This window comes from Dromaius novaehollandiae, chromosome 5 (genome assembly GCF_036370855.1).
Source record: "Dromaius novaehollandiae isolate bDroNov1 chromosome 5, bDroNov1.hap1, whole genome shotgun sequence".
NCBI classification, from domain to species: domain Eukaryota; kingdom Metazoa; phylum Chordata; class Aves; order Casuariiformes; family Dromaiidae; genus Dromaius; species Dromaius novaehollandiae.
The window spans coordinates 28,874,311-28,946,399 of record NC_088102.1 but is presented as its reverse complement, the minus strand read 5'-3'; positions in this window follow the sequence as shown (position 1 = coordinate 28,946,399).

The following is a 72,089-nucleotide window of genomic DNA, read 5'->3' as shown; positions in this document are numbered from 1 at the left end:
GATGGAGAGAACTAGAGACCATGAGCACGATCCCGAAATCTGTTGCCTAGAGCATTCACAAAGGTGGGGAAATTTGGGGACCGTTATTTAACAGCTCCAACTGCCAGTGAGAGGTGTCCCTCCCAAGAAAAGTAAAAACTCCCCAAACACCCAAATAGTGAAATAGTGCTCCTGAGAAAAGTGGATTTGACCTTGTTTCTTCTCCCACCTAGGGGAAACTAAACCTAGGGGAAATGCTACAATCACTAGAGTATGGTACTAAAAACAGGTCAATACATGCCTTTGTCTTTGCTAATGGCTAACACTCTGTGTCATGTAAAATCAATCCTCTAGATATGTATTTTGCATGCCCTGAGCACAGCTATTATTTCAGGCTTCTCAAGAGATACAGATGGGATGTGCCTGTTTTGTGCATCTGAACAAGGAGGTATGAGATGGGTGTTCTGCTGCTGAACATTTGTGAACATGTATTGTACAAAACAGAAAGGTTAAGTAGTTGGGCTTTTAAAAGACCTATGGCCTATCAGACTAAGTTGTGGCTTTGAAGATCTTCACGTGGGTGGTATTTGGACTCTTCTGAAGATATGCCCTATAGATACCCCAATAATGACATTTAGGGTTACCCTTGAAGTCATTCTCAAGTTGTTTGAGCCACATGATCCAGTATTTCCTGTTTGCATTATATTTCTATAGACTGCTTGCTGTAAACCAAAGCTGTTTGCACTGTACTGCTATTTCATGAGCATAGAAGTAAGATATGCCCCCAAGTTTCATTGAGGAACACTTCTATGAATCATTTGGCAGACTTGACTCTTCTTCTAGGTTAGTCTCCATTTGTAAATAGTAAAGAAAAGAATGAAATACAGAAGGGTCAGAAATAAAGAATGGCAGATTGTGCGATTCCTGGTGAGAGTATACAACTATTTCCCCACTGGAATTTCTGAGCCAGTGAAAAAAGAGAAGGACAATGAGTAATGAGAGAGCTAGCTTCACACCCTGAAGCTTGGCAGAGCTTCCAGTGCTGAAGTGTATGGCTGGGGATCATGTTTAGGAACTCACAAATCCTAAAGATCTGTGGGTCTGGAACTGAAGGTGACTGTAAAATTGACACCTAGCTATCAGTGTAAGCATGACTCATCCAAAGCTACAATGGGAAGCCTGTGCCAGAGCTAAAATCAGATGTTAGGATTTTCTAATTTCCTACATCTGTAGCTCAGATCACTATACTCTACCTCTCCAAAAAGCTGTACCAACACATAAAATTTCAGTGTTGCATTCCGTGCTTAAGGAAAAGCAAATAACAATGAAAAATGAGGAATAATAACTGACGTGCAAACTGTTAAGAGCCATTTATATACATACTATTAGCAAAGGATTACATGCACCGATGAATCAGCAATTTTAATCAGATGAAAATACTTTTGAGTACAGTTCCAGTGTGATGAATATGCTAGAGTTGTAGATCACCAGGAAGAAGATTAATATTTTCTGTATAATTATACACATTTCTTCTCAATTCCTTTTTTGAAGACAGACAGCAAATAGAATTTAAAGCAACAGTCACTCCATGAATTCACTTCACATAACCACAGAGAAAACGTTCAACACAGCATGCAACTGCCTGCCCCATCTGCCAAGTTCCAACATCTCCTTATAAGACATCTACTTAATTTCCTGTCTACTCCCTTCTTGCTCCTTGAGCCTGGTCCCATTGCCCCACCCAGGATTCTCCTTCCACCCTCTTTCAGGCATGGAGAGGCTACTGGCCTGTGGTAGAGCATACAGAAGTGCACTGCCAGATAGTTATCCCACCTGGCAGTGGTCTCACAGGCTGTTCCTAGGAGAGGTCTCACAGCATCTGTACGGTGGGTGACCCTTGACAATGGAGGTTTCCATGGGTCTATTTGTAGTGAGGCCTGCACTGAAAGAATATGTTTCATTTATGGCCTTTCTGAGAGTATGTCTGTGTTCAGAATCTTTGATGCCTTCCTCTTTCTTCAGTGGGTGACAAAGTCTGCCTTTCTGAGGGTGTTGCTGTACATAGCCACAGACTGTCTGTCTTTAGCCTTGCTTGAGGCACCTCTCATCATCTTATCTGGTTTACCTGTACCCTAGCTTGCCCAAGCAGGCAGTGATCTCTGCATAGATGTAGCTATTTCCAAACACATGGTCTCTTCCATGCAATTTCCATATGGAAAGAAGCATATGAGCTTCCTACTGGAATGAGGAGTTGCATTGTCCTTGGTTCACCCTTTCAACACTATAAAGAGGAAACATTTGTGCTGCACTGTTTTGCACAGTGAAACAGATCTGAGGCAGAGTGTGAAATACAGGTTGGTCCAAGCTCATGGTTTTGTAGGACAGGATGATCTTGGGCTTCTCTAGATCATCCAGATACCCATGGTGCCCTGCAGGCATGCTAACAGCTGAGGTTCCCCACTTGCTATCAGTTGACAGGCTCAAAGTGCACCCTGAGCTAGCCGCTCAGCAGTGTAGATAGTGAGCGAAAACAGTCCCAAGGATACCCCCTGGGATGCTGAAGCAAGATAACATAGATGTAATCGTTTGTGCTTCTGTGGTCAATGGTCATTAATTTGCATTCATTGACTATTTGATACTGTCAAAGGTCTACAACATAGCAATCTCAATAATGTAAGAACAGCAGCCAGTCCTATTTCAAAGAACTAATTGGATGACTCATCCTAAACATCAATTAGCACAATCAGGTCCTTAGTGATGATTTTTGAAGCATTATTGTTAATTTCCTTGCTGGATTTTTTTATAGCTGTCATCTGTTGCTACCAGACAGTGTTAATGTGATACACTGTGTGCTCTCTTTGTAGGAGCAAAATGAGAAAAACATTTCCATACTGCACACTGATAGCAACTAATTACCTGTGCTAGGGAGAACTACATTCTGTGTTGAAGAAGTATTTAAATACGTAAAGTGGCACCAAAGCATGTTAGGTAAAATTGAAATAAACTCTACTATTTCTAATAGTGAGTTCTGTTGGAGCTGATACGTGGTCACCAGACCTGTGTCTAAACTGTAGTTGTTTGCCATAGTACATCCTCTTTGCTCTGCAGTCATCCAGATCAGGGACTTTTTCAGAGCACAGCTCAACTGTCCCTGACCAATAGAGTTATGGTGGCAATGGAGTGCACACACCAGTTCCCAGGAGTTTAGGAGCACTCTTTCCCTGCTGTTTGCCCATGAATACAAATAGGCTAGATTTATGCTACACACTCTAGTGAGGGATCAAGGTAGCTCAGCCACAAGGAGTTCCTACCTCTGGCAGTATTTATGGAAGAGTAAACTGGTCCAAACCAACAACTGTGCTGGAATGGTTAGGCTGGTTCTGTTTAACTTGTTTAGGGTGAGCTTGGGTATCTCAGCCCTGCACTCTAGCCCAGATATGCAAACAGCAGTCTCTACGCAAGGAAGGCTCACTTAAGCACTAGTTGAAAACACCTTAGACACCACAGAAATGACGCAGAACTTCTACAGAAGCCACCCTGAGATAACCTGAGCTGCAGTTCTTGCTAGCTCCCTTTGAGAGGACAGCAGGACCGTTACCTGCACAGCAGCAGCCCTCCACAGAGGGGCTCAGCCATCTCTTTTGTGGCCAGCTCACCAGGTACATACAACCTGGAATCCAGGTCATGACCTGTGGCAGAATGCAGTACTGTGTACAGCTATTCAAATGTAGCCAAGGCCACCAGTGCCTAGAACTGGCAGCATATGAATGCTCAAGTGTAGTCAACATAAAACAAATTGATAGTTTCCTTTTACTTTCTGCTGGTCATGGTCTACTTCACAGAAAACACATCTGCATGTGGCACTCTTGGTAGCACTTCCAGCAGTGAGACAAAGAACAGAGTAAGTCTGGAGAATAAGCCGCCCAGTGTCCTATAATAAATCTGTGGCTCAGAAAGCCTCTGCACAGCCTCTGTCCCTAGGTATCTATAGTTTGGACAAATAAAGGAGTTGGTATCTTTGTATATTACCATCAACTTCATGATCATAGTTAATATAAATGCTTTAGGGTTATTGGTTTTTTTACTCTCTACCTCTCTACATTTCTCTCTGCAGAATGGAGCAAAGACTGCCAGGCCTGCATTGTACTCCTAGGCCTATAAAAACGTCTATGAAGAGAATGGAAAACACTGGGATTAATTATCTGAGAAAATTAATAAGAGAGGACAGATTAGAATACATAAGATAGTGACTGGCAGAGAAGACTGAGGCGGAACTCTTGTTCTATGGCTATGTTTAAACTGCAAGATCTGTGGGTACTTCCCCATATGCTGATCCAGGTGTGGGATGTAAGTAGGAGTGTAACTCTTGGGCAGCAAGTGTATAAAGATGGACCATCTTTGTCCACTCTGCTATCTGTTGGTTTCCATGGAAAATAAAGATTAATGTGTGGAGTCACAGTGGTGGTGGCACACTCTTGTCAGGTTCCCGCTGTGGACCTTGAGGAGCAGGATTGTGATTCTTTTAATTTGCTTTTTTATATATATACATACACAGGTAGTGAGAACATGCCAGTATCTGCCTATCTACTCACATTTTCTCTCTTCTCCCAGATTTTGCCTTATCAACAAGTGTGATGGCAATAAATAACTTTAAGACTGTGGTCATCTGTTTCTCACCATCAGCTGGTGAGGGCAGAAGAGGCCACAGCTACTACATCATATAATGTTTATCTGAGCATATGTGGTGTTTTTTCTAGCATTTCTACATCGTGCCCCATCTTAAACAAGAGGAATGGAAAGTCGCTCCAGGCAGACTAACTGATAGGTGAAAACACCTTTTTAGAATATGAGAGGTGTGCATGTCAGCTTGCTCACACATAAAAGGGGGATATTCAACCTTGGTCTCCCACATAGCCCCATGAGCACTCTCAAGGCTAGACAGCTTGGTGTAAGAAACAGCAGCTAAGTCCTTAATTCAGTGTAAGCGTTTTGAGATGAGGCAGTTTTCTTCTGATCTGACAGATGAGAAGTAGATACCTAAGCACTGAAGAACAGTGCCATTTCCTACTGGCTAGTTTGAGCATCACTCTCATCATCTGTTATGAAACCCATTTTGAAATGAGTTTAGCCCAGAAGGTGCTTAAAAGTTTGGCACTGCAATAATTACATCTCTCTATGGTTTCAGCTTCTAAGCCAAAATCCTCCTTTTTGACTGCCTAAATATGCTTAGTGCCTCTAAAAATCAGGTCACGTACTCACTTCTTATATATGAATATGGCATCTGCAGCCTTTACCAACAACAAGTTTCTATTTTCTTCCATCTCATTGATAAAGATATTGAATAGCACTGAGCTAAGAATAGATCTTTGTGGAACCCCGTTATATAATGATGCCCTCTGTGCAATTACTTTTTAGCTGTATCAGCCATTTCAAGACAGTTAAAATATGCTACACAGATTTTATGTTGTGTCAGTTTTTAACCAGAAGGTCAAAGTAGAAGGTGAAATATCATAGACCAGTTATAGCATGCAACTTCTTTTAGTAACAAAACCTTTTCATTTCATCAAAAGATGTAATCGGATTTATCTAATTTTCCATGAAACTGCATTCATTGGAATGGCTTGTCTTACTATCTTTAAACTTCTTACTGATTAGGTCTCATTCTATTCTTTACATTGCTTTGCCTGTAATGAATATAAGGCTACTCAGTTTTTAGTTACTTTGGTAATATTGGTTAGGCATTTAAAACACTGCCAGTGTATGAGGTGTTTTCTAGGCCACTGAAACTTTGACAGCATTACAATATTTTAAGAGGTTGTTGTATGAGTAGTAGAATAAAATAAACCGTATTTCCTTTGGATTCGTATCTTCTTCCCCCACTCACTGCTGTAATCCCAGCTCCCTCCATGTCTTCTACATCTTTCCCAACACAGTTCTGCCATGTTCCCCCGCAATGTCTCTAGCTGCCCTCTATCACACTGCCTACCTCCCCACACCACTGCTATGCACTCCTTCCAGTGTCTCTGATGTTGTCCTTGTGTCCAGTTCCCTTCAATCTTCTCTATGTTCAGTACAACAAAACCTTCCGCATTCTCCATGTTCTCTACCTCTGTATTTTGTCCTACCAGCTCAGAAGAAACAGCACATCTGGCACAGATATGCTGATTAGCTGGCTAGTACATGTGTGATTACTGACTAGCTGGCTGCTGCTAACTGTGGTGAGCAATGAATTCTCCTCTCTCCTCTACCCAGCCCATATTTTGTTTTCCATTAATTGTGTAATAAACTACTTATCTTTGCCACTTCTACCCTTCTGCTAAATGTGGCTGCAAGTAACCCAAAAGATCAAAAGCTTTTTCTGGGGGGGGGGGAATGGGGGAGGGAGAAAAAGGGGTAGGGAAGGCAAGGAAAAGAACTAGTGGCCAGCTGAGTGCAGTCACATAAGCCTCATTATTTATTAAGCCACACATAAAAATCAACCTCAGAATGCTTCTTTGGCCACTTGTTTTAAAACTTGGGGTGCATATTATGCCATCGTGCAGATCTGAAAATGATTCAACTTCAGTATCTACTGTTAATGTTCTCCAACACTGAGAAAATAGGAAGCACTTTGTTATCACTGAGGTGTGAATATACCACCCAGTTTCTTTCCGGTAGCGAAGGAGAAGATCTTACATTGTGCTTTGTCATGAACTAACAATATCTTATTACAATAATAGGTCTAGTATAAACTTCTAATACAAAAGAGGAAACTGCATCATATATACTTCATAACACAACACTCAAATTAAGAGGGTCAGTAAGAGTCCAGAGGCTTTTGCTAGAGACCTGCAAAAAAGCACGAGCTCTAACTCATACCGCCTAAGAATGCTCTTGTTAACGTGACTCATGTGAAACCCCTTCACTTTGCCAGTACTGTGCCCTGCACTGGCCCAGACTAGGAAAGTGCACTTCACTTAATATACATATAAAAATACTAAACAACATAAATTCTTCAGCAAGAGCTTGAAACAGTATCTGTGCTACAATCACATATCACATTAACATTTGATGTTATTACTGCTTCGCAGGTGCAACAATCCTTGGTCCTTGCCCCTGTGGGAGAGCAGTGGTTGACTTCTATTTCTTTTTTAACTGTTTACATTTTTACTTCAATCATAGTTTGTCTTATCTCTCCCTCTGCAGGAGGGCAATCATCAGTGAGATTTGCCGCGAATACATTGTGGCTGATGTATCTAATGGAACCTGCACTTATAGCCAGACCTGTCAATAACCCTAGCACCATTACAGTAGATAGCTTTTCACAAGATTGGCTTCTTCTTGCAAAGATTATTCAGTACCATATGCGCAACAACAGCAGCCATTATTGCCCTTTATTTCCCACCTCTCCTTTCCTTAGACTAGCACATCTCTTTATTATTATTTGACAGCAATGAAGAATAGCCCAATCTTTGCCATCATTTGGTAACAACAATTCTTAGCACTTTTCATGTTCAAAGGGCTTTACAGTCATTATCTAATTAATCTTCACAACAGCTCTATGAGGCTGGTAAGAAAGGTTTAGCCTCATTTTATGGATGGGGAAACTGAAGCTGTGAGTTGAGCCGCTTGATTTTCAAAGGTGTTGTGCATTCTTGGCTCCCATTGAAGCTAAAGAGCACAGAGGGAACAACATCTCTGAAAATGCAGGAGCTTGTCCAAGCTCTCAGAGGAGGTTACTCTGAGAATGTGATGGGCATTCCTTGGTCCCAGAGCCATGCCCAGGCCACCTGACCAGTCCTCCCTCACATCTAGGTTGTCAGTGGCGAGGTGGCCATTACACTTCATATATTCCTAGCTAGCGTTTCATTTAGAGTTTCAATGTCACAGAGGAATATTTCATAAACTCTGCACTGGAAGTTTCACCCCACAGGGATTTTATTAGATTCCTCCCCACTCTAGAAAGATGCCTTTAACCTGTTGAAAGATGTCACTGTGCATTGCAAGCAGCAGGTTTAACATACATTGATTCACTTGCAGTTTTATGGACACATTTTTACGGAAATTGCACTTATTTTGAAATACTCCCTAAGCACTAAGGACCATAGACAGAATGCATTCACTAATGCTTCCCTAATTCATGGAAGTGGCTGTTTTACCAGTCACTATCTGATCCTTAATCAGTGGAGTTGTACAGCATGTAGATATTCAGTAAAAGTGCTTAATAAAAATCATTTAATTCTAAATTACAAGAGTGCACTTAACCCTAAAGATATTAAAACTGATTGTTTGATGTACTGCATTGAGTGGTAGAAATTTAAAAATAAAAGCTTCCTTTACTTGCATCAAAGAGAATAAATCTTGTATCCTTCATATCCTAGTGTCATGATGTTACACTGTGATAAACTAATCCATTTTGCAGTTCTAAGCTGTAAATACAAAGTACTTCAATCTGATTGGTGACAATAGGAGGAACTGAGTTTCGAAAGCCAGCGTTATGGCTGGCTTTCCTATTAAATGGTTCTTGAAGGCCATCTGCCTCTGTCGGTGTACTTGCTGCTGTGGCTTTATCAGTCCACTCTGTAGTTTGGCTAGTGGTGTAATGTAAGCTGTATCGTAGTGTTGCAGTGGTTGCTATACATTCTCGGTATTAAATTATAGAAAATCTGTGTCTCTCCTCTGTAAAACATATCATAAAACATTTGTATTTATCTCTATATGCATGGATCAATCCCCCCATCCCCAAACAGACAGACAGGTGCACACGCGCGCGCGCGCACACACACACACACACACATCCAAATTCAGGTGATCACCTTCTATTCACCCCACTTCCAACAATAAGTATTCAGAAAATGTACCAGCAAAGTGCAGGCTTTGGGCAGATGGAGAGGTTTATATTTATTTTCATGATATGAAAAGTAATAAATAAGCATATTTGGGCCCTATTTCGACCTGTTTTTAATGAAAATGGTTTTGCAGTTTGATTTTTGTCAAAATGTAACCTTTTTGGAAAACATCAATAGCAATGATTCTTTTGAAGAAATCAAAACCTTAACATTTTTGCTTAGGCAGTTAGAAACAGAATGATTTATTTTTATTCAAATTCAACAAATGTCAGGATTTTATTGTCAAAAAAGAGAAAGGAAAAAGGAAAGGTGATGGGTGTGTCTGGATTTTGATAAAATGCCAAAAATTTATGAACATGCATTTATTTTTAAAGCAACAAATATCTTTTAATTCTTGGGACTTTTTCCATGGGAACAAAAATCAGCTTCCTTCCATACCTACTGTGTAAATAATCATTATAGACCTATTTTGAAATCTCCTTTCACCAGCTTCTTGCTAATTGCCCATTTTTCTGGACAAGATGCGGGACTTGCCTCAGAATATGTGTTTGGCTGCAGGATTGATTTGGGAGTCAGAATCTATCACAATTCAGTATTTCTCACAGTGATGATATTGTTTGAATCTACCTTCCTTCATTTTCCAGCTTTATATCCAGATGTTTCCCACATGCCCTGTACTTAAATATGCATTTTTTGATCACTTTAATGGGACATTCATGGACTGTGGAGTGTTTTATTTTCCTAATTTGGAGGCTGTGTGAAAGTGCAGGTTTTATTTTCTCTTAAGTCCTCCAGAATTGTGATATGTAAACTATCAGTTCAATGTGCTGAGAGTTGCTTGTAATAAAAGAGGCTTGATTCCATCTTATGATGTTAAAATCCTCCTGAAATTATAAAACAATTTGTCTAAAAATTTTGTGGGTTCTACTGGTTTGGTTTTTCCTTATTCCAAAATAGAATTTAAAATCTTGGGATCAAAGTCAAAGAGACATATGCCTTTTGATTAATTTTTTTTTCTTGTAATGTTTTCTGACAAATTTGTACAGTTTGATTGCTTAATTGTTTAATTCTGCCTTCCATAAACAAGATTAATTGCAATTTGCTAGCCTGAATAAATATATTCCCTTTATAGTAAATAGGCAAGTACTGACATTCTGCTTCTGAGCTGTAATGAAACCTCAAGACTGTTCGAAATGGATGCACTGCAATCCTGGAGCTGCTTCGGACACCTCACCATAGGGCATCAGAAAAAAAATGTCTAAGCCTGGAAGGTTTTGAAAAGATTATTATACAGGCTCACAGCCTCAGAGGGCAAGGAAAAGATGACAGGCCGGGCGCTGATTTAGAGGCCTGATCCTCCTCTCCCATCAGTCCTGCTGCTGTTGGGGCACCTTCCTGCGTCATACTGGTATGGCTGAGAGCGGAGCAGCCCTGCCACCCTCCACAGTGCTTCGGAGAGTCCTGACCGCAGTTAGCGATCACCGAGCTTCAGAAGCCAAGGGCAGGGTTTAGGGAGGCTGCCTGCCTTTGTGGGTCCCCAGAGAAATCCCAACCACATACACTTAAAGCCTCACATCCTTATGCTACACTTCATGTAACTCAATTTATGTAGTCCACATAGTGCATAACTTGGGATTTAATTATTTAAACATTATATGTCAGCATGGATGATGTAAAGAGAAAAACTAGTAAAAACTCTCCTGATAAGACTCATGATAACTAGAATTGCCATATAGTTATCACCTATTGCATCAGAATTTTAATTTAACTTAATTCACTAGCTTAACAATTCACACACACACACACACACACACAAAATTCCATTGTTTCAGTTACCAATTACAAGGCTGAATTAGTGAACCAAATTTTGGACACAGCCAGTTGATTCTGAGCTCAGTTTTCACCCCATTTTACACTATACACCACAAAACCAAATATAAACATTTTTTCTAGGTGGGATAAGCATTCTCATCTACAGAACACAATGGAATTTTTTCTAACAGCAGTCTGAAACATGTTAACTGAACTCTACTCCTTTGAGTCTACTCTTTTTTTTTCCCCCCCTTGGCAAAACCCCCATTTTAGTGTGTGTACAGTCTACAGCACAGCAGAGTCTACAGTAGGCATATGCACAGGGTGACCAGCTAGTTTAAGATAATGTTAAAAGTACAATTGCACATATATTGATAATATTAGGGATTAACAGTCTGCATTTATGTGCCAGGAGAACTATAGTAAATTAAATAAATACACATATTAATAGTTTTGAAAGTTATTGTTAACTTAAGAAGCACAGTCTTCTTGTCTATTTTGCATCTGGCATAACCTTCTACATATATGCAAAGAATGTGCGCCACCCTCACCACCTAATAATTTTGCAAAGAGACACATGGCTATACAAAGGACAAAACAGCAGCAGGAAAATGTTTCTTTTCTTTGTATATATTATTGAATACTTTAGATTACTGGAAAGGAAAAAAATCCAGAATTCACTGTAATTGTCATTTCTTTCTGCTTGTTTATCTTTTTGGATTCAGCTTACCTTAGACATTTAAAAAATTATGAAATGGATTTCACTTCAGTTTATTATGAGCTTCTCTTTTAGCTTCTCAGATTCCAACAAATACTTTTGCTATATTAAATGTTTCTACTGATTATTTTATTTGGAAAAATGTACTGTTACAAAAGCAGAAATTTGAATTACATTTTAGAATTTAGCCCGTAGCTAGGAATTTACTGAGTCCCATTGAATGTATTTTTCAAGCGACGCAACTCATCAGAGTCCTTTTTCAATGAATACATATATCTTTGATACTCAACATGAATGCTATGTAACACTAACTGCATAGTACAGAAACTCATCTCTGTCTGCCTGAATTTAAAAATTATTTCTTAATGCTCGTGTTCCAGAAAAAAGACTAGACTAGTGGCCATATTCTCAACTTGAGCAAATTGACATTAAAGTCACTGATCCACAATAGCTATTGTTTTGAAATAGCATGAGAAATAAAGTATTAATGCACATTTCTGGGAATTTTTCTTTATTTGGCTCTGCCAGATGTATAATACTAAATTCTTAGATAATTTTATTTTAAATTAAATAATGGATTCAAATCTTATCAGATTCATTTAGATTTAACTAAACCACACTGCCCAAATGGTTATGAATATAGTTTTGATGAGCTGGTAGTTTAAGTACAAAGATAACACAGAAAGCTTTTTCTGAAGTGATTACAGGGGATACTAGTGCAGTTGGTGTTTAAACGTGTTTTCAGTGTGAAATAGCAAAGCTGTAATGAAATCAGTTTACCATTAGAAATTGTAAGAAGTTTTAAGATAAAGTTTTTCAAACAGATGTTAATGTTTTGATAAATCCACAAGCGTGGTGATGCTAAAATTACCGTGAACTACATACAAAGTGCTATATATAGTACACTGAGTTCACTTAAAACCAAATATGGGTTGTGGTGGTAGGATTATCCCCAAATTAAGTCAAAATAGAAGTTTGAGCTCACTGTTATGGCAGTTTTCTAGAAAGCCACTAGGTGGAAGTTATTTTCCTACTGAGCAACTTTATTCTGCTCACAGAGGCCATTGCCTTGCAGTATAAGGCTGTAAAGGAGGCATTTGCCTTCTGTATTATCCATGTTACAGTTTCAAGCAAACACTTAACATAAAAAGTTGTAATTTACAGAAGTCCTGGAATATAGAACTAGAACCTCTCCTTACAAGTGCTAGGCAGGAGTTACTCTACTAATACTAGTGCAATTGAATTGATACGACATTTTCTGAAGTAGAAAGGATCAGGCCAAATACAGGCAAAAAACAACAGCTGTAAAACTAGTAATAGATGGAGAAAGAAATTCAGTACAATCTAAGCAGAAATAAAAAAGTCTGGCTACAACTGGGGGAATTACAGAGCAAAAAGTTATTTCATCAAAAGTGCTTCCAGCTCAAGTTTACTTTTTGATATTAATCTGTGTTACTTTATAAAATTAATCTTACAGTATAAGCTTTCAGATAAATATTCTAAGTTTCACTTTCCTATATTTTCTGAACTTGTCAGTACAAAACCCAAAAAGCAGTGAACACTGCATTTCAGCTTGGAATTTGTCAATTGTATTTGCAGCAAAGTTGAAAGGACTGTGACTTGGAATCAGCTGCTGAACTTCTTCTGTGATGCAGAAGATGGAAACTGATCTTTCCTGGATTTGCCCTTTGCTTTCTAGAATTCCAAATTTCACCAGCGATGCAGGATTCTTATTTGATCTTGTGCCATAAAGCATATGGCTAGCAGAGGGTTATTCTTGCATTTCCCATTGCAGCTATCTCTTCTCCCATCACAGCCTTTATGGTAGAAGAGGGCGGGATGCACAGTGCTTACAATTAGCACTACTTGGTTTTCCTTCCTAAAGGAAAATTTGGCCAATTTTTAATTTTTTTGTCTGAAGCATGTAATGAGGAATGCAAAGAACCAGAGCAGATTATACCACCAACTTTTTGTGGCCTCCGAAAGAGGCGGAAATGATTGCTAAGCATGCAAACATAAAAACCACACCTTGGGTATAATGTGTTCACTGCTGTGAATACCATGTGATTAGTGCTTATAGTCTGCCTAAGATCTTTGAAAATCATGATTTTTCATGGCAAAGTTTTTTTATTATTATTATTGAGTAAGCCCACAGCAAAGCATTAATTACCAGGATCTTTATCATTTGGAAAAAAGCAACTTTGCCTTTTTAGCCCTTTGATTTAAAAGGGAAAAAAAGCAACATCATTATGTAGTAATACTCGAGCAATAGATAAAAAAAAGTAGGTAACAACAAAAATCAGGAAACTCATAAAGCTGATAATATTAAAAAAAAATACCTTGAAGAATTTCTTAGTACCTTATAATGATTTTTAGCATGATGAAAAGTGAAAGTACAGCAAATCACTTTAATATCTGCCTCCATTTACTCATATAAGGATTCGTCCTATGTGAACGATGGTGGTAAAAAATTTATAACAGTAATATGTCTAGATAATATAATTGTACAAGTCATGGAATTGGGGGTCTGAAATCCTTTCTATGAATGCTAGCAGTGGTTAAATAAATGCTAATAACCAATATGAATATACTTCCTCTTCCCCTACTACTTCATAGAGCAAAGGAGAGAAAAATCAATTGAAAATACTAAGGTAGGGGCAAGCAGTTTTGAAAGTGATTTTTGAAGGGTTTTCCTTTCTTACCTGAACAACTTCTCTCCAGATAGATTCTTCCATGAATCATTTGGACTAAGAACAGAAACAGATAAGGGGAGACAAAAGTCAGAGACAAGCTAAATGGATTCTTACTCCAGACTACAATCAGTCCTCAAGAAAAGCCAGTTAATGATACTTGAGACAATGGGCCTGATCTCCGGCTCTCCCATAGTCACCTTGAAATGCTCCACTGTAACAGTTTCATAGCAGCCCAGAAGCCGTTGCCTCAGCCCTTTCTTCACCCTTTGAGGCGATGCAGTCTTTGGGCCTCAACATGGGAGACTATGTTGTATCTTGTGCAAAGAAAACGGAAATAATTCAGAAAACATTATTGAAGGCATTTTAGGCAACTAAATTTGTTAATTTGTAAAGTTTGATTTTTTAATTTGTTAAGTTTTTTTTCCCATTGTATCCATACACCAATCTTGACAAACTGTTTTTCTGTCAATTTCCCTGGCTACGTGCTGGAGAAAGGACCCTTAGTTAGTGTCCCTAACCAAGGAAACTTTGGGTTTGCCTCATGAGGGGACTGGGGTTCAGGAGAACACTGAAAGATCTAGGAGTGCTGGCTCTAGCAGAAATGCCCAGGATCTGGTATCCCAGCTCTATGACAATAATAATTTATAATTTAAAAGTCCATCTGAAATCCCTCAAGCCATTAGGACTCCTGTACCCTCTGCCTCATAGTGAAAGAGCTCTGTGACCCTTGGAGGTCTCTCTGAGCTGTCCTGATCTAGATTTTCTCTGCAGTAAACCCATGACAGAGGTGGAGGAGGCTGGGAGAGGAGGAGTCCATTGGCACTGGAACGGAGGGCAGGAAACCCCAGTGACTTCCCCAGTGTCGCTGGGTAAGGGTATGTCGTAGTGACATCGTCTGGCAAGGAAGGAATCAGGAACAAGAATAAAGAAGGACACATAAAGGGAGAGGAACAGGCAAATAGGAACAGATTAGGAACTGGGCAGAAACCAGAGATGGGAGGATAGGATAGCAGCAGTAGTAGTTGTCAAATAGTGAAGATGAGCCAACAGGACAGCGAAAGAGGAAGGATTTGGGCACGTGAGAAAGAGTGGTAGATGCAGAAGCAGTATGTATAGAACAGGATTCCAGGAGACCACGACTGTAGAGTTTGACCATTCCTCAGATGAGAAGCTTACTCTAGTTTCCATACTATATGATTTTCACTCTGTAATGGCTAGTCAACATAAAAGACAACATCCTTCTGACTTCTAGCTTCTGACTTTTGATCAGCTCCAGAGTGTTCTGTGGCTCTGAGTGTTTCAGTTCTACGAATGAACCTATTCCCTGTGGGGTCATGCAGTAACACAGAATGAAAGATTTGTTTTTCCAAAGTCTGAGATTTTATAATCTAGGAAATTTTAAAAAAATGATATTTTTAAAAATCCACATTTAAGGAGTTGTATAAAGGCTGAATAGTCAACCACTTAAAATACAAAATACCATAATTAAGACTATCTTTATTATTAATTAATAACAGCATTATAAACACTTTAATTCCATGATTTTATAACCTTTTTCTTGATCTTAGCCTCATTTCCCTGTGCATAGGGGCTAGTCTGAGGATGAATCCATGCTTTGTGCTAGACGATATTATCCTCTGCAGGAACTCTATCTCATTGACTGCTGAAATCTGGCAAAGCATGCACAGCGAAGAATGGCCTGATGACTAAGGCAATGGCATGCTTCCCTATAGAACTGCTTCCTATCCTAAATTTTGCCATGGAATTCCTGTGTGATGCTGGGGGAGTCACAAGTCACCATTATCACAACTGGTCGCTATTTTTTGTTTTGTCACTTTCCTGATACCACGATTGTGCTTCACTGTTGTGCTGAGCTCTGACCTCTGCATCATAGAGTACTGCAAGCTCTGCTCTGAATATGAACTGCTTTGAAAGATTTAAGACACTGCAAAATTAGGTCCTTGGTTCTTCAGATCAGTCACCCATATTTACCCCCCATTTCTATCAATTTGGGCTTTAGTGTCAGTGGCTATGTCTGTATTATGGAATTTCAAAGTGCTGCTATACTGGAGGGCTCCTCCCAGAAGAGAATGAGATATGTATGTGCATCAATCTCTTTTCCTAGCCTTGTTTTACTCAAAAGAAATCCATAAACTTGGTCCAAAAGAGAACCACAGTGAGTAGAGTCATTGCAAGGTTGCTTCACCTGGACAATTGGGCCATAGCAATGGAATGCACCTTCCCTGCCTTTTGATCGCCCATCTGTGACACAGGAAGGATAATGTCAGCCCTCAGGGAAGCACAGGTCCTAGTGTTTCTGAAGAACTCAGAACTAGATCTAAAAGGCATTTAAAGCTGATGCTTCTTCCACTATCATGATGCAAAGACACTTGTGCTGCATCTGCATGATATGGCTTCTGTGGCTACACTAGTGTTAATTCAGGGGTTTTGGGCTTCCTTGCATCAAAGTATTGAACCAGCACAGCCAGGCCTTTAAAAATACCTTTGAAAATAAAAGATTGAGGTTCAGTCAATTCTTTAAGTAAGTATGTGGGCATCTATCTATATAAAAAGGATATAGGCTGTGGCTCCTAAATGCAATCTTACATCTGGACCTAAGATGCTAAAATTAGAGTGTTGTAGAAAGGTCCACAAAAAAATGAGTAATTCTACATTCAGGTAAAGCTTTGGGAGTAAAGGGAGGAAGGCATGGGATGCATGGCAGATGGGGAGGCTAAAGAGAAACATTGAGCAGTAACCCATTCCATGAAGACCAGCCATCTTGGACACCGAATGAGGCAAGGCCACATGGAAAAAAATCTGAGGGTTTTGTTTGACTGGAGTTGTGGGGTTGTCGTAGCAATAGTGGTCTAAAGATAGCAATCTCAGGCAAGCTGTGTGGTGGGAGAGGACAATGTTAATTAGACCAAACCAATACATTGGGAAATAGCAGATTTGCCTTTGGGTACACAGGCCCTTCTGTGAAACAGAAGCAGCACTTTCCAAAGTATTGGTGGATCCTGCATGAGGAAGACTGTATTGAGGTTCACACAGACAAGCACAGTGAGGTTTTCCTTCATTTCTGAGGACTTGACTTTTGCATTCTTTTGATGCAGTTTTATCAAATAATATTGCTAAACAGGGTATGCAATTCTTCCTTAATACCTGCAGGAAAACCCAGTACTCCATCACCTTACAGATCAAACTGCATCATGCTTTTTCTGCATTACCCACATTGCAACCTTGTGATCCCTTTAACTGGTATTCCACACCCCCAAAAGCAGTGCACACTCTGGACTCACTGCTGTTGATCCTCTTCACAGAAATAAAAGTGACAGCCTCTGTGAAAGGGGAAGTATTGCAGTGAGCTACATATGAGCACTGAGCAGAACAATGCATTGAGTAAGCAGCTGAACCTTGAAGAGAATCTCCATTGAAGTAAAACATAATAGGAGAGACTAATTCAATTAGCAACTGATGTTTGTTGCTTGAACAAACTGCACTGAGTTTTGAAGAAAGGCAATGTACATGTTGGCAAAAAAGAAAGATAGGCACATGTTAAGATCTTGCGTTTGTTCCGTTTGCCTTAAATCTTACCAGACCTCCCAGCTTTCTGGTGTTTTTTTCTGGTTCCCTCTCACCTTATATATTTTTTCCACAGATGAAAATGATCTAACATGGCTAATCTCTGACAGTATTTTCACTGTCCCATTATTCACCTGGAGTATCCTCCTGTATGATCTTATCCCCAGAACTGCTGCTCTTGCAGCTTTGAGTTACATACAGACTTACTCATGCTACTTCATTCCTTCCACCAATGCAACATGCAAAAATTCATTAAGTACAGGTGTGCCAGGCCACTATTTGTAAGATGCTATTAAGCAGGCTAGAGAAAAGTAGAACTTCGATATCACACAAATACGTCTAGTTCTCCAGGAGCCCTCCTACCTAGACCAAAACAGCCTCAATGCAGATGGCATTGATTTAAATGTATTAAAACAGCAAGCCCATTTTTTCTGTGGAAAGCCTTATTACAAGGCAGCCAATCAATCGTTATGGTCACTTTGGGTAGCAGTGAGAAGGAAATGATTCAAACATCAGATCATTAGGCATGATCATTTTTGCTATTAGTATAAAAATCCTGCCAAGGTAAGCCAGAATACTTTATATCCAATTAATGTAATTTGATCTGATTTTGGAAAAGGTTATTAAGACAACAGACAAACAAGCAAAAAATCACAAGCAAAGATTATTCTTATTTCTATGTAAATACATAATTTCATCCTTTTAAGAACATCCATTGCTTTAACACAAACCAGTTTTCTTTAACTTAGCAATAAAAACAATTTTACTTAGCTCATGTCAAAGTTTACTGTGTGACTTTAAAGCATCTGTTAACTTTAACAGCATAAATGAAATCATCACTGAATATGGCCTCACAAGGCAAATGGTTTTTTTTTTTTTTTTTTAATATTTTAGCCATTCTTGTCTATACCCCCTTGTCATTAACTGGTAAATCAGTAATTTATTTCCTATTAGAATTTATATAGTTTGCAGCAATTAAGAAGAAAAGCATAATTGCTGACAAACCCAGGGCACTATTTAAATCACTTCCTTGTTGACAACATATTTCTCCTTCCTAAAACTGAATGTCACTGAAATCTGATTTGTACAGAACCCTTGTGGACTCATCATTCAAATGTACTGCACCTGTCACCTGTGTGCTAGCATTCTGCTAAGGATCAATTTACATAACCTCATTTAATGGTTCATAAATCATACCCATTAAGCCCAGCTAACAGGAACCAAGGGTTCTAATTTATGCTGCCTTTCATAGCAGAAAATTGGGAGGCTGGAGCCTGTGGATAAAGAACCCAGGTCTTGCCTTTGATTGTTGATTGTGATGGTAAATGTATGGATGATGAGAACAGATTTTCACTTTATTGATTTCCTGCCAAAGCACAGCATGCTTTATTGTGAAAGGGGGCCTTTTGGCAGCAGTGCTAAAAGTGGCAGTTGTTTAGGAGCCCTTTGCCAAGATGACATCTAAGACAATACGGAGTGGTAAATACTAAAATAATATCAAGCTGAAATGTTAATTTTTAAAAAGAAACCTCCCCAAAGGTTCATAAAATCAATGATGTTTTCTATCCCAAGGCACCTCACTAATAAACATGAAGCCAGGTGATTACCATGAGGTATTAATTTTTTTAAAATCTATTTTTCTTAAATTCTTTATTCTATTATAAATTATTCATGGTATTTCACTCAAAGTAATGCAGATGTTTGAAACCCGCTGTAGAGTGACAGTTCAGCCAGAGTTGTGTGCTGGGCCTGTCTTGAGCTTTGTACTCTGATCCTCCCTTTGATTAAATACCTGGAAATAGCTTCTTCTGTCATTTGATTTTCCATTTTTAAGTTCTATTATTTAGTAAGTGGCTGTGTGCCTTAGTGAGCATATTGCCAAATGGATATGAATATGCCTACAGCAGTCTCCCCACATGAGTTTAGCCTGGGTCTCAAAATACCAAAAATAGTCTTGCTATTTCTTTCTAGAGTGAAACGAACTGTGTTGGTTTGTTCCCCTTACTCACTCTAAATTACATCCCTTCATTTCAGCTTGCTCTATAATTTTCTGCTTAACAGTAAGAAATCCTACTTTTCTTTATCTTCACTTAGGACAAGATTGATTTGCAACAACTGAAGATTTAACTGCTAATCCTGCAAGTGGGCAAATAACTTTGCAGGACTGAGAGCATAGCTTCTATCTTCTGTCAGCCCTGATACTAATATGATAAAGACAAAAAATGTGTTGGGGTTTTCTTTTTTTCTGTCTGTGCTTTATGGATTAAGAGCTTCATCTTGGAAGATGCTGGCCATATTCCAGAGAAATACTCAAGCTAGTGCATAGGTTTACCGATGTAAAAGACTTGCTTAGAGAGAAAAGACAACATAGTGGTTGGGGCATTAGCTGAGGAGCTGGGACACTTCTTATCGAAGTCCATCACAGACTTCTTGTGTGACCTTGAGAAATTCACTAGAACTAAATCCACAAAATGCACTTTGTTTTGTTCACTAAGTTACTAATATAAAATATATAAACAGTGAAGAGAGAGGGATTAGAATCCTAATTCTTGCTTCCCTCCCCCTTTCGTGCTGCTATCAACTAAGCTGAAGAACTGCGTTTACGCAATCTTTTTATCTGCTGCTTTCGTCTCGTGACTTTCCATTACAGCTCAGCAGGACAAAGTGAGAGCTCAAAGCCTAGAACAGGTTAATGTATTTTGGTACTTTGAGATGGAGGTTCTAGGTCTTCAGCTGGGAAAAGACATGAATGAAAATCTCCCATAGTGCAACAACATCCTCTACTCACTCATCTATTTTATAAAAGGCATTGTGTTCTTTTCTGCCCATGTTTGTGCAGACCCTGCTCTACTAACTGTGCTCTATAACATCTATGTGATCAAGATCCAGAGGTGACAGGCAGTGGAACACTTTGTCTGTAGATCCTGGTTAGTTTTAGCTATAAGCCAGTAGTTCAGCTCTATCAAGTTAGATATACTAGGCATCCCAGCACTCAGAACTAAGAAAAATTGAAAATTAGGTGGATTTTAGGCACCTTCATAGACAAGCAAAGATTTTATGGATTTTAATCTTGGGCTTTGAGGGAGTCACAGTTGTCCTTCTGTGGAGCTAGATCTTCACGGCCTGGCAGTAAGTTCTGGTGAATCTCGCTGTGGCAGTTTCTAGACATCACTACTGTGAGCTCCCTGCCTCATCCCTCTCCTGCAAGTTACTACTTTTGTAACAGAAATGGCAGAAGGGCATACATGGCTGTACCTCAGCCATTCTAGTTCACAGCTCAGTATATTAGCTATTGAAGTTTGCACTAAGACACTGGAATATGAAGTGCAGCAGATAGGAAATGAGCACACATTTGATTCAAAACTCTCTCTACTTGCAATAGTGGCAGTAACTTCTGGCAAAGGAGAAGGAAGAACAGATGGGCGAAGTAAACTACCATAATTTCCTACTTTAGTGTAGAGGACTGGATCCCACAACCTCTGTCTCAGTTTCCACTTGCAAACTGGGGAGATAGTGCTATACAAACTAGATACATACATTAAAAGGGATAGCAGCAATTAGGTCCACATCAATATCTTAGATATGCTCTCTCAGGAGTAACAACTATTTAAGTGTTTTGCAGTACTGAAACCTGAATGCTCATTGTTTTGTGGACTGGAGTCCTACAATGGTTTCTTTGTCTCACAGACTTGAATATAGTTTTTTAGAGATGGAAACTATTGGGCCTCCTGCAGATATTCTAGTGCACCTGAGTATTGAGCTCAAACTATCCTACTGTTCAAGTCCTTGGCCTTTGCTACACAGAAACCAACAATCCTACTGAAGAGAGGGGAAGCTTTGTAATCTCAACCTACATGTTAGTAGGTTCATGTCACTGTACTCATTTTCATTTGTGACATCAGCACAAGATGCCAGAGGTGAAGGGTTTTAAGCTCAAGCTTACCTCTACTAAAAAGTAGTTGGCTGCTGGGATTCTACTTGCTATTCAATTTCAAGGTCCTATTAATCGAAACAAAATAAACACAAAACCACAGCTCATAAAATATCACTGCGGTGTTATCTATATAGGAATTATTTATTTTTCACAGGCATAAGTGAGCTGAAGCTCACTGAAAGAAGCATCTCTGCAGCTGCTGGGAGATGTCACTGGCAAATCTTACTGACGTGGTTTAAGGTATAACCACACCCAGATGTTCCCCTGTCTTCCTGACAAAGGTTATTGCTGCTATAATAATGAGAGCAGCAGGAAAGGTCACGTGCCTACATCTCAGTTCACTGTCGGAAATGCTGTCTTTGTCCTTTCTGAGGTGGTAAACCCAAACAAAGCAATGGAGATGACACCTCTGGAGATGAGATTGTCACAGACATGGTGTTTGGAACCCACAGTTGCCGTGATTGCTTTATTTATTTAAATGAAATTGCAGTTGTTTTAATAAGGAGTAAAGCAGATCAAGACCAATGCTGTTCTCTGCAGAGTATTTCCTCACAGGTGCTATTCCTTCAAAGTTTAGATGCACAGTTAGCTTAATGTATTGTGGATAGCCCACTGACTTGATTAGACCACATGTAAAATTTATAGAAACTCTACTCCAATCAACAGGGCTACCAAGACTTGCATTGGATTATGATCTCCATGAACTTCAGCTAAGCCTATGAGCAAGACTGTGGCCACCTTTTAAGTCAATCATGTTTCTGCTATTGACATCCAGGCAGGCGAGATTTCGCCCTACAGCATTCCCACATAATGTTAGTGTCATTAGTGGATACACACCGCAGTGCATAAGACTACCCAAGGACACACCAAGTACCTGGTCTGAAAAGCTAAGGTACTCTGTACTGCTAGACCTGCCTGTCTGGGCATACACCTGTTTCAATCAGTTCATGTTAACATTATTCAACCAGTATTAAAAGAAAGTGTATTTACTAGAGTCACCAAGCTGTGTCATCTTGAGTGGCCATATAATTTACTTTTTCCTTGCCTTCTCACTGAACATAGGCCTTTAGAAATGGTCCACACTGACCCAAGTCCAGACATGACATGTGGGAGGATAATAAGGACAATATGTATGTGGGGAAGGGAAGAGAGAGAGGAGGTGAGAATGCAGGCAGATATGTAAGGTATTTCGGACTCTGACAGAGTTGTGGTGACACATTAAAATTAGACAGCTAACACTGTTGCTACTCCACTCCTCTAATGGGTCTTGTCACTCTCCAAGGCAGAGGTGTCTGATATGCTCATAAATCAGTCTGTGAAAAGTCTAGATTCTCAGACTGGCATATTAAAGGTGACGGAACTTACAGATGTTTTGATCTAATGCCCTAGGATGGTATCTGCAGTGGTTCAGGAACAAAAGTCACCACAACAGGTAACAGTGTCGGAAGGTGACAGAGACGTACTGTCCGAGTAGGTTAGAGAGAGAGACACGTGTTTAGAGCTGAACACTGTTGGTCTGAAATAAAGCTTGGTGATTTATTCAGTTAGTTCCCTACTTTTACCCACTGACTTGCAGTGGGTACTGCTGGTGGCATTTGCCAATACAGTAAATCAGAGATTAATCTTTAATCAGCAGAAACCAGACATAACTTCATTGAAGTTAATGAATTATTCAAGTATAAAACATGTAAATGGGAATAAGGCTAGTCCAGAAATCAAAGGCACGATGCATTTAGAACAGTGAAAAATCCAGTACTTAAAATATTTTTAATGCTTTTATATGGAGGTTAAATAAAACAGACAGTATTTCTGAGGTGAGCTGGGAAAGAGAAATACAAAGTCTGGTTCTGATCTCACATGAGTTTACTGTGATAAAACTCTACAAAGAGATCGTAGTCAAGTGCTCTGTCTCCCAAAGGTAGAGATCATTGTACTTGCAAAACTATGGCTGAGGATGGCCTTTCAGTCATAATCCTACTGATTCAGTTCATTTCTTGTTGAGATATGTCTCAAGATTACTTTGATGAGAACTGGATGAAATCTCAACTTAAATGCAAGATTCCAGGAAAATCCTAGACAGAAATGGTGGAAGATATCCTGTATGTGCTGTAGTCTTGCAACTGTTGTATTTCTTGTTCATTCCATGAGAAAACTATGTATGGCGACTGAAAATTGGTTAAATAATTTTTCTAAAGTTTAGTCCTTTTTAAACTTAGGAATGAAAATAATACTAAAATATACCAACACTGATTCAACTATATTTTTTTAACAGAGAAACTAGAAAGGAATGGACTTTTTGAGGTTACAGTAGCATAAGTAATACTTTTTACTTTGGTTTCTAAATGTGAAAAGATTTGTGTAATTGCTCTGTCTGTCTTCCTGGTACACTCTACTCACCTTAATAATTCCGTAATATGTTGTCTAATTTCAATAAAATTACACAGAGGGGTGTGAAGTCTCAGAAACAGATTTCAGATTCAAGTTTACTACGAGATGCATCAAAGTAGGCAGCTGCACAGGAATGTAAAAATTAAATAAGTGCCCTTATTGCCAATAAGGCTGTAGTATGAAATCAGCCATGTGACAAAATATAAACAATAACACAGAAGAGAGACCATGGAAACCAGCTTTCATAATTCTGAGGTACACAGAACTACTTGGTTCTTTCTCTAAGGCTTTTACATTCAAATCTAATTATATTCACTACAAACTAAAAAATCTGCTGAGTTTGATATTAAATAAAACCAAGGAGCTTATTCCTAGTATCTTAATTTTCATTTTGAAGCTTTTCTGGCCTCCCAATTACAGTGTCTAAATAAATAAGTAAATATCAGAACACAGGTTTTCATCTGATTACTGAAAACAGGCTGATGGAGTTAGTGTGTGAACTCCATTCCAGTAAGAGTTGGTTCTTTCCTTTCCTTTTAGATAAGATAGGAACACGTAATTTACATTAATTTCAGTAGCGAGTAAGTTCTATTCTCCCTTTAAAAGTATAACTTGGAACAAGAAGAGTTTTTCTGAGCTATCTGTGAGGGAAAAAATATATTCATTTTCATAGTAAATACAAGTTGAGTGCAACAAGCTCTACTGACAGCTACATTACAAAATAGCTTCACTTATTAAATATCTCTCTGCATCTGTAAACCTAAGTCCCATAGAGTGTGTATGTATTCTTTACTGCCTGATTCGTCTGTTCAATTGCAACTGCAACTGAAGGTTCAACATGTGATAAATTGTGAAAAGAAATTAAATGCCTAGTCCTGTGACATACTAAGCATCTTGTTTCTGTTGACTTCAAATATCTTTTAGAAATAGTCTCTTTAAGAATGATTTTAAGAATTTGGTTAAAAATCTGTCCTGCATCCCTTCTCTCTTCTTCCCTAAATAGAAGAAAAAGAATAAAACCAGAAGAGACAAGGCAAACTTGTTTGAATAATATCAGTAGCTTTGTAGTGCATATCATATCTTTTGACTGATTTGAAACACTTTTAATTTTGCAATATCAACATAGATGATGGTGCATCTTAATTATGGGGCTTCCTCTTTATATGTTCTTATCGTAACAAATCAAATTCATAACACTCAGTGGATTTTTAATTGAATTTGGTTTTTATAATATGTAGGGATTTTTCTTTTTTTTGGTTTTTTACAATCTAAACAATTTTAATTCAGCTAATTAAGTTGCAGAAGAAGTGGAGAAGAAACTCAGGCTATCATGGGCCATATCCATTCATGGCAGAACTGCAGGAGACAACAGAATTACACCAGCAAAGGATTTTGCTCATTGTGTTTCTTCCACTTAAATTTAATCAACTCTTTATGAACCACTTTCATTTCAATGACATTATATCAAACAACTCAATATGATACAATTCTTTTGTTAAAATTGCATTGATTCCTCTGGAGATGCAGATATCAACACAAGTCTCTATAAAATCTTGTCTCCTTTGAGGTAACTAAAATAACTGCATTTTTATTTAATGCTTTCAGGTTTTTAGGTAATAAAATATCTAAATGAATTTGTGTATTAAACCTGCAGTTAAATTGCATGAGTTCAATGTTATATTATAGCTCTCAGTTTGCACCAGTATCACTGAGAACAGAATCAATGCTTTTCTTTTCCAAGTGAATGGTTGTACTTATGAAATAAAATGTACTTATGTAGATTCCAGATGATTATTATATAAAATTCTGACAATTTATTTTGATATGTTTGATGAATTAGGTATATTTACTTATTTGGATATAATTTTAAAATCAATTGGGAATACTAAAAAAATAATACATTTCCATTTAGGGACAAAATGTTACACTCTTGAAGACATTTAAAAATTCTTATTAAAACTTTAGTTGGTAATAGAAGCTTAGCAGTAACATATAAAAGGGATCACTATAATTATTAGCCCCTGCTGTTGGAAAGAACTCCTTTTGTCACTGCTGGCTTCTAAGGCAGAAAAAATTATTCTACAGTTCTTCCAACTGATGATGTCAAAGCACTGTGCAAACACTGGTGCTGAAATGAACAATTAGAGTAATTTGCTGGTATAAGTATAAAGCCAAGGTTATTTCTCCTTCTTTCCCTTTTCTTTCAAGCAAAAGCATGCTTACACTCAAACCAACAGGCTGCCTATAGCTTACTTGTGCTACCATACCATATATTTAAAAGGTGCCCTACTTGCCAGGTCAGTAGTTAAATATGTGCTTAAAATGGAGACACTAGGCAGTTCGCTTCTGCTCATTTTGAGTTCCCTTTTCTTCTTCATGACCTCATTTCCATGCCTGAGTGATTATCATAAAGTTCCTGTTGGAGAAGATATGATCTCCTCTAGACCAGCTCCCTAAAGGTACTTCATCTTAGGGACTAACTCCAGGACAGGGTGTGTAGCTGAGGATCCTGTGCTAATGGAGGTGTTTTCTCTAGCCCACCAACCACGTTCAACAGGTCGTGCCTCTTCACATTCTGCTCCTTGGGGGGTTAAGAAGATGCCCAGTCAGCTGGCTGATTCCCAAAAACACTTTCCTAGGTATCTAACTCTCCCTGAACATGGAAAGCCTTCGTGCCCAACCAAGAGCTGAAAGTTTAGCAGGGAGCAGTTGAACCTTGGAATCAGCTGTCCAAGAACCTTTAAGGGTCTGGACTTTTGGTTGCTGTGCATTAAACACAAGGATCCCAGTATTGCAAACATATATATATATATTCTTAAGTTTCAGCATGTGAATAGCCTCATTGACTTCAGTGGAACTATTCAAATTTAAAAGGAAAGTATTCATAACTGTTTGTTTGCACATTCAGTGCCCCAGAAGCAAATTGCCTGAGTACATGCTATAGTCACCTTTTTCCTTGTAGCTTAAACTACCCCTTTAAATGTACTACTAGACTCACAAGTCATCCTGCCAGGATTAAGGCAGCATTTAGATCTGTGAAAGATTTACAGAAAGTGTTCATTTTCATGCTTTTTCTCCTATGAAAACAATTTGAATTTAATTTTTTTAATTGCTGTAGGGTTGTGTCTGTACGAGTGTGTGTGTATGTGTGTGTGTAAAATTGCCCAGTATTAGCAATCATCATAAAGCGTTAATGTAATACTCAGTATATTTTCCTCCCTACAGATACACTTTTTAAAACTTATCTACATTATGATAATAATAAATACTATGTTCCTAAAATAACTCTTCAACTGTAAAACAGATAGCAAACCCAATCTTCTTATAGTGAGCAACAGTGTACTTTCCAGCAACCGCCAAACACTATGAAAATGGTTTCATTTACTTCCAGAATTTGCCAAAAACAGATGATGACTGAAACTGGTAATGACTATTTTCTATTCTCTATCCCTAAGTAATTGACCATTAATTATAATATCAATAGGCTGTGGATAAGTAAAGCAGACACATGTTAGGGCTACATATCATTTGTAACTGTTTTGTATATATCATAAATCTCTAATATTGGGCTATTGTCACACATGATGAATTATTGTAAGCATGTCAGCACATAGTGGAAGTCAAGTACATTCAAATACTACTCAGTCAGAATTGAATTTGGCATGATAGTCTCATAAAAGGGGACTCAATTGAGAGTTTCCACTTGCCTGCTCTAAACTTGTCACTTGTAGGTGCTAAAGAGCTTGTTGTGTTGGTTTAATTAGTCAACAAATCGGTCCTTACTTGATTGCGTGGTCGTATCACATATGTTAACACTTCACTGTTTGATGGAGATATTAACAAGTGACAAGAGTCTCTTGGTCTATGGACTTTAAAGAAGAGAAGCTCTTCTATATTATTTCATTTGGTCCTGCCAATATTTATTAGATCATGCAGGCTGCAGGCTGCCAGCAAGAGAAAGACAACACAAACATTTTTCAGGGTTATGCTCATCTGTATCCCAAAGAAGGGTCACTAAACAATCGATGGTAGAAGAATATAAGTAAGATGAGTGTTTTCTACCACAGCTTAGAAATTCATTATTTTGATACAGTTTGCGGCAGACCTCCTTGGAGCTTTTTTCACTTAAAGATAATTTATGACAAGAACAGAGAGGTTCTTGAAAATGCTATAGCAACTGGAGCTGAATGATGCCACTCTGGCACTAGATGCATAGTCACCAGAGGCCAGTAAAAAGGAAGTTTGCATTTGTATGAAGAACTGTATTAGTTAAGCATTCATCAGTGTTGTATAAAATATTCATATTACTTGTTGGTGGAAGATTAAACAAAAAAACTTCAATAATTAAAATGGCTTATTCCCAGGAGTGGGGGTAGGGAAAAAGTTGGTCCTCTGCAAGTTTGCAAAAGGGCTTGTCTATTCACTTTTTGTATAGCAGCAAACAAAAGAGGAGTGCATACTTTATAGGCTCCACTTGTTTGACCACCATTCTGTTATAGCTTTTATCAGTGCTTTACCAGTAATCAAGTCTCTGAAGCATGTGCTGTAATAAAGGGAAATATATTGCATATCGAAAAACTCCTTAATAATTTTTGACAGGTCTCTTGCTAGAAAAAGCCATCTAAAGCATTTTGATAGGTGCCATAAATGCTATTAGTCATAAATATTGACTAATGTGTCCTGGCAATGTGTTAAGAATTATAATAAGAGAGGATCTCTTAATGTTTGCTATTTTAATAGTGTTCTAGCTAATTTTACTTCTTTTTGTTAGCAATCTAGAGGACAATTTGAATAATTCCTTTAAGAGGAAATTCCTTTAAAGAGGAAAACACATAATGATTAATATACATAAAACTTCATTGATTCCATCTTCATCAAAATGTTATTGCCTCTCTACTTCTTAATTTTCACTATAAGGGTCAGATTGAACCTTTCCGTCCTTTCAGCACATAGGGTGATCCTCAAAAGTAAGGGTCTGGTGTAAGATAGCCATCTTGATTCAGCTTGAATTTTTCCTAGTGGCTTTAGCGTTTTTCATGTAATGTTCCTAGTACAAGAAAATTCATAAAACCATTTTAAAGCACTTGAAATAAACTTGCTCATAAATAACCAAAGATAGAACCACATTTTAAAAAACAGTGGCAGATACATTGCTTGCCTAAATTTCTCTTTGCACAATTTGGCAAAAAGGGTATTTTTGGTACATTCAAAAGCTTGAACATATGTATACAAATGGCATTTTGTAAAAAAAAAGAAGAATCTTGTTAATAAACATGCACAGATTTTGGAGATGCAAGTGCAAAATGTTAGGGATGGAAAATTGTACTTGCAATTTTTTCAGCTGCATTGAGCTCCCTCATTAGTACAAATCATTTATTCATACACCTATATATAGATACACATTTTTTGTGAAAAAAGTAAAATTATTTACTAATAATAATCTCAAATGTAATGGCAATTCTAAACTGATTTTATCTGATTAGACTGTTGCCAAGTATTTTTATCCGTTGTTCTAAGATGTAATCTCTATTAGTTTGAATCATTGTTCACTTGTTATTCAAGTATCTGGAGCTAATTGTCTTATATTCTTACAATTTTTATTGCCATAATAATTCAAGATGCCAAGTGGGGAGTTAGGACCCAGATATTTTGGAAACTCCAAAATATAAAACCTAAGATGATTCTTGTTTTTATCTTGGTAATACTTACCTTTAACAGTGTAGCATTTTTATGGTGCGTAGGCATATTGTGTGTACTTGGAATATGGAATAAAAATCTCCAGAGAATTCAAATGATTCTTGTCTTGGGACATATTTTAGACCACTCCCCTGAGAGATGTTCAAATAAGAATCTTTACCCAGATGCCTGTAGTCTCTTAGAGAGTCTGCAGTTATGCCAGTCCTTTAAATTGCTGGGGAACTCCTGTGAATCGTTAAGTACCCTTAATTTTCACTGATTGCAGTGAATAGGGGAACAAAAAGAGAGCTGGAGATTTTAAGAGGCATTTGACATCTTACCAAAGTGAGGGTTTGCAGTGTCCTAAAGTGGTGACTGCCTCTGGATTTTTTATGAGTTGGGGTAATTTACCTTGACATTTCTGAAGGTATCCCTCTCCCTGTGTACTGGTTCAAAATTTTCTTCAGAATTTTCTTCACTTCCTGTCACTTCAAAATAATTTTTTACTCTAAAATGTTGTTTTACCCTGACCACTGCTCAATACTTTCTCTTTTTCTCTCTTTCATTTTCATTAAGATCATCAAAATCAATTTTATTTGCTAGGGGATGACCTTTTGGTTGTGTGGCAGCACTAGCTGAATGGCCTTCCCAGCCATGAATGCGAGTTGTCCAGCCTGAAGTTCAAACCAGAGAATATTGAGGTGATGCTGGTAGTTCAGTCAGGAGACACAAAAACTGCACTGATGAGTAGAGAAACTCACTCTCAATTTAGTCTAAAGCAAGGATGACTACACAGTCCTTAAGCGTAGCAGGAAAGTGAGGTACAAAGTACACATACAAAATCATGGAATCATCAGATAATTCAGGCTGGAAGGAGCTCAGAAGGTATCTAATGCAGCCTGCTGCCCAAAGCTGGGCCAGCTGTGAGGTCAGACCAGGCTGCTCAGGGCTTTATCCAGGTAGGTCCTGAAAACCTCCAAGGATGGATACGGTACAACCACCCTGTGCAACCTGTGGCACTGCTTGACTGTCCTCCTGCTGTAAAAGGCTTCCTTTATATCAGATCTGAAACTCTCTTGTTTGCATTTACATGCATTGTCTCTTGCCCTCCCACTACGTACCACTGTGAAGACCTGGCTCTGTCTTCTCAATGCCCTCCCCATAGGTGCCAGAGGGCTGCTGTCAGGTCTCCCCAAAGCCACCTCTTCTCCAGGCTGAACAAGCACTGCTCCTGCAGCCTCTCCTCACAGGGCACCTGCTTCAGCCTCCAACTATCACGGTGGCCCTCTGCCAAACTCTCTCCAGCTGATCAACATATTTCCTGTATTGGTGAGCCCCAAACTGCACACAGTATCCAGATGTGGTCTCACCAGGTCTAAGTAGAGGGGGATAATCACTCCTCTTAGGTACTGTCTGTACTCCTGTTAATATGGCCTAGGATGCTGTTCTGCAGGGGCACACTACAGGCTAGTGTTCAACTCACTGCCCACTGCAACCCCAGAGACTTATCACCAGAGCTGTCTCCCTGCCTGGTACTCCCCAGCCTGTAATACTGCAAGGGGCTCTTCCTTCCCAGGTGTAGGACTTTGTATTTTCCATGTCAAATTTCATAAGGTTCCTGTTGGCTCATTCCTTCAGCCTGTCTAGGTCCCTCTGAGTAGCAGCCCTGCTTTAAGCACAGCTGGTCCCTTCAGTTTGATGACATCTCCACACTTGATGAGAGAGCATTCTTCCATCTGCTTCAAGTCATTGATAAAAATGGTTAACAGGACAAGTCCCTGCTCTTGTTACCAGCCTCCAGGCAGAGTACAACTCATTAATCACAACCCTCTGAGTCTAATCATCCAACCAGTTATTTACGCATCTACTTGTCCAGAAACCCAAACCATAACATCCCAACATGGACACAAGAATATCATGGAGACTGTATCCAAAATCCGTCTAATATCAAGATAAATGACATGCATTGTCCTCCCCTTGTCCACAGATCTAGTCATTCCATCATAGAAAGCGATCAGCTTAGTATGGCATGATTTACCCTGCTGGCTGTTCCCAGACACCTTCTTCTTCATGTGCCCAGAAATGTGTTCTAGGAGGACTGGCTCCATGATTTTCCTGAGGAGCAAAGTGAGTGACCAGCCTGTAATTACCCTGATTGCCCTTTTGGCCTTTTCTTGAAGATTGGTGTAACATTTGCTTTTTTTCCAGTCATCAGGGACCTCCCCTTGATCTCCATGACCTTTCAAAGATGACAGAGTGGCATTACTATGATACCGGCTACAATGTAGATTCCAACAGACATAAAAGGAGTCATGCCCTAAAAGCTTTTGAAAAATATGAGCCAGTTACATGCTAGGAAATAATAATAGTTGCAGTGTAGGGAATTAGTTCAACAGTACAATTTGGGTGATTGTCATCACCCTGTCAATAGCTTAGAAGCAGCCCTTTATAAAGAGTGGAATTATATGGAAAATGTTAGAGAGAGTCCCTCTGAATCTACTCCATCTGGCTTCATCTCAGTATGTTCACTGAGACACTAAAGTCTTGTCCACTGTAGAACCAGTGCAACCATAAGGGGATGAATCCAATCCCCATTTGACTCATATATTATCAACATAACTGCTAAGTATGTTTGCTGAAACATGTGCAACACCGTCAAGAGCAGTTCTTTCTTGCATAGAGAGATGCCTCATCATGGCACGCACATGTGTATGCATAGCCATTCTTCAGATTAGCCACAGCCACATATTTATAAAATGCTTAATTACCAGACCACAAAACACAGATTACATCTCCACCCTTAATCAACTTCAAGATACAGTCAATTCTACCGTGGGGGCTGGAAGATCAATGTGATGATATCTTGAGATGCATTCCAAGCCTATTCCTCTTGTAATCAGCAAAAAACAAAGAAATCCAATTCCCATCCATGTGTGCTCGGACTTCCTGCATTGCCAAAAATGAATGAGTAAAATGATGCTTAGTTGTTGCTATTGCATCGTCTTAGTAACCTCACAGGAGTCAGCCAAAGATGGCAAATGCACTGCTATTTGAAAGTGGTGTGGACTACATAGTACTCCTCAGCTACTATTAGGCCCTTAGAGAAAATGTTTATTTTGAAAAATAAAAAAGATTCCAGTGGTATCCCCCCAGCCATGCTCTTACAAAAAATAAAATAGAAAATACACAAGCAGTGATGCATTGTAATACAAAATGTTTGCGTCTAACTGGATATTATATATCAGAAATGTACAGATAGGTTACTCAGCAAGTATCATGATTGTCACAGTGTTATCTGCTACTAAGCTCAACTGTCTTACAGTCTCTGGAACTGCTTGTCTCTCTCCAGTAACTGCAAATGGGTCCTAAAAGACTGGCTCAGGTGCCTCACTTTTAGACAGCTAAAGTTAGGTGAGATGAATCCTATCTAGATGAATCCTACTGGAGGTAGTGTGCATGCACTGATATTCTAAGCTAAGAGGCTGAGCAGTAAACTGAGGAGGACTGAGGTGGAAATACATGTCCTATTCTGGTGCGCCTGCTAAAGGGGTGGTACCTCTGACAAGGGAAATTGGAGTAGTAAACCCTTTCATAAGTGTAGCCCAGAAAGCTTGAGGCAGTAACTCTAACACTACTGCAATTAATTCAGCTGCAGCTCATCTGTACCAGCTCCTAATGACACAGATGTAACTGCAGAGAAACAAGTATTGATTCTTACTCAAATAAGTTTGTAAATATGGAATCATGTCTTATTAAGAGAATAAGAAACAGCAATAATGATCATTAATTCTTATGTGTGGGTGCTTTGTTCATATAGTGTATTCATCACGTATACCCATGTGTGCCCCTGCCTCTACATGCAAAGTACAGAGGCTCCAAAGTGTCATCTGCTCAGCAGTTTCAAAAGGTCTGTATGTGATCCACTAGGTGCCAGGGCACTGCGCACACACGCATCCTCACATGGCTGGATACACAGTGGCTTTCTCTGCTCCATGTGTACCTGTGCAGCTTCCCACCAGACAGGTCCTGGCCTGCCATGAAATTGGACTTGGGGTAGGCCAACAAGCAAGATCCTCATTCTTATGCCATGATGTGCAGACACTAGCCACACAATCTTTTTCTTTACTTCAAGATGACTTCTAGTCAATAGTACTCTGCTTTGCAATAACTTAGCACTTGTACATGCTGTCTGTGCAAAAAAAAACCAGAGCTACTCACAGCTGACTTTAGTTTCAATTCAGATCAGCACTAACGTCTAATAAACATATGAACATTAAAAACATAGGGCGATCAACTGCAAGGGATCCCCCCAAATTGAAAAGGTGCAATATATTATATGTCAAAGCCTACCAGTTTACTTATTTCCCAACAAACATACAATGATTACCTTTCAGTTGTAATTATTAAAATCTCCTTTGGCAGGTATCAAATTCTGTTTTGTTTCAAATGTTGGATAACACGGAGAAACTAAATCCAGTTTAGAACACATTTCAGGTTGTTGCACCTGCACAGTAGTACACCGGTACATACTGTCAAGTCACATAGGCGCTAAGGAAATATAAGCATTTGTATAATATGCATAATGTTTAGCAGGTACTTTTGTTTTGTGGAAAAGGAATGGACATGCATATGTACTCAAGTGAGGGCATGAATGGTTATCCTGCTTTATCAAATATCTGAAGGACAGAAGTTAATAGGTGATTTTTAGTTAATTTCTAGCTCCTTATTCAGTTCAACATGGCTCACGGCACTTTCTCCTACAGTCAAAAGGTGGGATTTCTAGCTGCATTTAATTTTAACCAATTGTTCTGTCACATTTAATAACATAACAGTATTTCAACTATTGATGTATGGATGATAAAGCATTAAAAATAATTCTCAGTGAATTCTAAACATTGGCAAAGCCACTGCAGGAGATTGCTGTGAACCTGAATTTGACAAAATTTGAGTTTTACAGTGATTTGCCATCTCCTACCCTCTAAAAAGCTAAACATCCCCTCAGTTCTGGGTGGCATATGTGAACTGTAAGGTCTATATTAAAGCATCAGGAAAAAATCTTAGTGACGTTTTACTGATTTTATGGTGCCTTAATTGGCCCCTTAGTCTGTATTAGAGTGAAAAGAGTAGCCTGTAGAAGGGCCAGAGGGTTCATGAATACTTGGATTCAGTGGTCCAAAATCTTTCAGTGAGGATCTCCGTACCTGTGCCTGCTAGCTAAACTGCAACCCTAAGCATTTCCCGGGGCTGCAAGGCCAGATCCAATTCCAGTAGGCAAAGCTCAGCTACTTTTGGTTTGTGTGAGATATCAGGAATGGTGAATCATCTCTCAATTTACAGCAAAATATCAAACACGTAAGTACATTCAGGTGCAGACAAGGTATATGTGGTAAAATATGGAACTGTGATAGTTTATGATTATTGCATTTACCTCTTACATTCCTACCCCTTGAGCAGCCTTGATTGCCACAAAAAAAGAGATAGACTTTTGGCAAAATACTCTCTCTCTCATCTCAAAATTATAACACCATCTCACTCGTCCTCTCAGCAAGGGAGGAAAGTATTATACCACCAGAAACGGAAGTCTTCCTTCCCTCTGGTAAGACCTGGGAGGATAAAAGTCTAGCAGGCTCTGCAAGACTGAAGTTGAACATCTGTAGATAAATACTTAAGGTCACTTTTAATAGTCCCAACTCCCTGTAACTGCAGCTGCTCTAAAAGTAATTAAATCAGCTTGATACTAAATATAGCCCCAAAAATGTTCAAAGACTTTCTAAAATAATTCTGAAGGGTTTTTAATCTGCTGGAAACTAGAAATTACTTCAATGAATACAAAAATATACTCTAACTGAGGCTATAAATATGTGTGTGTATGTATGTGTGTGTATATATATATATATAAGTGTGTGTATATATATACATACACACACGTACACAGAAGAGTTTACAGGTTTTTTTACAGAAGAATGTAATGTGTTTAAAGGTCAATAAACAATATAAGATTTTCAAATTATGGTCACTAAAAACAACCCTCTATGGAAACATTACCTTTTCTTTTCCTGTGGTTAAAGTTTACCAGCCAAAATTATGGTGGATTCAGTCCTGGACAGGTTGACAGTCCAGCACCTTGCCCCTAGAGTACCTGGCAGTGCAGTACCTTGCCCCAAGTAATGTTAAAAAGGAGGGAGTCCCAGCTAGCTTTGGAAGTAGCTTCAAAACTTGCTTTGAGTCCTGGAAAAAACCCCGATACCAACCATTAAAGCAGTGTAACATTCCTATTTGCCTTTATTCACTATAAAGGCTAGAAATGTCCTATGCTGCAAGCATGGCAAAGGCAGCTAGTCCCCTCTCCTGGGGGTGGCTTCCTGCCAACTGACCTCATTCCAGGTACATCCCTTTCACCTTAATATTGCAGTGCGATACAACCGAAGAAGAGGGAAAAAATGGCTTTGTGAATATGAGATTTACAGGGATGGATAGGAACATGTATTAAAAACTTGTCCATTTTATTAAAATCTATTATGCTACGCTACTACCATATCACTTAATAGAGCAGGAAACAAAGTATAAAAACACCACTTTAAACCAGTAGTTAGGGTATTAAGGACCTGATCCAATGCCAAGTGAAGACAATGGAGAGGGTTTGTATCAAACGCTGAATGCCCTCTGAGCCCATCAAAGGGATTATCGACCATTTGACGAATCTGTGTCATCCTGTGCTGGACCATGCTAATCTTATTGTGTCATTGCAATTGTGGTAAACACGCAGCTGATGCAAACATATATCAGACTTACTTTTTTTTCAAATTCCAAAGGATTTACTTAGGGAGGTCTAAAACTTCCCCTCATTATTGCATATCTTAGTACTGCCACTTACTGAAACACTTGAAAGAACTCTGGAATTTCTTCATGCAAAGTTTATGTCAATTCCCTTACATAGCTAATAAAACCAAACTCAACTGAATAAATAAGATAACTGAGCCTTCCCTCACAGAAAATATTTCACCGATTAATGAAAGCTGTCTTATATAAAGGAATTCAAATTTTTTTGATTGGTGCTAGACTCACAGACAGACAGAAATAAGCTGCCATTCTTCCATTTGATAGCCAGACGCTGCCAGTTGTTGCTAGGGCAGTCATGCTGTTAAATTAGGTCTAATGAACGAGTAATTGCTTTAGGTATAGTGAACCATTTCAAAGAAAACAAGGATTCTAATTGATTTGCAATTTGTTTGGCACATTGCATTGTCTGGGGCTATTGATTAGTCTTCTGGATTTCACACTGCATGTGTTTCCCTTTATTAAGGGAATAACAGGTTACTGATTACTTTCCTTCTGGGTTTAATGTAGCGGTTAATGTCTACTTTGTTCTTGTGTCATGTCACAGGCAAGGAAGGAATAATATGCAAGTGGGTGGCCCTTTGCTAAGAAACTCCCCTGCTGCTTTGAGCTGTGTACTCTAAGACATGCTGAAAAGCAGATCAAGAGAAAGGGTTAGAATAGCAGGACTCACAAGTTATGGCCTGAGTCAGGCTAGACCCAGGCTAGAAACTTGGCTTTCCTTCTCTGTCAAAGCACAACACAGTATGAAGCAGTTGGTGGTAGATTTGTTCTTGTTTGATTATGTGTCTACATATAAGGAAACATACTATAGTTTTATATGCCCCAGTTTATGTACAGCAGCAACATCTTAAATAAGGAAGCTTACAGTATATTTATCCTTTTGCTGCAAGAGATTCACTACATAGCATACATTTTCTGGAAAGCATGCTATTGCACATTTTAAATCTATCTTGCTTTGTGAAAAGAGAGTTAATTCAATTAATAGCTTTTTTTCTTTTCATAGGTCTTTTTATAATATAGCTAATGTACATTACAGTATAATTCATTTCTAATTTTTTAACATTCTTAGCTAAGCATGTATTCCTTAGCACATCTTTAACAAGTATGATAGTAAAATAAAACAGGCTTCATTGTTCTAAAATTGATTATGGCTCTGGAGATTATTTAGCTTTAGATTTTGTGCCCCTGTGTTGGGATCCAGTACAGATGAAATGAAATGTAGGCACCCAGACTACTTGCAGGGTCCAAGGAATCATGGTTTTGTGTCCTTACCACATCTTCCTCTGTCAGAGGGATCTGCCATATATGTGACCTTCACGTATCTGAAGATCTTTAGCTGAAGCCTGGATCTGAAGCCTAATCCACAGCCAGTTGAAGTCAACAGCAACCTCCCATTGATTTTTAGAAGCTTTTGCCAGTGAGCCCATCAGCTTTCTTAATTCATCTTTTGAGAAACTATCTATCATTTCTTAGGTAACATGAATGTCACTGCGAGGTGAGCTGCCATGCAGTGTTCTAAGTGCCCTCAAGCTTCACATAGCACCAGTGCCACCAAGTGAGTCACCTCAAAAATCTAGTCTTTCCTCCATGTGCCAGGATTTGAAACTTCTCTCAAGATATTTTTGCTGAGATTTTATAAAGATTTTTATCAGTACCTTTCCTGCACACTAGGAAATTTGCTGAAAAAGGGTTATGAGACATCTCTGAGATATAGTACCGGTCACGTTCAGTTTATTCTAATGACAAATTTAAAACTTGGTAACTCATGATCTTTCATGATCTAAAAGTTGCTGATTTGTAAGTTTTTGAAGGGAGATATAGAGCAGCTGTGGCTTAACCCGATTCATCCTGAATTTCAGAGTATCTTAAATGTCTTAATAAAACTGGTTCCATACTTTCAAATTCCTGTTAGACTGAGATTAATGAAGCCCTTGACCTTATAGGCAGAAATACAAAAAATAGTCTCAATAATGGAAACAAAAATAAAATTAGCCACAAAAATATTTTGGTATACGTTTTGGTAGCCATTTGGCATGTAACAGGTATAGAAAAGAGTGTTTTAGAACTGTTGCCACTACTGCTTTGGGATGCCATATGTAATTAATTTTTGCTTCTCCATTCACAAATGATAAACTGTTGTATACCAAAAGTATACCAGAATGATTTTTACAACTTGATGTATCATAATCTATTTCTTTCTATATTCTGTAATCTTATGACATCAGCATGTCCATGTCATGCAAAATATATATTAAAGTATATATTAAACTGGTAATTAAATATATTTTGTACAATATGGGTGACCTAAAGTAACTGTACCGTAAAAGGAACCATAACCTCTTGATTTCCCTCATGTTTGCTTTTCAAATCTTATAGCTGGTGGGGGAAAACTGGGATGGGGGAAGATGGAGCAACTGTCCAATAGTTATGGTGGGCCATAGGCTTGAGGATGGCTATTTGAGCAGCTTGCAGAGACATGGCGAGACAGTTGAGGCACTAGTTTGCTACCCCCAGCCTTTGGTTCCGTAAGGTAAGCCTGAAAAGGAGCATCTTCAAGCAAGAATGTGCACAATGAATGATATCCATAGCTACTAAGAATGAAGACTAGAAGTCAAGCATACTCAATTACAACCTTTAAAGCAGATTAGAGATTAGACTAAATGTGACCAATGCAGAAGCAAGTACCCTAACATCATATGATCTGAATTTTCCTAAATGGCATGTTATAGACCATCATTTCAATCACCGTGTACTACTAGAGAAACTCAAGATGGTTTTAATGGGGAGTGATCTGAGCTGACCTCTGTCAGTAAAACACACACATACTGAGGTGGATTGCTATGATAAAATTATGAATTTCCCACAATTTGGGAAAATCTTCAGGGAAATATTCTAGTTAAGTGCACTATTGCTGTGCAAGCTTAATCTTTTCATTTCCTCTTGTTTTGTTTGTTCCAATCAGGATTGAGATATGGCATTTAATTCCAAGCAAAACGATGTGGAATGCAACAATGAAGCAATGGTCAAAAGTAGTTCTGCTTTTCACCTTCAGTCATAGGGTTTGCTCTGGTACAAAGGCCATGTGATACATTACAAGTAACAGAAACTTCACTGATGAATCCAGGGGCTAACATATGTTGTTCTCTGTTGAGGTTATTGTGTACTGAGTGCATTCCAATGAAACCTTTTTTTCCCACTTAGTGGGGGGACTTGTAGGGGAAATTCTGTTGTTTTCTAAATCTTCTTCTCTTGGGTTCAAATATTCAAGTTTTATGCCTACATCCTCAAAGTTGCACACGCTATGGTGTGCTCCAGGATTCTGGCCTCTTATCATCCGACAAAAAACTTGGCCACAAAAGCTCCCTTCTGCTCACATGAAGGGCTGTGCTCAAAAGAGAGCTGGGTGTGCCCAGATTTCACCCTGAAATGGGGCTTCCATGCAGGCAAGGAAAGCACCTGGTTCCACAAGGGAAGTAGAAATGAACTGAAAATTTGCTGGATCAGGGAGAAAGAATGTGAGCTGCATGACAGATAGGCTTAGGTACTTAGGAGTCTTGCTCAGGTTGAAGAAGACTTGGATTCCCTTCTCAACAGCTTATGTAGTTTTATCCAACAGGCACAATTCAGTGAAGAACTAAGTCTCCTCCTTTCTAGTTAGGTAAGTTTAACCTTTAGAGGCACCTGTACAGATGTACAATCACTAGGCATTTACCTATGGAAACCAAACTCAAAGGCCAGCATTTGTTCAAAGCTTTTTGTCTCTGCCATGCATGTTCTGGTGAACCATGCTGGGAAAAAGCGTATCAGGGAGAAAAACAGCACTCATGGCACCCAGCTCACTTTCTGTCTCCCACTTCAATATCAGAAGCAACAAAAGTAAGTGTGTTTCAATGCCTCAACCACCCAACATTACCCTCAGCATATTAAGTCCATCTTCTTTTGTGGGTTAAGCTGAAACATAAGGTTGTGAACATCACATCAGCTCTGGCTAGCAAGAGTTAAAAATCACTCATTCTCCTACATATTGGACTGGACCTCAGTGGATACAGGCAAGATATAGCTACCTTGTGAGTCACTGCAAAGCTCAGCTTACCACCACAGTTCATCTTTGACAAGAGTAAGATTCTTCTTAGCATGATATAAATAGCAATCAGGGCTTGCACAGAATTTTTCTAGCTAAAATTAAAGTCTCTATAGACTCTAAGTGCCCATGGATTTAAGATAGAAATCTTGAGGACTGCCCCCTTTGATTTAACTATTTAAATTCACCCAGGACCATCCCTAAGTGTAGTCCACTATCTCCTTTAGTGGCTATCAGCTTTAGTTTCTCAGCTGGTGTATACGAAAATATTTTCAGTGGAGTCCACAGAGGCTAGTCATCAAGAATATTCCCTTATATATCAGATAGTTCCTGAGAAATAGAATGCATTTTTCATTCTCATCTTGATTAGTTGTTCACTGTTACTGATTGTAATCTTGTACAGAAGCCACAAAATTACTAAGCCTAGTGTGTTAGATACAGTAGAAACATGCCTGTGATCCTTACTCCTTTTAGCTAATCCTTCTATCACTTTTGCCTTGACTAAAGGCAACTAAACTCCATAGTTTAGTTTCACTCACATATTTTACCCTATCTTCGTTGGAAAAAATCATACTGGTGTTGGAGAATGTTGTTATTGCTTCTGACTCCATCTGTGTTGAGCTTTGTGACTCAGAAAAAAAGGTCAATAATGACAGTTGCTGAGACAGCTAAACTTCTAACATGGCTTCGCTGGTTAGTATGCACAGAAGCAAATCACATTTTAAAATATTTAAAAACATGGAGGAGTTTTAAAGAACTGTTTAAAAAACTGCTCTTGGTATGGTGCCAGCTACAGATGCCATGCTGATTACAGATTACTTTAATTCCCCAAGCCTTATTATCCTCTCACTTACACCTACAAAATTGGGAAGAATTCCACTGAAGTCACTGGAGTTACACAGGTATAAACCTGTGCTGGAGAAGAATATGGCCATTATGGTTGGCATGGTTGACTAATGCTTTCAGTGGGTCCAGTTACCTCCATCTATCTATCTATTAATACAAAAAGAAAACATGTAGGATATAATGTCTATGTAAATGTTTAAAGCTTCATCACTTTCAACCAAATTTCAAAATTTTATATGCCAGATAAAATTTGACTCAAATATGTAGGAAAAAAATCCAGCTCTTAGGAGTCTTCATGGTACCACACTATTGAGATTTTTTACAGAGCACACATCTTTTCCATACTGATCAAACTGCTTCGTTTCTTCTTATATGAAAGCTATTCCATACCACTGGTCATCCTTGTTGAATTTATTTTCTACATCTACTGTCACTCTCTTTTGAGGTGAGCTGCCAGACCAACATACAGCATTCAAGATGAGGTTAATCAAGATGATGATTAATTTCTACAGCAATCTCATGATGTTAGTGTTTACTCTGGGGGTAGAGGGGGGTTCCCTCTCATTTCCACAATATGGACCATGTTAGTAAAGCTTCGGAAGGATTCCTAATATGACTGTGAACACCCTTGTAGATCTAATGACCCCAGGGATAACTACAACACTTGTTCACATGAAAAGTGGTAAGAGGAAAGCAGTTGGTATATTCCATGATTCTTTTTGTGCTATTTAGCTGACAGTAATAACAAAGAGAATTAAAACTTAGTGACCTGTCAAGTTTCTATAGACAGCCACCAAGAGCTCCACAGACAGGCAATGGCCATGAACAGATGAGTGGGAAACAAACTACAAAGAATAAATCATTATATTTTTTTTCCTAAAAGCTGGGATGATTCTATATTACATCATTGTAGAAAAGCCTTAATACCTTTGCTGTGGTCCCCAGCTCTCAAATGAGATGAAGAGTTCTTAGTCTATAAAAGAATCATATATTTCTTGAACAATACCAAGTTGAGAATAAAAACAAATTTGTTCCTTAGAAATTGCCTAGTGTAGCAGTTGTTTCATACTGCCTGTTGAACATTTGGGTAGACTGATTCAAATGTTAAAGCTGTGTTCAAACCAGAAAAAATAAAAATAATAAGCTGTCAGAATAATTACTAAGAACATACAAGGATTATACAAAGTAAACTGCAGCCTGCAAAAAGAGAATTGCATGTTAGCTAATTGTTAATTTTAGCAATTGCAATGGCTAATTACTGTGGCACACATTGACTATTAGCATGATGCCCCAGCACCTGCTTTCTCCAATGAACAGATTTCTTCATTGCTCGTGCAGGAGCAAAATGTGTAATTATTGGCCATCATTGGGGCGATTTTTCAGTGATTCTTTTGTGTGATGTGAATAAAGCATAATGACATATTTTATTAGAGGGCAAATAGCTGTTTGTTAATGGAAATGATTTGAAATCCAAGAAACTAGGAGCTAGGAGCATGTTTTCAGTATCAGCATGAATTCAAATGTATTTTCTTTTAACTCTTTATAAAAGAAGCATAGAAATCAAATCTAAACTTAGTATAATATATTTAATGATATGTGCAAACACAGCATTGATTAATTGCCTCAAATGTTTTCAATGCTACACCATTTCATTTGTTACAGCAGTCTGCTAAATTTATGCATTTCTTATTTAAACTCTTCTTTCCTGGGCATATAGTGTTAGCAAGATTATGTGGCTTGTTCCTCATTTACTGAAAAAAAAAATCATCTTTGTAACTTAAGCAACAATTATGGGCATTATGAGGCACATTTTCATTGCACACATTGTAGAACACAGTGCACTGGCATTATTATTCCTGAAAGTACATGCTTGAATATATCTATCAAGACCCAAATGTCAGCTACTGAATAGATTATGCATAGTTATCCAAAATAGTATAGAGATACAGAAAATCTCAACTACACAATACTCAACTTTTGAGAAAAGATTTTATTAGATAATCTGCATGATACCTGTGAAGAACAATGCAAATGAAAAAAATCACATATGAATCTGAAACTATGGTGGTATTTAAAATAGCTATCTACTTTCTCATTTTTGGAGGACAGGTCATGGCTACTATATGAAAGTTGGCCTTTTCATCTTGTTATTGGAACACTGCTCAAAGTTTGAAAAAAGTGTGACAAAGGGACGTAATTTTCTGAATTCTGATAAATCTAAACAATGTCTAGAAAAGACATTGGAAAAACAATGGAAACAATGGAAAAACAAAGGAAAACAATGAAGTGACTAGGGATTTCCAAGGAAAGTAGAAGCCTTGTCAATCTCTGTGAAACTTCTAAGGATAAGCAGGAGACCTCAGCCTCTTATGGAGTGTTCAGATTCGGAAGCAAAAAATTTTACACCATTTTAGAAGTACCTTAGAAGTCTCTTCTACCTTTTGGCATGACTCCGACTTCATTTCACTTTGGTAAAGATCCAGTTTCTTAACTTCAAATGAATTTGACCCAATTTATACACACATGAATTAGATGAAATTCAGACCTAATGGACAGATATGAAATGACTGGTTGAAGTAAATTAGCTTTTAAAACCATATTCAAATAAACAAAGCCAGTACATAGTAGATGTAATAGGAAGATACAGTAAAGGATCCTATATTCTACATTTCCCCTAAAATTGCATTTGATATATGTAACACATTTTAAAATTGTGGCTTCAAAGACCAACTTAAGAAAAATTAGCCCAACTCTACATACACTGAAAATCAGGTTTGTCCCACGTACTGCGTCTGAGTTATTTACAAACTTGAGGAAGGAACTGTGAATGGGCACTTCCTCTTCTCACCCAGGGCCTATAGCTTCTCTGCTGTTGCAAGATGTAGATAAGTTTGGTATTCAGGTTCACTGTTTGACCCATTAAACTGGTATTGAGGTATAATTTGTGTGTTTTCCCAGTACGGTTGCACATAGAATGGGGTTCATTTCCACAAGTTTGAATAAATTTATCCAGTTCAGTGAACCTGTTGTTAAGCTTAGCAAAACTCAGTAGGTGGCTTTAAAGTCCTGTAATTAGCCCATTACATAAAATCTGTACTTTAGATTTTTGCACATTGGTTAATAAGTATAACGTGCTTCGTATATATAAATAACATTATATTAAATGATGCAATATAAAGGAATTAAAGGCCAAAGCAGTTAAATAAAATACTTGAAGGAGATCTCAAATTAGCATGTTTAATTCCAACTCATTGAACAGGAAAAGCCTTTAGCCTTACTGTACCAGTTCCATACAATGTGCAGAATAGCAGATATTTAGTCTCCATTTTGCGTAAGGTCGCTGTCATCCCTGACCTCTATGTGACTTTGGAAAAATGTCCTAATTAGCTTGTTTCTTTTAAAATCTAATCATTACAATGTCTAAATATAGTCATGAATTACCAAGACAGCACTTGCCTCAACATTTTTTCATAGTTTGTACATAGCTAATTAATTCTTGATCCTTAATTTTTGCTTTTCAGATGAAATATGTTAGGAAAATGCAGTCTACAGCTAATTAACCCATGCAATGCTTGCTAGTTTCATAAGAAAAACACTTACCTTAAAGTTCAAGCTTTTTAATAGCTGCACAAGTAAAACACAGCTTTGAATCCTGTTGCAACAGGTCAAAGTTCCACATTAATTTGACAGATGATTACATTTGTTATTTTTAAATGTTGAAAAAATTACTTAAGCAAAATTGCAGACTTCATTTTCTCTTCAAATCTGTTGATGAATCCCATAATTTGAGTTAATATATTGAAAGGTAATGTTCCATATACAGCCAATATCTTTTTTGAGAACTTCTTCTATTTAATAAAATGAATACAGAATATTATATAGCCCTCTTCACAGATTCAAGGTTATCAATACATGAAGAAACATATTTGTGAAGTTTTGTATAAACGCACAGATGCATACACATATGTATATATACATACGCTACTATATTAGAATTATATGAAATACTCAGAGTTAATTCTGCTGCCAAAGGAAACTTGATCAAATTTGATCTCATGAAGCCTTGGATAGTTTGCCAAGACTCATAAATATACAGATTCTTGTGGGTGAACCTGACCTGATTTATGTATTTATACTGAATTTACATTAAACCAATGGTTTCACTTGATCTCAACCTGAAGCCAGACCTCATTCAGAAGCCCCACCTCATTCATTTGAGATTCTAAGAATCATCGGAAAATTCACAGACAAAGCCTGGATAACAATCTTTATGATGCTCAATCAGAAGAAAAGAGTTACTGAAAGTGACAGATTTCACACACCTTTGCTTATTGTGATATGGCAAATAAAACTACCCCAACTTGTAGTAGTGTCCTGTTTTTCTTGCGCCATTTTATACCATCATCTTTGAGTGCCTCTGACCTTTTTCCCATTTAATTTATTTCAACAGTCCTCTACTCTACTCTTTTTCTTAAATATTTCATTTTACTGATAATTTTACTTTAAAACTAACACAACTGCTGCTTTATACATGTATGTCCACATTGTCTTTTTTCTACTAAACATTGACATCTGGAGGATATTTATCATTTGGCCAGCCACTGCACAAGGGGTAAAATCCATGTACATTTCCCATTTGTTTCATACAGAGCTGATCCCATAAAACTGGAGTAAAATTTGACCCCTTGTATAAGCAATCATATTTCTCAGAACTATCTGGACTATATTTGGAGGTAACAGAAATGATGAAGAAAATACCACGTACAGTATTCATAGATCAGAAAGTATGACTAACAGGTGGAATGACTTGCACTGATTGATTGAGTATACCACAATTCGTGCAAAATGAATCTAATTCAACAGTTGAGAAAAAAAGATAGAAAGAAACTGCAAGATGGAAAAAAAATCAGTGAAGGACACAACACATGCCAAGTTGATCTTCCTTAACTTGTTTCATCCCAATACATTCCCAGCCTTGCATCCTCAGTCTTGGAAAATGCATCTCATTTGGTTACCTATCAAGGCCAGGTTAATGCTTTGTTATGCTATTTTCCAACACCTGCTTAGACTTTCTTCTGATAAATTTCAAGCCAATCTATTAAGTACACCATCAATTACACTCCTTTACACTATGGATCTGTGTAACTGCAACAGTTAGAGGAGGTCACAGCGTATGGGTTATTTTTGTGAACAGAATACTTGATTCAGGCTCTTAACTGACCATGTGCATTAATTCTACTCATGGGAAAAAAGTTACGTGTGGGGATCAATCTGCTAGAAGACCAAAGGGGAGGCAATTACGGACAGGAGTTGGAAAGTTGCCTTCTCCTCTCTCTAAATACAAAATTCCTCATTAACATTTAGCAGTAAGTTAATGATCCAAAATAGCCAACACTATCTTGCCTACCAGCCATAACTCTCTGCTTTACAAGAACTAGTAACCATTAATGAATAAAGCGCACCAACCAAATATTTTTAAAGTGTAAAAACATTGCCAGATGGAAGAGGAGGAGAACTGTATCTGTTTGCCAAGTCATTTTGTAAACATATATATCACATTGTCAGGGAATGCATGACCATGTTCATCCTTGGACTTCCTGAGAAACTGCAATTTAATTTACAGGACAGAGAGATTTGTCTTATCATAGGTGAAGAGGGGTTTTTCCCCCCAAAATAAATTAACATCAACAGAGGACTTAGTTCCCTCTTTCTAGAAGTGGATGAGTATATACAAATAGGTAGCTATTAGACCCTAAATCTATATATGGTAATAAATTTAAATTTTCTCAAGTGAGGAGAAAAGTGTGTGTTTACTATCAGGCCTAAATAGGAATTTAGATGCCCATCTTTGAAAATATTGATTGTATACATGTTGCTAAATACCACATCAAGTTATTAGCTGCCCTTGCATCATTTCTGAGGTATCTGAATCTCTGAAACTTACCAATGGTACCTATACAGTAGCAAAAATAGAGAATTTTACTTTTGTTTGCTTTTGAATTAAGAAACAATTAGGGACATCATATCTGGAAGCATCTACCTAGTTTAAGGACTTTGGCTGACTATTGTTTAGAATATTTTGGGGTTATATAGAGAATTAACTACTGAAGCACAGGAATGTATAAATAATATTGTTCTAAAAGTAGCTGAGGCAGAACAAACAATGCATTTTCTTCACTTCTGCTTTTTGTGTCAACAATACCATAGATGGCTGTTAGGGTTTGTTTTAGTTAAGCCCTTAGTTTTCCTAGATATAAATACTGATTTTAAAATATGTGCTTTTAGCAATGCTTGACTACTTTTCCTTATATACCTCGTTAAAGAGTAGAGGCAACAGGGCAAAGATGCTGAAGAAGTGGCATGTTCTTTATTGCTCCACTGCTGCTGCTTTCGGTAAGCTGACAGAAAGAGACATCCATTACAAACTTCCCTTTCATAGCGGAGCTTTCACAGCATATATTGAAAACATGTTAGCTGGGAACATTTTGTATGGAACTAACAAAACAGGACACATTTCTCTTCTAACTATTATTATGAAGGCACTGATCATGAGTTGCTAATGAAAACTGAGTTGAACTTTTTATTCAAATATAACAGACTCCCCATGAGTGCTCTAGCATAACCAGTCCTGATCACACTCCACAGCAGCTGGCAAACACACAACAAAATAGAAAATACGCTGCCTGAGTTTGTGATGTGTGTGAGAATTATTGTTTCATCTGTTGAATTTATATTTTGAATTGTAAAGGTTTTCATTATCCTGGGGAGTTTGGGATAATTTACCAAGTCTGCACTCTTCTCCCTCTTTTCCCGCTAAGATGAGATTTCTTTATATTGTGAATCTAATGATGTATACCTCAAAAAAAGTGAGCAGCATCTAGCTTATATAGCATTTAACTCACCTGATTCTATCTAATATCTTGGAATGCTAAAAGCTAGAAGCTAGTCCCATGTAATCCCTTGAGACAGACAGAATTTTTCTTTTCCAGTAATATAAATCTCAGGGAGACAAGCAGTCTGCTGGTACAAATTAACTGACTTCACAGAATACAGCTGAGCAGAGACTCTAGCTAAAGATGTTTTCTAGCTGATCAGGGTTATGCACCATGATACTAAATACTGACCATTCTCCCAACTCAGAGGAATACAAATTTGGAAGTGCAAGTTACAAGGGAAGCTCTGTGCTGGATCAGTTCCTTTCAAGTGCAAAGACAACCTGAACTTTTAGGCAAATATCATGGTAGGCAGAGAGCAAACAGGCTGCTGAAAATGCATGGTAAACATGACTTTGCAGTCTAATACATTATTACCATCGCTAATGTGGAAAGTATGCTTCTACCAGCACATAAATTCATGGAACCTGTTTCTAATATCACCAAGTAAACTAGAAGGATATTTTCTGTACAGTATATTAGTAGCAATGTTTTTGTCTCACAAAGCACTCATTCTAAAAGCTCCTGAAGATCTAAAACTACAGCTTTTTTCATTATTCCTTTCTACATTTGTTCTAATTGTTTTGTGGGCTAACTGTCCGTCTTCATTTTCTGTCACAGATATACATTAAAAAACAGATATTAGATGACAAGAATAAAGAAAGGTTACTAAAAATGTATGGCTCCCTATTATCGGCTATAACTGGATTTCCTATGGTCACCAGTGAATTGTGTTTTAGAACAATTCCTTCCAGAAGTGTATAAAATAACAACTGAATAGTTTTAGCTCAGGGTTTCAACCTAAAATCCTTTTAGGCACCACACCTTAATGAAGTGGAAGGAGTTTTGAAATAAACAGTAATTGCAGAATCAGGCCTAAACAAGATACTGGGATTGCATTATCAATTTTATCCAATTATTGTGTATAGTCAAAAAGAAACTATATTTATTACCAATAAAAAGCCTAAAACACTTTTAAAGCATAAAAGTTGTAGAAAATATTTGCCGCTATTATTTTATATGAACAGAAACAAGTCCTGTGAAGGAATTTTTAGTTTCTGAGGCGATTCAGATGTACAGTCCAGGTAAGAGAATAGTGCTTGTCTTCAGACTGTCATCTGACTACCTAAGAAATTACACCCTCAGAGGTAATCCTTTCTACAACCAGAACTGTTCAATTTAGAGAAGGGAGAGCAAGTGGCTAGGAAGGAATAAGAGTGCAGGAAGAGAACTCCTAAGTGGAGGAAAGTTTTAGATCAAGTAAGAGAAAGTTATACATTCTAAATTAATTATCCAAACTTTTTGCCTGGTCAAATGTTTAGACACTTATATGGGAATATCCACTATTCAGGATATAAACCTCCAGTACTCCGCACTGCTCTAGTGAAATTCCCCATGAAGCCTCTCAATTTCTCTGAAACGAACTATTCCTGTCAGGTTCTAGCTGCAAGAACTTACCATACTTTCTCTGAAGGTGTTTTAATTTCATATTCACAAAACTTTTCCCACTTTAGAAAGTGAAGCACAAAAATTTCAATCCACTTAAAACTCAATGCAGGAATTTGGAAGGCCTGAGAGAAAGAATTCTGCATCCCTTTTTTCTGCACACAAAACCTTCAAAATGTGTAAATAAAGCACCAATTAGGTTTACCATTCCAGAGGATAATGAGAAGTGCCCATCAAATATGTTACATTCTTAAAATGTTTTGATTTAGCAGGATAAATTCAAAACACCGTAGTAGCTTCCAGAGTAAAACCTGATTGCACTTACATGTCACATTCATAAAAAAACAACAAAAAATAAAAAGGAAAGGACCCCCACACACACCCATAAACCTCTAATTGGAAAGCTTCCATCATCTGAGCACTTGCTTCCTGGCATACATGAAATGATCAGTGGGGAAAGCAGGGTCAATCGAGACAGACTGAGAGTGAAATTAAAATAATAAAATGTCTAAACATTTAACTGCAAATAGGAAATCTTTATACCCACCCACACCCTATTCTGCAGCATAAAACTAAGGCAACAATTATTCATATACCTCCAAGTAATTTGCAGGCTCCACACAAAAATCTCATTTAAAATAAGAAATTGCTATTTCTGCACATTTATTCTCCCCAAATGCTGGCTAATTGCTGCAATGGCCATTATAAAGAATAATTTTCGCTTAGTGAAAAAAAAAAAAAAGGAATGAAGAGAACATTTTCTGGTTTTGTTCCTCTGCGGAGGCTCTATTCAGCGAATCCTGAATGCACAGCGTTTCACTGCTACATTTATTATGCTGAGAGGTCAAGTATTACACAGCATCTTGTATTACGCTTTGCATGCTAAGTATTTCACTTCACAAATTGACCCTTCGGTGTACTTACTACATAATGCTCTAAAAACCCAGCTAAAACGCAGGACAATTAGCAATACTTTGGCTCCCGCTTAACAATGGGGACACCAATGTAGGTGATTGCATTTACAGTGTTGCTTTCTTCACAAAACATTTTTGACACATTAAAGGTACTTTGGAATTGTGCAGTACCAGTCGCCTCTCTCGTGAATGGCTTTTCCAGCATGCACCGAGAGAAACAGTTACTGTAGTTTAGGGCTTAATTGAAAAGAATTCAGGCACGGCCCTATGAAGCACCAATTAGGGGGATATTATATCATAAAAAGCTGTAATATCCATTTTCAGGCTTGTTCACCAGCCAATACAAAGTAGGGCACCGCTTGGAAAGGGCCGGGGTTTCAAGGCAAGGGGGATGTTTGGGGAGGAGAGCGGCGGCCGCGGAGCGGCGCAAAGCCAGACCGCCTCCCCGCGGGCGCGGCCCGGGCTTCCAGCCGCAGACAACCCTGAAATTAAAAAATAAATAATAAATAAATAAATAAATAAATCACCGAAGGCACCTGCTCTACACTTAAACCACTGAACCGCCGCTTCAGGTCACCGCGGCAAGGCGATCAGCACCACCACGGGCCAGGGCGCAGCGCGGCCGCGGCGCTCCCGGCACCCCCCGTCACGAGCCGCGCTGCTCTCCGCCTCCGGCCACCACACGAGCTCGCTGCCGCCGGGGCCGCGCGCGGCGCTGCGGCGGGGGCGCCGCCGCCCCCCGCAGCCCGAGGAAAGCCCCGAGGGCGCGGCGGGAGCAAAGCGCCCGGAGCTGCCGCGAGGGCTTTTTTAACTATTATTACTTATAGCTGTAATCATGGAAACAAACAGAACCCTCCATTAGCCCTAACGCCTCGACGCGCGTTTCCGCGATTTCAGCTCCCACCCCCCCTAGTTGACAATTCCGAGGGCGGCAATTTGTTATTTTTCTTTTTCCTTTTTTTTTCTTAGTTCATTCTGCGGCGAAAACAAACAAACATAAACTTATCGCCCCGAAAATTTTGGATTTCCTCACGTCAAGCTGCTAATAAAACGACATTAATGGATCAGCCCTGCAAAGTGTCTCTTCAGGGGTTTTAAAGTACCTCTCGAGTGCCCCGGGGGCCCCGCGCGCCTCCCCGCCCCCTCCGCCCGCCCCGCGGCCCGGCCCGGCCCCACGGCGCCCGCCGCCCCGCGCCCAGCGCCTCCCTGGCCCTCAGGGACGCGAGAAAGCAGGCGCGAACCCACCGGGTCGCACCGCGCCAGTTACTCACGCAAATAAAACCGTGGACCCGACGGGCTCCTCTGAAAGCCGAGCACCGGCCGCGGGAAGGCGCGCAGCGCAAAAGCCGTGTGACCGCGCCAGGTGCCGCCACGCCGCGAGCACCGTCTCGTCGTCCCGCCGCCCCGGGCCCCCTCCGGGCTGCGCAACCCCCGCCCTCCCTCGGGCGCGCTCCGGAGGGCGCTGCACGGGCGGCATGTTGCCCCCTCGGGGTGGGACAGAGCCGCTTAGGCACCATGTCGCTGCCTCGGCCTGGGCCGACGCCTGGCGGGCGCCATTGTGCCACCTCGGGAGGGCGGGAATGCCTCGCGGCGCCATTTTGCTGCCTCCGGCAGGAGCAGCCGTAGACGGCGCCATTCCCCAGCCTCAGGCGGGGCGAGGCCTGTGTGTGGCGGTGACAGCTGCTGATTTCCAGACTTCATGCGTCATGCCTAGGAGAGAGTATTTCCCTTGCTACGTTTCCTTACCGTTTTCCTCGTCGTGAAGCTGTTTGCAGTCAGAATGGGGCTTTTATAGGGCTTTGTACTGCAATACAGGGCCAGGAGAGGATATGAGAGAAAACTAAAGGCAGTTTTCATTTGCGCTTGCATCCCATGGTCACCAGGATACATTTCCTTCTGACCTGCTAGGAGGATGGGAGCTGTCATAGGAGTCATCACCTGATTAAGCCTCGTACTCCTGTACACTTAGAGCTGGGGGTCAGCCATATGGTGGACTTGCTTTTGGCTTGCAAGACAGAGTGCCAAAAGGGACGCTATTACTGTAATTACAAGATTTCCTAACCAGGGCATTTCTAAGGTGTTTCTCTGTGCCATCAGTGTGGCAGTATGCAGTGAGACTCAGAAAATTCAGGTATAACCAGACAAAACTCACCTTCTGCACCAGGGAGCATGATTTTGACTTTTGCATGCAGAATCCCTACAGCCTGCTCCTCTCACTCCATGGTTATGATAGCCTGATGCTGGCTCCTTTGCAGTCAGCAATGCAAGGATTAAGTCCAATGTCAACACAACTGGTAAAGAGAAAATCTTTGCTATGGCTTCCTGATGGGGACTGAAAATACAGTGAATAAGTACCCAAGGCTGTGTCCCTGTGAAAATATATTCTCTCAAAAACAACAATAAAGTCTGTATGTAAAAGAATGCACAGAGTTACAACACCTCTGATGCCTGTCCTGCCTGTTTTTCTCAATCTGCATATTTCATTCCATTCTCCTAGCGGCTCTGGCACCACTCCTGTAGCTCTGTTCTAGAAACAAGTGTTGGCAGGATCATGGTAAGGGGAAGAGGGACAAGTAACAACAGGAAACTAAAGCTAAATAGTGTGGAGGGAGGGGACTGGTGGTTGCAAGGAGCTGTTCAGTGAATGTAGTGTCTGGGGAGCACTATCTCCATGGGATCCCAGTCGCTGTTACATGTGCTTCATGTGCTTAAGAGAAGTCCTGTAAATGATAAAGCAGGATTTTTCTTCTGAAGTGAACTAATAAAATACCACATTTCAATGGAATATGGTTCCATCAGAGCCCTCTGTCTTGCTCTTGAGACAGTCTTTGTGCATAAAGCACTGTTGTTTGTGAAGAGGAAGAGCTTTGAGGGCTGATAGCAGCTGTAAACTCTAGAGTGGCCCTGCTTTCGCAAGTGCAGAGTCACATGTTTTCCTCCACTAAAGGCTTTTCGGAACTGTGCACATAGCAGTGAGTCATGCTTTTTGCCATCCTTAAATTTGCGACAGCTCACTTCAGGTCAGGCAACTTAATAGTTTTACAGGAATGACCAGTGGTTCAATTTTGGCAGTATCAGCAGAGCCTGACAACAAATCTTTCAGCACCTGTGCATAGCTCTGCCTGTTTTAAAACTTGATTAAATCTCTTGAACAAGCTATAAACAAACAAAAGGAACCAAACATAGAAGACGGACTGGCTAGGTGTCCTTCCTCTGTGGGCCAGTGCTGTTAGGTGATGATGCCAGGGGCAGAGTGTGATGATGGTTTTCACACTCCACTTTCCTTAATTAGAGCTTTTGGCAGCGGGAATAGTGAAAGGTTATTCACTATGACCACAGACTGCAGCTGTTTTAGCCATTCTTCTCAGCAGAGCATTACTTAAGACTATTGCAGGTACGTGGTGGTTTTGTCTTTCAGCAGCCAAAGCACTGGAATCCCACTCTGCTGCACATGCAGGAGCGACTCAATGAGCAGAACACAGCAGTCTGGGATTGAAGTTTGAGATTTTTTATATGATACAATCAAAAGCACTTACAGGGACCTGCAGCAAGGCTGTTGTTGGGAAGCCTTTGTGACATGTAATGATTCAATGTCATGATAAATTGTGATGTAACCGAGATTAACCAAAAGATGCTTCTTATATGCCTTCCAGAGAAAAGTGGTTTTCTATAGATCAATTAATATGATCACATAGCTGATGAGATGTGGCTGGCCTTCATGGAAAATAAGTATATGATACTACATCAATATACCTATATCTCTGTAGTATGGCATCTATCTCACTGTGTCTCGTCCACCCTCTTGGATCCCTGGTTTAAAAACATCAGTTTACTTTGTTTCCTAGGAAAGGGAAGAAGTATTTAAATACCAGTAAAGGTTGATTAGCACCATGACTAGTTAGCTACATCAATTGGCAATACCGCCAGCGTAGTATTGAATGGAAAACACCTTAGCAACACTGCATTTGACAGAATGATGCACATGCTGCAGTCTATTGAAAATTATGGGCAAATTATGTAGTAGAGCTTGAGGAAATCACGATGAAATATTTTCAAGACACTTTATAGGTGTGCCATATTAGAATCACGTTTTAATGGGCATGCAATATAGATGTATGCTGGGTGTCATCCAGACTTGTCTTCCCTTATCTGTTATGCTAATCCCAAAATAAACTAACTAAAGACACAAAAAGAGGGGGGAAATATCCAATAAGGAAATTCTAAGGAAGAGTGAGCATGCAAAAATCATTAAAAGAGAAGAAAAAGACATTGAGAATTAGATATTTTATTATCCAACTTCTATATCAAGTCTATATTGTTGGTTACTAAGATTGAGACTTTTATTTATAAAGTATTTCAATTACTTACAAAGACTTACACAGCTGATCAGTTACAACTGACATACATTTTGGCTAAATACCTATAATTACAGTTGTTTCATACCTGAACCCCTGTTATTGATGTTGTGTAACAAGCAGTCCTGATTGCTGACATCAGCCCACTTAATGTGCCTGCATTTATGTGATAATTAGATAAAATCAAATAAAGACTTTCTAGAAACTTCATAAAATACAGTAAATGTATTTACTGAGAAGGGTGTAGATCTCAAATATTTCATTATTTATGGTTTCATCTTTTTCTGACACTGCAAAGGAGCATGAAAATCATGAAGTATCTTAGGAAATGTTACTTTTTGAAAGTATGTTTTCCAGTGTAACAGTGTACAGCTCTGTGATAGGTGAGGTGAGATTTGTAGAGAGAGGTAGCATCTTTGATTAGACCAGCTGAGATACTTAGAAAAAAACAGACAACTCAAGGCTTTGTGTCTAGAAGCTTTCCGTTTTTCCCAGCTCCACTAGCTGATCTAATAAACCACATTGCACTTATATCCTTAGACTACCATTGCTACATTAGCGTTACATGTTTGTGTTAACCCAGATGATCAAACTAAGGTGTGCTTGCAAAGGAACGTGGAAATGATGGTCTGTTTAGAAATAAAGCCTCAAAGATATTTTAGAACATCACCTTATTAAGAAGATACTTCAAAGGTATGAGGATAAAAAAGCAAACGAATCTTCAGCCATTCTAAATAAGGCATTACTGAGTGACAGATTTGGATTCAGTTGAAGATTTTTTCTATTTAAATAGAAAAGTTCAAAGGATCAGTTATTCTCTACGTGCTACAAGGAAAATGTGTGGGTAGCGTACACTTTATGAAAGGGTCACTTTTGACATTAGAAGAATAAAAAACACATTTGTGTACTCCAGGGTGAAATTCACTGAAGAGTAGAGGGTCTGTGAAGGGAGTTTTCTACCACATCAACTCAACAGTCTGGGTTTAGAGGGAGTTTGAGCACAGTCTCTCTGTGCCCACTAGAGAGGACGATGCTCTTCCAGCTTTGGCTGTGCTCACTCTGAGTGACCACTGAATCCACAAATACTCTGTAGAGGCTTGCATTTTCCCCTTCATTCTGTTGGCTCAAATAGCAGCTAGAGGAGATTAAGGCTGCAGGCTGTCAGGCTGTATACAAACGGGCAGTTGAATTCCAGTCCTCAAAGCTTTCTGCTCTCCCCTGTACAAATCTTTATTTCACTGACCCTGTCACTCAGTCCTACTAACGCTCATCCTGTTAGACACTCTGTGTTTGGGTCCTAGCCTTTTGCATCAGTTTGCTCTTAAGCTTCTCTTGGTCTGAGTAAGCTGCAGCACCGCTTCTTTCCTTGACATCTCTGACATGTATCCTAGGCATCTGCTTTCGGTCTTTAATCCCTTTACAAAAATGGGTTCTTGCTGGCCACCTGCCATAAGCCTGCAAGAGCAGCTTTGGCTTCCCAGGCTTCTCACTGTAGTGAGTACCCCGTGCTTCAACCTTCCAGGCTCCAGTTTATCACTTCCTGGACATACATAACATAAAATTAAGACAACACAGAGTCTTTGTGAAGGGTGTAAAACTGGTCACTCTGTACCTTGGCTAATACAGCTGTAGACAAAATAACAAACCTTTACAGGTATTTCATCACCTCATCACTCTTGTGTGCTTTCTGCATTTAGATCAGAGTACCTCTGTAGAAATCTTTGCCTTTCCCATCCTGCCCTCACAAGCTTTTCCCCTGAATTATAGAATTTCCCTTCAGTATATCCATTTTCTTTTTCCTTCAGCTGATCCTGCAGTTAAACAGAACCATTCTGCTTTGAAAGTGTGCCCATCTGTTCTGTCTCAGCATCCTTTGTCTGAGTGTAAGTTACCTTTGGGTGACCCTGCAATCTTTCAAACTGTGGTTTAAAAGTAGTTCTGTTAGTTCCAGTTCTTTTTCCAGACCCTTTAGAAACGCTGGAAAGAAATGGTTTCTTCCAAGATATGGCCATTCCATTCCTTCAAAATGACTTTTGATTGTTTCTCATCAGGTAGATATGTGGCAGAGCCATGATGAAACAATAGCTGATTGTGCAGCCTTTAAGATAAAACAGTGGCATAGCAGTTTAATAAAATCAACCAGAATTCATACATTATATACAGATTATTGAGATTGCTATATCTGCATTTCCACACCTTGTGATTTTGTCAGGAATCTCTTAATATCTAATGTTTACTTTAAATGTCTATTTTCTGGAGACATGTGACTACATGAAAATACCAGCTTTCATTTTTTCAGAAAATTCTCATGTGAGAGAATGGCTGTCTTGGATCAGATCAGAAGTCTAGCTAATCCAGTCTCAATAGCAACTCTTAAGGAGAGAATCTAAGAAATAGGGCAAGTACAGCATGGTACTTCCGTGGTGTCACTTTAATAGAAAGTTGCAATGAAGCCACAGAAAGATTTTTCTTCCATGAATTTGTCTAGGTGTTTTTTAACCTCTTTATACTACTGGCCCTACAAAATCCTGTGTTAGTGAGTTCCACAGGATAATTACACAGGATTTCTTGTTACTTTTAAACCTGCTATGTCATCGTTTCACTGGATGCTTGGTAATTCTTCATTATTCAACTTTTCCATGTCATTTGTGACTTCAAAGACTTAAGTTTCCAACATGAAGAGTCTTAAATAGGACTTGGTGAGAAGCCATGTTATGCCTCCGATAGTTCTGTCTTTTTTCGCTGAATATATTTTAGTCTTGCTATGTTCCTTTGTGGTGGGCTCACTACGAGGGTGTTATTTAAGCTGTGGCTGCACTATGGATTCATTCATTGGCATGGAAGTGCTTTATGTTTTCTTTTTTATCCCTGTCCAGTAATTCCTAATGTATCATGTACTTCATTTGTCATTATGGACCACTGAGCTGATATTTTCAGAGAACTATACAAAATGACTTCCAAGAGCTCCTTCCTGAGCAGGCAGTTAATTTGGAGCCCATCAGTGTGTACATAGGACTACATATAAGCGGCTTATTTTTCCTCAGGTCCATTTCTTTCATTTCATCAACGTTATGTTCATCAGTGATTTAAGTTGCTGCTTACTAAATGTCTTGAGATCTTTTTGTAACTCTCCATAGTCAGCTTTAGTTTTGGGTAGCTTGAGTATTTTTGTGGCAGCAACAGTCTTTATCTTCTCATGGTGTATCACTTTTTGTGACCACTTATGAGTATATTGGACAGATCCCGAGAATTCACTGGCAACCTGCTTCTATATTTTTCTTCAAAATGGTAAATGCTGGACATTTATTCCTTCCTGATCTTTAACCAGTGTTTAATACACAAGAGGACCTACCCCCTTATGCCAGGACAACGCCATTTAAGAGTCATAGATGAAGGACCTCGTCAAAAATTCTTTGAAAATATGCCATATACCCTATCAACTGTTTAGCCAATATATATGAGCATCAACATCTTTAAAGTAACCGTGGAGTTACTAACTGCTGCTTTTACAAAAAAGCTTACAAAGACAAGCCCTCAAATTTAGTAAACACATAAATGGGATCTTACACGTATGTTAAAAAAACATTGCTTTAAAGCCTGTTTTGATTTGACGTGCTTGGTATTGGCAATGCAACTAATTGCATGTAATTGGTAGTACTGTATTATTTATTTCCCTTTCTATTCTGTATGGCTTTTGTTAAGCATGGCTACTTGGGGCTAGGGAGGAGGTGCCATGCCAAAAGCCCATTTCACTGAAATAAAACCTCAGATTTATTCCGAGATGGAAGGGGATTTCTGAAGTTCCTAAGTTTTGCACTGGTCCTGTGTAGAGTGGAGAGTGTCAGACACTGTAAGCCAAGGCTACTTTTCCTATGCAAAGAATGGAATGGTGTGGAATGCTGTCATTAATTAGCCCTCATAGTATTAGGGATAAATGTAGAGAGGAAAACCCCAAGCATATTTGTAAATATAGTAGGCTCAACTGTAGCATTAATCAACAGTCACTGACAAATGAGTGCCCTGAATCAGGGATGATGTGGGCATACTGTGCTTCCAAAAGTACCAGGGAGTAAAGCTGCTAACCACAGGCGGACTTGGTCCTTCCAGCAAGAAATCCTCTGTGAGTCCATATTCCTGTTCTAGATTTTCCTTGCTCTGCATCATCAATAATCCCAAGTGAGATGGGCAGAAACGTCAGGAAAATACAAGGACTAGGAAGATGTTAGCTACTCGTATAGAATCACCAATGGGAATAGTCTACGTGCCTTGGCCCTCATTTGCCATTAAGTCCCAGCCATGGAAATACTGATCTTGACATTATTTTAGTATGTGGAGGTGCAGAAATGTGATAGCAGATATGATGTGTATCTTTTAGAAGGAACCCTGAAATTCAAGATACAGAGAATACAGCTTTGCTTCCTTAGTATTTGTGCCTTCTCTGCTACTGCTTTTGTATCACAGTTTAAAATATCAATATCTGTACTTCACTGCAGCTTGCTACTTTGATAGAGAAATGTACTCGACTCCCCACAGTTATTGCAGTTGGAGGAGGATCTGATTAGGATGCTTTTCCTAATTAAGTGATATCACCTAAAGTGAGTTTCCCTACCATTGTCTCACTACAGAGTAAAAATAACAACAGAGGAGAATCGTTTGGTTATTTTATTTTACTGATTAAAATGTCTTTACTCGTTCATATTGTACTGGGTAAAATTCCATCTTAATGAAAGAACGAGGGTCAGTTTCCTAACACAGCTAATTACATATTGTTGTATTCCAATCATAGTTAGGGCTCAATGCCACTGAATCCAGCAGCAGCATGTCTCAGTAGATCCATACGGAAGGAGAAAGCCCAAGCTGGGGACTCAGCCACCAGAGGTCAAACAAAGGGTCCTTCATAGGGCTTTTTTGCCCACAGCCAAGTCTGGGGGAAAGATGCATTTCATCCCCTCCCTGACCAGGTACAGCATGTATGCACTTCTTCAAAATGTGCAGGAACGTCTTTGACTTAAGCAGATTCCCGAAGATCTGTGTATTTCAGATTCAATGAGTACGTTTCTGCTTTGGAATAAACCACTCTCTCTGCATGAGAAGCACTCCTCTAGATTTCTCTCCACTTCCGTGCTCTTATTAAAGGCCAGCTGAGCCCTTATTTGACCAAAATTCTGCACCTCTAACCAGTGCAAGTAGTTCCATTGAAACCAGTTGGCCAAATAAAGGGGATGTAGAGCATCTTCCCTTATATTTTGAGTTAATAAATACAAGTAAGATAGATGAGGTCTGTATTTTATCAGCCCTCTCTCTTTGGTTCACCATCTTATTTAGCCATGTGTTCATAGAGTTGCATAAGAAATCTTTTTAAAATCTTAAAAGTTAACAGACATGGTCCTAAAACAATTGTTTCTCCCAGAAAGAGAAATATTTTATTGTAGCAAAGGAGCTATGGTATTTAAGAAAATATTAAAGTGAAATATATTCATTTCTCTTTTTAATCTAGAACTTCAGGTACGACTATTGGATACAAATCCTGCAGTTTTTACTTAGAGCAAATCATATATGTTTATGGAAATTTTGCTTGAAAAAGGCTTCAGGATCAGGTCCAGGTTAGACAAATTTTCTAAATAGAATATTATGTAACATTCATTTATTCATTTATTGTTTTTTTACTTGTGACATTGACATTATGTTGTTTCATGTCTTCTCTGATAATTGTATGCAGCACAGTTTAAAAAAAACAATTTTCTTTATACTATTATGAAAATTGAAGCAGGATTTCATACGTCTCATTTATTTCGATCTGACTAGTAACATTCAGTGCAAAGTATTTCATCACCATGCTGCTGTCTTCTGTGCCTTTGTGCCTGCATGCTTAATGATTAATGGAAAAATACTTTCCTGCAGTTCTGTGTTTTCTTTCTTGTACTTCCTTTCCCACTTCTGTTGTTTTTATTGACTCTATCACAATAAGTAACACACAAAGAGAAGATTAGAGCAGAAAGATTTCCCCAGACCATCAATAAATTTTCCTAAGCTTCGTTAGCTGTAATTTCTTGAAAAGACTTAGAGTAACATTTACATTACATAAATAAAATATATAATCTAAGGGATCTGTTCTTTCATGTTCAATAATGTGTACCAAAAATAATTCAGCTGAAGCCGGTGGCTTAAAATTTGTACGAGATCAGAAAACCAGGCTGGTGTATGAAGTGGCAAATTCTTGTCGCTTTTGCTTAGGCAAAAATCTAGAGAAAGACAGCTGCGAGAGTGTTGTCCAAATAAGAATTTTGATAGTCAGCCAAGGAACATTAAGAAGACCAGAATTAAATTCTGGTATTTTCTAGATGGAAGTGTTTGATAGACTGTTCTCTGCTTGTGGGTTTTTTTTTCTTCAAAGGTTTTCCTTTTCAGTGGTACACATTGCATCAAATTCTCTCCTCGTTAGTAGAAGACAACAATTTTGCCTGTTGAAAATGATAACAAATGATGTGATTGAAACTTCTGTTTAAAAAATTGCTCATACAGTATACCCTGCTGGGCCAAAGTCTCACCTCAGCTTTCCAGGATTTCACCTTATGCTCTTTACTCTCTTTATAATTTGTCTATCCAAAAGATTGAAATATTTTTATCTAAACTGTTTGACCTTTCCCTGGGACATATTTGCTTTAAGAAACAATGATTTTAGAGGCAATTCTGTGACTATTTTAATATTCAAATTTGACATTACAGCATTGACATTTTATTTACTAAAAACAGTGTCAACAATATAATTTTTCATTAACCAGTGTTACTAAAATTGCCCTCAGTGTTAAGAACATTGGCATCTATACAAGCAAGGAGCGTCACATTCACAAATGTTTCATTGAAATATGAATGTTAATGGTACAATTGTCCTGCTGGTCCGTTTTGAATATCTCCTGTAATAGGAGCATTAAATAATTTGAAGACATACGCTCTATTGTAGTAGCAGTTTATTAAATACAAATGAAACTTTACAGAGGCTAAAGAGCAGCCATTAAAAGAGTATTTAATTCTGCTTTAAATTTTTGTTGTACTGTTCTGTTTTTTCCAAAAACAAGCAAACTAATGATACAAGGTACTTGTCTCTTAAAGTAGGAGCCCTTACATTCCCTGCTCCTAATTAATCCCATCCCCAAACCCCATTCACTTTTGCAATAAAGGTGGCCCCTGTTCAGTTGGGTTTGGTGTGTATACAACTGAAGGGCAGAAAATGTTTTAGTATTATTTATTTTTACTACAAAAGTGAAGAGCAACAAACAGTGAACAAATGATAAATAACGTCTGAGGAAAATGTCAGCATTTCACAAAGTTCAAGCAGCAAGCTATTCTCTTAAGCATGCTTTTTGGACAAAAGATTTTTTATCTTTTGCGTTTTCTAATATACTGGTTTAAAAATAATCATCTGAGCTTGGAAACACTGCCTCTATCCTCAAAATAGTATATATTTAAAAATTTGTACACAGAGAATAATAAAAGTACATCTCAAATTTCCAAGTAATACATTTTAAAACAAATACCGTATTCTGATACATGTTCTAATAGTAATCTGTGGACCAGTTTTAATATTATTCACAGAAGTGAATTAGTCACTCCTTTGGAAAGAAAGCATTTTAGACAAATCATCTCAGCTCTAAGCTGGAATGGAGAGCTGCTTAGGGCATTTTAAAAACTATGTACAAAAGTAATAAATTGTACACACCTGTTTGAAGTGCATGATGCAAACAGTCTGAACCATTTAAATATGCATCTTGCACAATCAAAATTAATTGTAATAAATAAAATTCATGAAATATGGTACTTCTCCCTTGGGAAGTCACTTGCCTTATACAAATCTCTAAGACTCTGCAGCCTCCTCTGGACCAGAATGTTCATTGAATTTCATAAGAAGAGAGAATCAGATGTTATTTAAAGGCATTAAGCAAAGTATAGATGTTTAATATACGTAACTTAGCTCTGCATTCAGTTAATATGGAAATAATTATTATAATGTAGCACTTCATTATTTATAATGCATTAAATGGAGAATTGTATATGATGCCTTTACAGAGCAGAAAGACAGTTCTCTTGCATAACTGAAGTGCACAAAAATTAGAATAAATAGAGAAAGGTTGAAAGACCTTTTTAAAAGCAGTACATGTGATTTGATGATTAAGAATAGATATTAACCCCCCGAATGCTAAGCAAATAGGATTACAAACTGCGCTGTTCAGTGGTTTTAATCTCTGTTTTTATGGAAATGATTTCAAATCTCTTCTCTGGTGCAGGAAAGATTGTCTGAAATACCTCTATACTTTGAATGACTAAGCTATATATTTTCTAGCTATTTTCTTCATCCAGAGTGTGGGAAATGTTTATTCTAAAGCCCAGATGAAGCACTGATGTGAGAAATGTTGTAAAGCATCTCATGTTGACTGGAGCTAATTAACTGCAATGCTCCAGTGTTGTTCTCAGTTTTAAGGAGGAACACACAACACAATACCTTTTATTTTGCTTTTCAATAGATTTTTTGCTTAAAAACAGATGAATTCAGTATCTGTACAATTTTAACCCTTTTTTCCTTAAAACATTCTTAGTAGATAAACTAGGAATATTTTCTATGACATGTGGCAATTTATGTTTTAAAATAAAGTATAATTTGCTAAACTAACTGTACTAGTGTGCCCTTTTTAAAGTATAGTGTACATACTAAACATACTATACTTTATAATCGCATTTCCAAAACAGTATTTCATTTTTAAGGGTAGACATCAGAGAAAACATAAACCTAGACAAAGAAAAATCTCAAAGAGGTTCAGTGATTAACTTCCTTGTTTTCTCTCATGTACAAGCTAACCTTGAATCAGAAGTAAAGACTGATATCCCATATATCCTACACTTACCTCTGTATATCGGTAAACATACATACATTCAGGGTGTTAGAAGCTAGAATACTAAATAGCTATTTCAACTGTAGAAGGAGGCATTTTTGTTATGTGCAAATCAGATTGTTTTAATATCTAATGTGTGAAATACATAAGAATTCATGAGTTAGCTTTAGGTGCTACCGCTAGAATTTTAATATCTAGAGAAAGTTTACTGTAATAAATTGTACTTAATATTAAAACACACCACCACTGTTAGAGAATCTGATTAAAAACATCTTGTATTTTTGGCTACACACACAGACACAAAAAAGAATCTGTAATTTTGACCTGACTAGCTGCAAATTTACCTATCACTTTTTCATGCCACTTTCCAAATTCTTTATCCGTGTTTCAAAAGTGCTGCGAATTTACCTATCAGCTCTTCATGCCACTTTCTAAATCCTTTATCCTTATTTCAGAAGTGCTGCTTTATTTTTGCTACAAAATGTCTTCATTCCTACCCGTACAGACTCTAAGAAGCAGAGCCAGCACAAGATACTGATATAAAGCCAGAGGGTCTAAAGTCATCTGAAGATTTTAAATCCAAGAGCAGTTCAGCTCTGCATCGCACAGGAGCCTTTCCACTGTCTGCAGTGGGAGCTATGTCCCACTTTGACACTGTGTCTCTTGAGGTCATATCTTGGTATCAGTCTGTTTGGCACTCTCACTGCCACTCTGGGGCATTAGATTGCCCTGATGCACAGAAGGGCTGCAGGGAGGGAGGGATGGTTAGGTGAAAACTGCACTCTCCCACAGAGCTCATCCCCATGCAAGATAAAGCTGTGCACCCGGCAGCCTGCCGCCCCAGTGAAACACAAAACCAAACTCCCAGACTGAAAACTTCAGAGCAGAGGCTGTCAGCCACTGAACTGTGAAAGAAATCAGTCACAGTTGAAATACTATGTGAATTTTATGCTGACAGTAGATAGGAGCTAGCTGCTCCCCCATCCTTTCTCTCCATCCCCTGTAATGCCCCTCAGACAACCATGGCATATTCTCGGACCCCTATGAAATCACACTTCTATAAAGTGGAACTGGAGCTGAGAGGCCTCTTCAGGATTGGGGTCACTGAGAGAGCATACTACATCTTTTGTTTCTGTTACAGTGCTCCTGCTGCTTCTAGGGATTTGAGAGCAAAGAGAGGAAGGAGAGACTTGTGACTAACGTGTTAGCTGCACAGTTTGGCGGGCTACTTTCCAGTTCCCTATCATGCTACAGACTTCCAGAGGAACGTTGAGCCTGTCCCTTCATCTCGCTGTAACTCAGCTTACTCATTAGAGTAATACTCAAATTTTCTTGCGCCCTTTCTCTGGTTGAGGCTGGGGCTGTTTCTGGGTTTTAGGCACTACTGTGAGATGAATAACCTCCATTTTATTTGCACACAATCACCTTTGTACCAGAGGGTAGGAAACATCAGAAGCCCTGTGTGTAACAGGGCAGGTCCACATAGTGAAGAGCAGAAATCCATTCCAGTTCTGACCATAGTCAGCCTATCTTGGCACATAGTCTTTTTTAGTCCACAGAAGAACACACAATGAAATCCCACCTTGTGGGAGGCTTCCACACAGATTAAGAGGAGAATAGAGATGGCTAGATAAATATCCAATCACCTATCTGCATTAAATCCCTTTTCGTGGTGTTAAACCTTCAGAAAGAATTCTCCCCTTCAGGACAACCATTTTATTCCAGCTCCTCCATATTCTCGTGTCTCCTCTCTGTTTTCCCTGTCTTCATTTTTTCCCTTAATTTTTTTGTCTTCTTATTTACCTGCAGCTACTGGAGTTCCTGTTACTGCCTCCTGTACTTTTTCAACCTGTCTCCTTCCTCCCATTATCTGCTAAGGTTTTGACAAAAAAGTAGCTAAAATTGAAATTATCTCTGAAATGAGAAAAGAAGGTGTGCTGAGTTTCATGCTCTCTGAAGTCATTGAGTAGGACTTCCATGTTATATTTATAGTTGGTTTACTGTGAGGGATGGAGACATTTGGAAATGTAACTGTGACTTCTGTGCAGTCTGAATATATCAGCTGGGTCACTTAGATATATTATGTAGGTCAGATCTCTAATAGCCCAGGTCCCTGAACGATGCTTTTTAACTAACATGGGTCTAGAAACACTCTGCCTTGAAAGCAGATCATACCTTTTCCATTAGAAAGTACCATCTGCCTCCCTTCCAAAACAAGTCCGCTTGTTGGAAGCATTGTGTAGCAAAGAGATCCAAAAGCAGCCTCTGAATCTTATTTCAAGAATCTTATTCTGGTTGACAAGCAAAAACTGGACAAATAGGAAAAGGTAGTCTGATTCTTAGTGTAAAGGACTAAAGTGAAAACATTCCAAATTGATTAAAATCTCCCCTTTTGCTGACTATGTTGGGTTTGAAGAACCCCTTTTATCAGTGTTGTTAATGACTCATTGCAGCAACCTGTCAAGTCAATTTTCAGCCCCAATTAGCTCCTAGTGCACCATCATGAACTGCCAGCAGAGCTGACTCCTGTCCCCCGCCCCCGCAGTGCCTACTGAGAAGGTTAGACTAGAAACAGCATGGAAGATATATAGGGGACTGAGAAGTAGGGAGCAGTTATGGGAATGAGCCCAAGAAGTATGAATTCTACCAATAAATAGACAGTGAAAGGTCTCTGGGGGCCTGTCCCTCTTGGGTCACAAACCCACAGAGCTCAGACTAGCTCTAGCATGGATGGAGACTGTGAAAGAGGAGCTGCTTTGTTTCCATTATATATCTGCTTTCTCCAGGTGGGCAGTAGATCTAGACCATCAAGGAACTTGTTTTGAGAATTAAGTACTGGACCTCTGTAACAGCTGATTATAGCAGACATTATGGGTTGGTTGGTTTGTTTTTAGGGGGTGGGTTGCTTTTTTTTTTAGTGTGGACATTTCAGGGGCTATTAGGGTTTCAGTGCCTTTAGGTGTGGTGGCAGGTTTGAGCTGTTCTCTTCAGAGAGACCCACATTTGGTTGCTGTGCCTGGAAAGGTCCCAGGGTTTCACATGCTGTGAAGTACTGGTGGCAAGTAATGATGGACCTGTCAATAGAGCACTGTGAGGTGAGAAAGTAATGCCTCTCGGTGGGAAGGCAGGCAGCTAGGGAATTGATTTACTGGCTTGTTGACCCTTCGCATGTGATGGATGAGAGAATAAGTATAAGGAAGCAATGTCCCTGTATGTATTGAGCATTAACATAGGGGCAGAGGTGTTTTTCTTCAACTAAAACATTTGTCTCTGTTCACTGTTTCAGAGTTTCTGAGGGAAGAGGCTTTGCGAACTTCTCTCTATATGGGATTAAAATAGGGTATAGTATTAATGCTGCTCTTTCTTATTAGTGTTAATTGTCTCGATCTTGCATAATAGCCTTTCTGAAAGAGTCTGTCCTTGTGAGAACAAAGAGACCTTGATGCAGGATTCTTCAGAGTAACAGAAATTGAGACAAGAAAGGACTAGTATGGATCTTTAGTCCTACTGCCAGTCCTACACCATGGGCTACTGTACTTCATCCAGTAATTTCTGCATTAGGTTTCTGTCCAAGCTCCAACATGCCTCTAGAAAGACATGCAACTTTGAGTTAAAGTGATTGAGAATCTACCACACCATACTTATGCCTTCACTATTAAAGATCTGTACCTTATTTCAGGTGTACTTTGCCTAGCCTAAACTTTCAGCTAGTGGCTGTCATTATGCCTTTTTTCTACTAAATTAAAAGGACATCTAGTATAGGAAATCTTTTCTTAGTTACATGTAGACTGTGATTGTGTCATCTCAACCTCTTTTCTACTGCCCTAGAAAAACATACTTCAGTGATTTTGTGTACTGAAATAGCATCTCATATTCCTTAAATAAATATAATATAAATGTTGCTCCTGTATCGGGGTAGAAATGGAGTGCATGAGAGGGAACAAAATGGAGGGTACTTGTATTTGCAATGAATAAAATATAATAATAATAAAAAAAGCATTCCTAAGAGCATCACGTAGGGAGGGAAAAGAGTTTGGATCGTGGCACCGATTTTTGTTTCCAGTTGCTATGTGCATTATACAGGCAGGAAATGATTCTTCACACTGTAAGAAGACTCCTTAAAACTTGTGGTTCTTTTGCTTCAAGGTACATATTAACTATTCAGGATAGTTTTTGTGCAATTCTGCTCAAAATGGTGGTGGATAGTGCATGGTCTGAACTAAGATAACAGCAATGAAGACACTAGAAATAGAAGAGTAGATCTTCAGATCTTACAGTGCTGCTTACTGAGTCTCACAGGACAGGAGGAAGAATAACTTGTCCCGGTCCCCCCACTCTCTGCACTTTCTAGAGAAAAGCTGAGATTAGAAACTACCAGGGAAGAACGTGGTGGAAATGATTCCAGGCTGCAAAGTACACTGAGAAAGGGCAACCCTAACTTTAATGTAACATCGCAAAAAATGTTGCCCTGTGGAGTATCCTGTTTATTTAGGTCAGCAGAGCTGAGGAACGGAGGGACCTTAAACTGCCAAGTGTGGATCACATCATGATTTAGTGGTGTAACTCCTTACCACAAAATATCTGTGGGAAGGTCCAAGAATTAATGAAATTCAGAAAGCTACCAGACATGTGTAAGAAAGCTCTCTTTTCAGCAGGTTATTCCATACTTTCCCATTACAAGCACTCTGTTTTAGAAGCGGTAGTTAGTACTATTGTCAGAGAGAAGGATACTGAGTTACATGACCTACTGGTCTGATTTGACCTTGCCTTTTCTATATAATCCTTTTTCCTAAGCCTAACCCTTGCCTTACAGATAATGTTCTAGTATCAGTGAACTTTTGCACATTCACATCATCCCCATTTCTCTCCTGTACTTCCAATAGTACCAGCATTTTTGTCTGACCTGTAATATCCCTATACCTCCTGATGGGCCTTATCGCCTTCATTAGAGCCTAGTATTTATTGCTGCAGCCCATTACTGGAAACAAATGGCAGAAGTTTGTCTTACTTCAGCCAGCAAAATAGCCCAGGCAGAGACCTTCCGAGCAGCCTGTCTCCCTCTCATTGTTCCTCCAAGCTTTGGGACTAGTGTGCGTGACAGTGCAAGTTCTTGTTTGCAACACACGTTCTGGATCACTCAGGGCTCAGTTTCCTGACTATTTTGGACTAGGCTTTCCTGGGTGAAGACAGGATACCCAAAAGGAAAGTGACTGCAAAGTCAATTTTGAAATCTGGCTTCCAGTTTAGAGGCAGCGACCTTTTGCACTAGTTGTCGAAAAAATCTGGCTGTGGCTGAGGCGTATTTTTTTAATCAATTCTGTCAAAATATTAAACGTGTCTCCATATCTCTAAAATGTTATCTCTATTCTGAATCACCAGAAAAATTCTGCTCTATTTTTTGGTCTTAGAGATCAAAACAGTCTAAAAAGCTTTCAGAGAGTGGAGAAAATAGCGTTTTGCAGCACAGTCCCTAAATTTATGGGCTATTTCTACACAAAAATGTAGGAAATAGACTCACTTGGTCATTCTGTGCACAGCAGCTTAAAATAACCAATAATAAAGGTTGGATATTGGAAAGTCAAAGATTAAGAATGCTGCATTTCCATTATTTATATTGCTAGAAAGTGTGATTGCTCTGCGATTTATGTCTTGTGAAAGAATCTTGAGATCTGGGTTTGACTTACCTAAATTGTTAGAGAGATAAGAGATAGACAAAAATGTTGAAATGTCTGCATCACCAAGGTCTTCCTTTTTACAGACAGATCACTCACTGTTGCATAAGAAATCCCAGTGCATTAAATCTATAAGCCAGCACCAGACTAGTCAGGTTTCACTCTAGATCAGTAGATCTGGCCAAGCAGCAATAACCTAGTGGGAAAAAAAGCAGTAAATCTCATGTTTTAGCTTCTTCACTCAAAGATATCTGTAACCGAAAGGACCTCAAATGAGAGGAAAGTCATATGAAATACCAAGTTGCTGGGTGAAACTTTGTTGACAGTTTTTCTCACTGGCCTTCACTGGCTTCTGCAGCAGTCAAGTCTGTTCTCACCTCTGAGCTTCCCTAAAATATACGCTGGAGAGGTGATGTAATTGCTTCTTCAGAAGCCAAGAAAGCTTTTCAATTAACTTCAGCATAAACAGAACAAGGCCATTTCTGGAGGTTTTAAAGCCTTGTCTCAAACTTTTTCACAGATTTGTTTTTTGATAATCCTGGATCTAAACTCTCTCTGGCTGGAAAGACTTCCATTGCAACCTAGGAAGCTCTTGGTTGCAGGTTGTATTTCACTTTTTTTACCAAAAGAGCATGCTGGTGTCCCTCTTAGCATAATTTGGAGACTTATCACCGATGAGCCTATTTATCCCCTATGCTATTTCAGCACAAAACTGTTCTACATTATTGTGTTGGAAAGCCTGTCCTTCCTTAGAGGTGGTGCACTGCCAGAACCATCCAAATAGACTGTGAGCTGAGCTAACTTGCGTAGTTGCCTCCAGCTTCTGTTAAGAAGTGGATGGAGACTCTTTGGAAAACAGGTTTATTTTTCTTATCTTCTATGCTATTTTTGCAGAGCTTTGCACGTGTTAACATTGCCCTGTGTTATTTCTTCATGCTTTTTCTCCATTCTATGTGTAACTGCTGTCGTTATCCTACTTTTGCATGAGATAATGCTAGGAGGAAAAAAAAAACCACTTCTCTCAGATTTTGCTCGTCTGTAAGCATTTTTCAGTAAATATGTGGATTTACCAATATGTTGAGAAAAGTATCAGCATTACCTGCTAGCTTTCATCTCTCCTTTAATGTTTCTCTAGACCCAGGCTCTGTCTCGCCCTTAGGCATTAACGATATTGCACGTTTCAGTTTCCTTTGCTGTATTAAGTTTGGGGTTTTTTCAGCTGTTTCTCTCCTGTATTTTCCCACATGCATGCAATCACAGGCACTGCAAGCAGGGAAAAGGAAGAGCGGCAGAGATACTGTGTGACTCTTGGACTGGTACCCCCAGAAATCTTGTCATTCCATCACTCGGTCAGCCCTGTTCAAGCCTGATTTAAAACTGATTAAGTTGTGGACTGAATTGCTTTCTTCTGTAAAATAGCTTTTTAAGGCAAGAAGAATTGCCCATTCTTTCAGACTGCAAGAAGAGAACATATTTGCCTGCATGACACCATCTTAATAAGAATAATTTTCTTAACATAAAATCAGTGGATTTAAGGCATCCTATTTTCTGCAGAGAGTATCCTTGCATTTTACTATTTTATTTTCTTAGAGCAAAGATTGTTTGGCAAATGTATCTCCACACCATGATAGGAAAAGGCTGAAGAGCACTTTATTTTGCAGAAATATCATAGTGAACTTCAAGTTTCTTGAGGACAAAATGTGTCTGCGATAATGAACTGAAAGGAAAAAGACAAATTGTAATTCACTGCAGTTCTGAGGAAGGGACAAAAGTCCGAATTTTAAAAATAATGCCACAAGGCTTCTGCAAAGTTGAGATTTCTGTTTTTTTAAAAAAAAAGTCTAGCTCGTATCCGTCTTGCAGCCTTGAAACAAGGCTTTTAAAGTGATAATGCTAGACTACTCCAACACTCACTGTAAGGAACTTTTCAGGTCAAATGGGGCAAGCCTAGAAGCAAAGTTGTGTGGCAGGATATACACGGGAGCTCTTGATTTTCCACTCCAGTGCTCAGTTGTGCACTCAGCATCAGGACAGAGATTGCTCAGCGAGTAACTAGCTCACTTTTAAAAATGTGACATTTTACTTCAGCAATCACGATCGGGCTGACATGTCCTGAGCAGTATAGGCTAATGGGTGTAAAAAATGCCTGCAGTATTATTATTTTTAACTGTTATTAGAGTAAACGGCCAAGAGAGTAGAATGACAAAAGAGCAGTGGGTTATTGGTATCACTGCCTGTGGGTTATTGTGGGAAGTAGGTGCGATAAAGAGCCATTTGCTATCACCAAGGAAATGCAGAATAACTTTAGGAGGGGTAATATCATTGCACCTGACCGGGTCAAGGTTATAATGGTGGCTGTTGGGCATGTACTGATGCTATGAAACCCCTATTAACACAGAAGGGCTTGAGCCTATTCCAGTGGCAGCCGGGGGAGTCTTGCATTGTAACTTCGGTGGGAACAGGATCGGGCCCAGACCGTCTGAACACAGGCTGTTGATGACAAAT